The sequence below is a fragment of the Hoplias malabaricus genome, unplaced genomic scaffold (assembly GCF_029633855.1).
Source record: "Hoplias malabaricus isolate fHopMal1 unplaced genomic scaffold, fHopMal1.hap1 scaffold_57, whole genome shotgun sequence".
NCBI classification, from domain to species: Eukaryota; Metazoa; Chordata; class Actinopteri; order Characiformes; family Erythrinidae; genus Hoplias; species Hoplias malabaricus.
In genome coordinates, this window is record NW_027101283.1 from 1 (window position 1) to 56,515 (window position 56,515).

Here is a 56,515-nt window from a genome sequence, read left to right on the forward strand (position 1 = left end):
TTGAATATGATTATGACTGTTATTATGATTATGAGTATGATTGTGAATATGATTATAATTATGATAATGAATATGAATGCGATTATGGTTGTGAATGTGATTATGATTGTGATTACAATTATGAGTATGGTTGTGAATATGATTATGATTGTGAATATATTTGAGATTGTGAATATGATTATGATTATAATAATATGAATGTGATTATGATTGTGAATGTGATTATGATTGAGACTAAGGCTATTATTATGAGAGTGATTATGATTGTGATTATGGTTGTGATTGTGAGTGTGATTATAATTGTGAATGGGACTGTTATTATAAGTGGGATTACGATTATGGTTGTGACTGTGAGTGTGATTGTGACTGTGAATATGATAGTGATTATAATTGTGAATGTGAGTATGATTGTGAATGTGACTGTTATTATGAGTGGGATTATGATTATGGTTGTGACTGTTATTATCGTTACACTTATATAGCGCCTTTCTAAATACCCAAGGACGCTTTACAATCTACACTGCTCAGAACACTCAATTCACACACACACACTGGCGAGAAGCGGCAGCCAAACGCGCACAGCGTACTCTCAACCAGAAACCAGAAACGACCGTCCACCTGGAGGACTGCATCGGGCACTAGGATTTCACCCAGGACAGAGCGCCAATCCATATCTGGGCGCACACACACATTCACTCACACATACACACTCATTAACCAGGACAGTTATTACAGAAGCCAGTTCACCTACCCTCCATGTTTTTGGACTGTGGGAGGAAACCGGAGCCCCCGGAGGAAACCCACGCAGACACGGGGAGAACATGGAAACTCCACCCAGATGGGACTTGAACCCAAGATCCCAGTGCTGGGAGGCAAACGTGCTAACCACCAAGCCACCGTGCCGCCTGTGAATATGATTGTGATTATGGTTGTGATTGTGAGTGTGATTATGATTGTGAATGGGACTTTTATTATGAGTGGGATTATGGTTGTGACTGTGAGTGTGAATGTGACTGTTATGAGTGGGATTATGATTATGGTTGTGACTGTTATTATGATTGTGATTGTGACTGTGAATGTGAATGTGTGTTTGTGTTTACAGGTGGTCTATCTTCACTATAATAACATCACGGAGATCGGGGAGAATGATTTCTGTCCTAATGGATTCGGGATGAAGCGAGTTTTCTACAACGGAATCAGTTTGTTCGGGAATCCCGTCAAGTACTGGGAAGTTCAGCCTTCAACGTTCCGCTGCGTCAGCGAGAGGATGTCCGTCCAGTTCGGAAACCACAAGAAATAAACAAACACACACATGAACACAAACACAGAGATAAATACACTACTGTGCAAAAGTTTGGGGCCACGGCTTTCACTAAAAGGTTTTGAAAATTGTTTCAGTTACAGATTCATTTATTAACCCTGCGAATGCTGACTGAAAACATCAGCAAACACCAGACACTCAGAGCTGAGCTGAAGAGAGAGTGGAGCGGATGGTCTCTCTCTCAGAGAGGAAGGCTCTCAGTGCTGTTCTGAAGGGGAGTGTTTTGGTGAGGGACAGTGTCCCACGTTCTCTGTCCCAAATTATCTGTTTCTACAAAACTTCTGGGGAATTCCAGGATTGTTTTTGGATTAAGTATTTTATTTAAGCATTATTTTACACGTAATATCCTCAGCAATGATTCCAGTGTGTGATTAGATTGTATTTGAGTGGAAATTAATAAATACATATGATTGGAAATAAAATAAATGTAAAATTGCCTACTTTTGCACAGTATTGTACACACACACACACACACACACACACACACTTGGGAAGTATACACCCAGGAAAAGAGCTTTTGCAAAAGCTGAAAAATGTTTCAAATATTCACCTAAGTTCAGGGAAATTAAAATAATAATAAAATAATTCAAAAAAAAAAAATCACACAGAGTGTATGATCTGTTCAACTGTTCAACTGGATCACATTTGTGTCTCAGCCGCCGCATGGATCTATTCCTAAATGAACATTGTCTCAGAAATCATTTTGTCAAGTTTGTCTGTTTTATTAATAACGCTTTTAATTCCAGCTTCACTTTCACAGTCTCTTCTCACTGAGGATGAAACGCGGGGTGGAGACGTACGCGTTTAAAGATTTAAGTGATGATTTTTAAAATTTAATATCAGAATTTGATTCGCTCTTTGAGATTTTACACATTAAACATTTCTTCAGTGAAGGCTTTAATAATCAATAAAGGAATTTTACATTAAAGCTTCGGATCAATAAAATAAAGCAGTATTTAGGACTCAGTTTGGGATATTTTATGGATGAAAAAAGTCTTTGTTCTTCACAGATCACTTTGGCTCAGTTAATAAAGGTCTAATGACTAAAAAGCGTGAATAAATGAGCTGTAAAATGTGTGATAAATTATTAATCCGCCACTTTATTCTTTTTTCCCCCCCCATGTTAAATATTGCATTAAAATCCTTGCACCTTTATTAATAACCTTTCTGTATTTTGTTGCTGTATGTTATTCTTAGAGATGAAAACTGTAGACTGCTCCCTCTCCAATGCGCTTTAACAATAAATAAATGATGAGAAAAGACTGGGATTTTGTAATAAATGATGAAATGGAACTGATGAATTGTGTGAATGTGAGTAATGACATGGTTCTCTTCATTCCTGTATTTAATATTAAACTATGATGAAATGATAAGATTTCTTGTCATATTCCTTTGAGGAGGACACATTAATTTGCATTAAAAATAATAGTTAAATACTAATAAAAGTTTAAGATTTAAAATAAGAGAGTGGTGCAGCAGGTAGTTTCTCTGTCACAGCTCCAGGGTCCTGGATGTTGTGGGTTCGAGTTCTGCTCCAGGTGACTGTCTGTGAGGAGTGTGGTGTGTTCTCCCTGTGTCTGTGTGGGTTTCCTCCGGGTGACTGTCTGTGAGGAGTGTGGTGTGTTCTCCCTGTGTCTGCGTGGGTTTCCTCCGGGTGACTGTCTGTGAGGAGTGTGGTGTGTTCTCCCTGTGTCTGCGTGGGTTTCCTCCAGGTGACTGTCTGTGAGGAGTGTGGTGTGTTCTCTCTGTGTCTGCGTGGGTTTCCTCCGGGTGACTGTCTGTGAGGAGTGTGGTGTGTTCTCTCTGTGTCTGCGTGGGTTTCCTCCGGGTGACCGTCTGTGAGGAGTGTGGTGTGTTCTTTCTGTGTCTGCGTGGGTTTCCTCCGGGTGACTGTCTGTGAGGAGTGTGGTGTGTTCTCTCTGTGTCTGCGTGGGTTTCCTCCGGGTGACTGTCTGTGAGGAGTGTGGTGTGTTCTCTCTGTGTCTGCGTGGGTTTCCTCTGGATGGCTGTCTGTGAGGAGTGCGGCTCTAGTAAGTAACGAGTAAGCTTTACAGTATAGGAAGAAAAAAAATATGTGTGTGTATAGATAGATAGATAGATAGATAGATAGATAGATAGATAGATAGATAGATAGATAATATGAAAAGCGGAGGAGTAGAATTCAGCAAAGAAAGGACAATAAAATTTACCAAAAAAAAAAAAAGTAAAATGAATAACATCATAAAACAGAGCGTCGACAAGGGGAGGGCATTCCCTCACAGACACTTGAATGCCATAAAGTGCTAGTGAATAAAGTAGGTTTTAAGCTGGGATTTTAAAGCTGATATGGATGGTGCACAGTTAATTTTGAAAGGGAAAGTTGTTGCACAGTCAACTGCAAAAGTGCGATCACCCGTGAGCTTTAGCCGGGACCTTGGAACGTCCAAGACTTGGTTTGTAGATCTGAGTGATCGTGTGCTGGAGCAGTTCTGAACACAGTGTAGAGAGGACTTGTTTACTCCAATAAGGAGTGAGCTGCGACGAAAGCCTGGATGAATTTTTCTAGGTCATAGAAACACAAAAGGGGTTTTAATTTGGCCATTTCCCTCGGTTGGAAGAATGAACCCGTGTGTTACCTGGGTTTTTACAAGTGAAGATAAGTGGCCGAGATTATTAGAGCGGTGGTCTATGGATGTTCTGGGGCCAAATAAAATGACCTCAGATTTGTTTTCATTTAGTTTAAGAAAATGATGTGCCATCCAAAGTTTTCTATCCTCCATGCAGTCTTGTCACTAGCATAAAAACGGTTTGTAGTCTGCTTGCTCTGGCCCTCGGTGCCCTGTAATGTCAGATGACAGCAACTCAAACAGTGAGTATCCAGGGTGGGCTGGGTCCCTGAGTATACCCTGTGCCTTCCTGAGGCAATGAGAACTATACAAGTCCTCCAGGGAAGGGAGAAAGCTATGATGATGACCCTCTGGGGTGTCTTCCTCTCCGTGAGCGAATCCTTTCTCCATCTCATGCTCGGCCTGGCTCAGGAGGGTAGGAGGCGTGCCCTGTGGTGATACCCTTTAATGATCCTTCCATAGGTTAACCTGCGGAAACCTTCTTACCACTTGTGCGTCCTCAAGACCAGAGGCATTCAAACTTTTTCCTTCCGATCCCCCCTTGGCTCTTTTGAGAACTTGGGCCTCCCCCTTCCACTAAAACATGTGTCAATATGCAGACGACTACAGTGTGTTTATAAACATCACAAGTCCTTCCATTTGTCCAGAACTTCTATATTCAACAATAATAAATGAAATTAAAAGCAGCCCCTATATTCACCTCTATTAACACTGAAGAACCCCACTGTTTCACTCCCAGTCCATAATGAGTCTAAATTCCAGTTCCGTTCTTTAGATTTGTATCTCGCCTGTTGCTCTCTCAGTTCAGTTTATGGCCTTTGAAGATGTTCAGCAGCGGGGTGAAGGCCAAACTGAAAAGAAAGAGTAAGAAACCACAATAAACACCACGTACAGATACAGACCTACAGCTAAATTTCTCACGTGATGCTAGTTTTGGCTGTTTATCTTTAAATGAATAAAATAAAACATCACTGAATTGTGGAAAAACATTAAAACATTAAAAATGTTTCACAATGAACACATGAATAAAGAAGCGTCAGTGATGCAGCAGTAAAATGTGGCTTTCTTTATTCTGGAAAAAAAAAATATGATAAATAACAGTTTACTTATATCAGTGGTTCTCAAAGGTTCTAGACAAAGTACGACCGGTTATCAAACCAAAACCTCCAAGTACCACCTGTGATTTTTACAGAAACATGTGGCCCCTGGTTCTCCCTCTGTGCCGGGGGCAAAATCTTGCTTGAATTTGTGCATTGCTTTTTATTTACTTGGAATTTTCAGCTTAACTCAAAATTATGTAAAGAAATTACAAAAAATTATAGAGAGAATACAAACAACTCTAGGCCTGAACTGAATGTTTTTAACACAGTTATATATTTATGAGAACATATAAAATTTAAGGGCCAGAAGCGTTTTAAAAGAGATAAAAAACAAGAAGGTGATCGGTGTAATATCAGTTATGTGCTTTAACAGACTCCAGGTGAAAACAGCGTGGCGCCGGGAGCAGGTCACAGCGGCTCTCGGCGCTTGTAGCAGTAGGTGAATGAGGGGAGGCGCTGTTTTAAACTTATTTTAGGGCTGTAATGGTGTGAAAAACAGCCATGTTTTCCTTCAGTTGAATGTTTTCTTCTATGGTGTCTTCACGTGTACAGAATTCTCGCTTAGTTTCTCTCTGTTTTTGCCTCTGAATGTAGTATCTCTTGGGAATGGTCTCAGCTTCTTTTTCTCATTTTTTTCTTTGCCCTTTTTTTAATGAAATCCAAATTGCTCGCATCTGTCTCTAGCCTTTGCTTCAACCAGTAAACTACTGAAACTGGACTTTCTTTATGTTTTCTTTATTAGGGAAGCCCTTACAAACATTGTATTTTATCTACAACACATTAATGTTACTGGGGCATAATTACGAAAACGGTGAAACATTGTGTAATTTACAGATAAAAACTTATCAATAAATTCATGAATTAATTTTTTTCGAGGTCATTTGGCGTACCACCTCTCACGGTTTCACACACCACCCGTGATACATACACAGTTTGAGAACCACTGCATTAAAGCATTGTTTTAAGGAAGAAGGTAAGGCCTTGTCTAATTAATTATTTGGACGTTTTTCATTCCTTTCACTGTGTCATTTGATACATATCTGAGCTCTTACCTTTCAGGTCTAACTCCATTCAATTCGATTTGTTGTCTGTTTAACTCTGCCACGCCCCCCTTCCCCTTTATAATCTCACCTCAGGAGTTTTCACTTCTGCTGCAGGGAATAAACCACAATGGAATACAGAGAACAGGTACGTTATCATTTACCAGACTTTTATTTCATTTTTACAAGAAACGGACAGGAATCTCTCAACAGATTGTAATTTTTTTAGCATTTTTCTAATGAAATGGATGTAAGATTGTTTTTTTGTTTTTTTTTTTGAGATTCATGTGAGTTTATTTGATTTATTTAAAGAATATTAATGTAAACTGTTAAAGAAAATGTAACATTTGTAATTGGCAATTACATAAAAGAAACGTATTCTGTGAAATGTTAGATTTTCACTCATTTTAAAATTTACCCAACTGTAAAATAAATAAACACGACTGTAAACATTACAGTAACTTCATTACCACAGACTCCACCATGTTCAGAAGAGTCTGAATCATAGGATCATAGTTATTATGATGTAAATAATGTCTAATTTTTTAAAATAAAGGTGAATGTGGTTGTTAAAAGTTGTATAATGTTGTGAAGTGTTTGTAAGCTCCTCCTGTGTTTGATCTGTATCTGAAAGTATGTGGTCTGACTTGTAACAGAACCTGACCTCTGTGTGATTGACAGGTGGCTGAGGTTTTAGCCACAGCCCAGTTTGGAAACCTGATTGAGTTCTGCTATCCGATTGGCTACTCGCACTGGGGCGTATACGATGGAGAAGGATATGTCATTCACTTTGCTGTCGCAGGTAAACAAACACAGCATTAATAATATTACTCATTATTTACATTATTTATGACTTAACTGTGTCATATTATGAATGAGTAAGTACATGTTTACCTTAATGGGTGCATCTGCAGCCCACCAACCCACACACTGTGAAACAAGACCCCACAGTCAGTTCTCTGTGTGCTGCCTAAGTCTGAAACAAGGGATAAAACGAGCCGGTCGGATTCTGCTTCGCTTCTGATGTTAAATGAAATTTTTACCTGAATTTTACTCAGTGGAATATCTTGTGTGCTGAGGGTCATTGTCTTGCTGAGTGTCCCATGTACTCTTGAGTTCATCTGTGTATTTCAGAATACATCAGTCCATTAGCGACAGCAAGTTATTTTGGCCCAGATGCAGCAAACAGGGCCCAAACCCTGATACTACCACCACCATGCTTCACAGATGAGATATGGTTCTTAGGCAGGAAAGCATTGTTGTCCTTTCTCAGGACAAGAGGCCTCCCACCGCAAGACCTTTCTCCAGGAGTGCTCTGTTTTACTCATACATAGCAGAGGGCTTTCTCCTACTATAATCACCACTGTGATTCAGTGATCTCCTGATGGTAGACTCTTGAACTTACAAGTTTCCCTCTGTTCCTTCCTGACTTCGCGGCTTTCTTTCTACTGACCTCGGTGCTTGTTCCTAAGCTGCTGTTACAGGTTCTTCTAAGTGATAACATGCACGCTCGGACTTTCTCATTAATGTAAACTACTTTTTACCAGATGAGACTCAGCTGATGAGCCATGTCCGAGGTTTCCTCCAGAAGCTGTTCCCTGTGTGTGGAGATCTTCTGCTCGGAAGTACAAAGATTCGCCGCATGCTGTTGTCTGAGATCCCCGTCCCTAAAGGAGCTCATGTTTTAATCAGTAACGACAGCCACGGCCAGAGTGCTCTAACAGAGGACGAGATGAGACACAGACGAGACGCTCTGCTGGGCAAAGAGCTTTCCTACAAACTCCTTACTTTCAACTGTGAACACTTTGCCACCTTCATACGCTACGGGAGATGTGTGTGTAACCAGGTAAAAACTTATTTTCAGTATCTCTGTAGTGTCTCATCCATGTCTCTGTAATATTTGGTAGTGTCTCTTTTATATACTTGTAGTGTCTCCTTAATATCTCTATAGTTTTCTTAATATCTCTTTCATGTCTCATTAGTATCTTTCTCATGTCTCCATAATGGCTCTGCCATGTCTCCTTAATATCTCTGTTCTGTCTCTTTAATATACCCATAGTCCTCTTAATGTCTTGTTAGTGACTAATAAATATATTACAAAATATCTTTGTAATGTTACATTAATATCTCTTTAGTATCTTTTACGTGTCTCTTTAATGTCTCTGTCATGACATATCATTGACATGTTAAAATGTTAAATGTTAAAATATTAAATGACATGACATGTCATTTAATATCTCTGTAGTGTCTCGTTAATATATCTGTCGTGTCTCTTTAATATCTCTGTCATGTCTCTTTAATATCTCTGTAGTGTCTCATTAATATCTCTGTAGTGTCTCATTAATATTTCTGTTGTGTCTCTTTAATATATCTAGTCTTCTTAATATATCTGCAGACTCATTAATGTCTCTGTAGTTTCTCTATATTAATGAGATGCCTCACGTGTTGTGAGTGTGTGAGTGATGCACATGTTGTGTGTTACTGATGATGACTGTAGTAGTTTTAATGCTGATTGTTTATTTTCTAATGATCGTCTCTAAAGTGAGTTTTGTCGGTGTGTTTCTATCTGAACAGATTCCAGGGAAAGCTGAAAACACGGAATGTGAGGAGGCCACCAGAGCATTCGATCAAATTGTGGCTAAATATTATACGTGACATAAACAATGCTCTCGTATCTGAACCCTTCACCTGTAAAATAAATAAATGTGGATTTATCTTGTGTTTATGGACACAGCATTTCAGGATTAAAACTGTGTTTTCATAAAGTCATCAGTTCTTAATCATGATTCTTGCAGAAATCTTGATATATTTAATATATATGGTGTGTTCTCCCTGTGTCTGTGTGGGTTTCCTCCGGGTGACTCTCTGTGAGGAGTGTGGTGTGTTCTCCCTGTGTCTGCGTGGGTTTCCTCCGGGTGACTGTCTGTGAGGAGTGTGGTGTGTTCTCTCTGTGTCTGCGTGGGTTTTCTCCAGGTGACTGTCTGTGAGGAGTGTGGTGTGTTCTCTCTGTGTCTGTGTGGGTTTCCTCCGGGTGCTCCGGTTTCCTCCCACGCTCCAAAAACACACGTTGGTAGGTATGGAAACTCAAAAGTGTCTGTAGGTGTGAATGTGTGAGTGTGTGTCGCCCTGTGAAGGACTGGTGCCTCCCCAGGGCGTGTTCCCGCATGTTCACCGCCGCCCTGAACTGGATAAGAGCTGGATAAGGGTTACAGACAATGAATGAATGAATGATATATATTAAACACAGTATAAGTTGTTTGGAAACATGATTACACTGATTTTTTTTTCAGTTTTTGCAGGTTATAGATTTATATTTCTGACATAAGTTTTTTGTTTGTTTGTTTAAAAAGCTTTGTTTGAACTAGCCTCTGCTAGCTGGTCCCTGTGGGCCCCCGTATCCCTCTCCTGGGAAGGATACACACTGTTCTTCCTGTAATTGTCATATGGTGCTTCTTAGATCGATTCACTTCAGACCTGTTCACCAAGGGAGCTCATAGCTTCTGACGACACAGCCCTGTAGGTCATTAGACCAAACAAGCTCCTGCTCACCTGCCCTGGGACATGTTACCTGCCCCCTACATCACATACCTTCACACTACATCTGTGGCCCCTGGCGTCACCATGCAGCAGCTCCTGGATCAGTGATGGGACTGATTCAGAACAGACCTTCACTAAAGACCTCAGTCTACACTGACGCCACCGCTGCTTCCCCCTGAAGTTTTAAGTTAAATCTCTAAGGTTTATAATGTGTTAGACCAGAGGAGGATGGGTCTCCTGTGAGTCTTAGTTCCCTCCATGGTTTCTTCCTCCAGCTCTACCGCTGTCGTATTTATTTATATTTTGTTTTAAATCTAAATTTCTGTAACGCTGCTTTTTGACACCATCAGGTTGTAAAAAGCCAAATTTGACTTGATTTGACAAACCCTTCTGCCACAACAAGGTCCCCATCCAGGAAGGGAGCTCAAGTATCTCAGGGTCTTGTTCCTGAGTGATGGGAAGGAGGATGGTGAGACTTACTGTAGGTGCAGTGTCTGCAGTAATGCAGTCGATCCCCACTCTCACCTCCCTACTGTCATGGGCTGTGGGAACAGACTGACAAAAGGACATTTTGGAGACAAGTGGCCCAATTTTCTCCAGTGGGTGAGCACGCTCTCCGGAATCAGGTGAGTCGCTGCTCCTTTCACCTTGAGAGGAATCAGCTGAGGTATCCCAGGCGTCTGATAAGGCCTCCTGGAAGCCTGCCACTGGAGGTACACTCACTGGAAGGAGTCCCGGGTAACACCCAGGATCTACTGGAGGGATTATATCTCCCAGCTGGCCAAGGAATGCCTGGGCCCCCCGAGGAGAAGCTGAGGGATAGAGATGCCTGGGCTTCTTTACTTGCACTGCTGCCACCACAGCCCTGAAATCGATTAATGCTGTGATCCCACTACAAGTTATTTCTGTCTTTCACAACGTTCACTGTGTCACATTAGAGCTATTAACTCGTGCCGTGTCTCGGTGGGGAGACTGGGGACACTACATGTTTCACACGGACCGCTCTTCGTTCTCGTCGTTGCGTGAGTTCAGATGTCGTCGGGAGGTGGGTCAGAAATCATGGCTACGGTGTGTGATGCTGGAGGTTTTGTTCCAGAAAGAAAGACAAGAAGAACACCCCCACACACACACTTTGAGAACCATGGGTTTAAGGGGAAAAGATGATTATGAAGTTGGGGTGGACACAAATTTTACCAATAAAATTCCTGGCTCTCTGGGACCTTACACCCCTCTGGTGGACGCTTGATATTGAGCATGTTGACCTGGGTTCATGAATTGTTATGCAAATTTCCCCAGGCTCCTAATTCTCTGATTGGTCAGCAGGCTCTCCGAACCCGAGTGTGGGTGGGGCCAGAGCTGCCTCGGTTCCCCGTATGTTGCCCCGCGCTGTGGCAGTACCCGGATGTTTCTTCCTCTCGGCAGTGAGCAGTAATGGCCGCAGAGCTGAGCCGCTGTTACTGCTGTTGTTACCGTCTCCGCCGCCTCGGGAATCCGCTCACACCCAGCCCCAGCTCCGAGAGGGCACACTCATAACCGCCGCACGGAGCTCCTCTCCGGGTATCAGCGCTCCTGAGCACCGCGGTACGTGTTTCATCCACACAGCAGTCACAATAACAACACATCCTGCCTCTGCTCTTTACAACTCTACTGTCCACCTTAAATGCTGCAGCAGAAGCCCACCGTAGCCTCGTAAATGCTCCCTATTTAAGGTGGAACAGTAGCTTGCTGTAATAAATCACGAGAAGCTGATAAGACAACTCAATTTAAGGTGGAATGAATATTTACATATTGTAATATTAAGCTTTCATTATCTTCCTATCGTCCGTTTAAAGTCATTTAAGGTGGAGCTGGAAATTTCAGTAAGAATGCTTCAGCCCGTTTGAGGAGGAACATTTAGCTAATAGGCTTTTAAGGTGGAAATGTACATTTAAATGAGGTAAACAAGGAGCCAACCGACAGTTAAGGTGGAACCGTAATAAGCACGTTATCTCAAAATTAGACATTTAAGGTGGAATGCAGAATTTTGTTGCTGCCAATCTCGTAAACTCGTGAAGGTAACGTTACTCATTTAAGGTGGAACTCAAGACCCGATTGAGGAGGTGGTAAACAAACAGCCAACCTTCATTTAAGGTGGAACTGAAAAATCCAGTCTCACTGTTTAGCTTAGCTAGCTAAAGGTTAGCTTCAGGCTAATGTTAGCCAAATAAACTCAGCCTCGCTCTACAGCCCCGAGATATGTTTACACCACAAACCTCGGGGTCGGCATTGATATGGTTGTCGTGTTATCTAGAACCCGTGATCTTCCTCGCCGTTAGTCACGAGCCAAAGGCTCTGTTTACATCGCGAGCAGCGTCCACAGCTGTGTGCACGAGCTCGTGCTACATTAGCTAGAACGTGTGTAGCACTAAAATGAATACACACAAGCTGATGTTTATAATGTTAGTACGTATCTAGCACCCATATTTCTTCATACAAACCGCTGGTGCTTACGTTTGAACATATCTAGCACCCACATTTCTACACACAACCTGATGATGCTAATGTTAGAACATATCTGGTTGCCCACATTTCTACACATATGCAGATGCTACTAATGGTAGTACGTATCTAGCACACATCTATTCACACAACTGTTGGTATTATCTAGAGCATATATGCCTGCATACAGTTTGAGGCTCAGTGCCCCTGGTGCACTAGTGTGTTTGTGTTATTGTGTGTTAGTTTTTTAAAATACATTTCCAGAAACATGGCTCCATTGATTAAACTTTAAACACAAACTCAAAAGTGTTTGTCAAAAAGCCACCAATCTCTGGCCAAATGAACACAGCCCTGAGAACCACGCTCTCTCTCCTCAGACCTGACCCCTGATACGACACACTCACAACACTGCCATCACATGTGGAGGTGTGTGCTTGTGCTTAATGAGGCCATGATGCACCTTCAAGTGCATATGAGGGGTGTGTAAAATAGATTTATTTTTTCCTCATTTAACAGAGTATTTAGCAAAACAGTGAGAAACACTACCAGGAAAAAAGGCAGATACAAAACGGCCACAAAAGAAATGTATTTATTGCAAAGTTCATGAAACAGATTCCTTTACGTCCTTCCTCTTTTGTGCTCTTTACAAACGATCACAGTCTTCTCCCAGTCGAGTGTGTGCAGGTGAAACATGAGCGAGGAGAGTTGGGAGTCGGGAAGTTGAATGTTGAAGGCCAGTGTTTGCAGGCGACCAGTTTTCTAAATGATGCAGTATGTTTAGAGAGTTGTAAAACTATGATATTTCAGTGAAAACAAATGGAGTTGTGCTTGGAGCTCAGCAGGTTAGAGTCGTGTTGTTGAAACATTCAGAACTGTGTGCGTAGTTCCATTATTCTGTGAATGCACTGGAGAAACGCTAATGAAATATTTGGTAGTGTATGTGTTTGTGTGAATGTTTTTAGAATTAGAATCAGAATCACTTTATTGGCCACTGTTCTCCACATTTAACCCACTCTGTGCAGTGGAACACACATTTACACACACTAGTGAACACTAGGGGGCAGTGAGTGGTGCCCAGAGCGGTGGGCAGCCCTAGCCACGGCACCCAGGGAGCAGTCAGTGGTTAGGTGCCTTGCTCAAGGGCACTTGTTTGTGTTATTGTTCGTGTGTGTGTGTTAATGTTACTGTACATTCACAATAGCAGGCAACAAAGCACCCAGTCGTTTCCTTTGGAAGAACACGATCTATAGCCACAATTCAGTGACAGAATGACAAATCAAGTCACTGATGAGACACTGAAGTCAAGTTGAGATTTTCATGACTTTATACAGATGAGTTATGACGCAGTGAAGCGACATTCTAAACGATCCGAAGTTCAGCTAGGTTCTGCTCTCTGAACTTTTTGTTTTTACCTCAACACACACACACACACACACACACACACGAGACAAACTCAGGGCGATGTAAGCGACTTGTCTCCTGCGAATGTGAACCTGCTAATGTGTGTTTGTTTTTGTACGTTTGAGTGTATATTTGTGATTGTGTGTGTCTGTGTGTGTTTCTGTGCCAGTTGCTGTGTGTGTTAATATTTGTTGATGTGTGTGTGTGTGTTTTTTCACTGTTAGGAATGAGTTAAATGTAGAGTCTAAATGTTGTACTGCTGCACACTGATGACTAAAGCACGCTGATCTTTAGTTATTTTCAAAAGCTCATGGCACTACAGTTTTATCTAGTACTCAGTTCTGTACACCAGCTGATGGTACTACAGTTAGGACGTATCTAGAACTCTCAGTTCTGTGGAGGACAATGTTAAGTGATCATGCTTATTGAAGTTCCGCTGTGTGTTTGTTTCCTGTGTTTCACAATATGTTTTCAGAGTTTAGCTTCAAATAACACACACACACACAGCTTTGAGCAACACATCCCCTGTTTAAATTAGAATTATGGTGTAACTCCAAACTCAAACAGAGCCTCAACTGGAGTCCTGAGGTTTCCCTGTGTCTGTCAGTGGGTTCCCTTATCGGGGGAATCTGTGGTGTGTGTGTGGGGGTAGTTTAACCAGGGGGTGACACTCTATGTTCATAGTTTTTAGCCCAAATCCTAGAGGGCACACACCCTTCAAACGTGGAAGATATGAGGACCAGTGTCAGGATGTGGGCACTCACGCCCCAGATGTGTGTCAAAAGAAGTCAAACAAAGCTTCTTAAAGGCAGTGTCTATGATTGTGGGGAACTGCAGTTCTCTCTGGTTTGTTAACGTTAGGAAGCTCTGTGGACACAGGAGAAAAACAACTGTAAAAAAGTGTAACTTGTAGCACTTTCGCTCTGTGTTTACTTTCATTCAGTGAGCCCTCTCCTGAATTGAGAATGAATTCCGCCTTAAAGGATCAGAAACAGCAAAGATAAGCCAGTGTTACCCACCTGTGGAGCAGGAATAAAGTGATATCCTCATCTCTGTTCATGGCTCTTTGCCATTTCTATACCATGAGCCCAAAGGAAGCCTAGTAAATACGTTAGACCAGGCTTCAGCTCACAGGCCGACTGAGGAAACATTCAGAATTTTATAAAAAGCGTTTGAACGTTACCTTTAAATATTAAACACAAACAACTGAGAGAGAATAAGTCCCACTTGGCGATCCGTACACTCACAAAGACTGTCCCTGTGGTGGAAGCGGCGAGAGGAACATATTCAGAGTGTCAGGTCTGAAGGCCTTCTGCCTTAAACAACTGACTGTTATTGGTATAATTAAAAAAAAAACAATAAAACTTCTATTAAAGAATTCACAGACACAGGTTTCAGGCTTCAAGCTTTACTTGAAGAATTAAGACTTTCCAAACAAGCCTTAATTCTGAGTCACACTGCGTCCAGACACGACTGACCATCTCAGAAAATCCACAATTACTTACGCCCTATTTTGGGTGTCGTCAACCCCCGGCATCTACTTTTCCTCCCAAATACATCATTATTTCCAAATCATGTGGTTAATTCTGGTTGTTGATTATTAGGGCAGTGCCAGATCGTATCGTGAGCAATGATATCGCAAAACCTTTTCAAACGATAAAGTCATTATCGAGATTATCGTGATTATCGTGACTTGTTTACGTAATGACGTCATGCAGTTACATGCAACATGACGTACATTCATTACGTGAGTCGTTTGGGTTCAGTGAGGGACGGTGGAAATTTGCTCCAAAGGAGGAGTGACTTCAGTCGTGGGGAGGTGGCCTGGAAGTAAAATATCAATGTTCTATATATATTTTATACAATATCAGAGCCGTGGTAATTTACGGTTGTTAACAAAATAAGCAGATATTTACACGTTTATTTGTTCTTCCTTCTGAATGTTTGAAATGGTTAGATTTGTACAAAAATGAAATGTGTAATAATTCAAACAAGAAATACAGTGTATTATTAATTGAATCTGCTTTATCATTAATTAAAGTACTTTTCAATGTTTTTTCATATCGCCAAGAATATCGTAATCGCCAAAATACCCAGCAATATCATGATATTATTTTAGGGCCATATCGCCCACCCCTACGGGATGTTCATTATCTCTTACGTCATTATTAATGTTAATTAAAGACTATCACTGTCTCAGGCCTTGGATCAGGCGGATGCTTTGATAATAAGACTCCGTTTTTGTAAGAGCCTTTGTTAACATTAAAAAGCGTGATGCTTTTTTCAGATTTCTCCTGAACGACAGAAGGCTTCTTCAGTGTCAACCTTCTCAGGCCTCACAGAGCACACAGGCCAACTGTCTCAGAGAGAACCAGCTCCACAGTTTCACCATCATTAACTACAGCGTTTTGCATTAAATAGCTTTTATTATTCTTATTTAAATTTTTGTATTTCCATATTTAATAATTAAGTCAATGTTTTAGCCATTTAGCTTCGTCAAGTGCCTTAAGTCAGGGACCATAACTGTGGATTTTAAAGCTCTGTTGTGTTTATACCTCTCTGCTGAATGCTGAATTCCTATTGGTGGTCGCCACATTGCTTTGCTTCTGATTTGCATAAAGTTAAACTTCGCTCAGCTTTGTTGTGAGGCTGACTCCGCCCACTTCATGTTTCTAGGCTTTGCGCTACACCAGCTCTCACTGAAAGTGAATGAACTCCGGATGTTTTGTCCCGTGGTGTGATCACAGCGTAAATGTGTGTTCACTGGTGTGAGTTCCACTTTGGTGATGTCTACAGTTTCTTGTGGTGAATACATTCCCTGGTGTGTCCTGCGCTCCGTGACATGGGTGCCCACTGTGAAGGTGAAGCACGGCTCCTTACAGATGCTTCTGTGTAAAAAATTAACTTATTTTAATATTTTAAAAAAGAGCTGCATTGGTTCTGAGCTCCATCAGGAAAAAGCTGCAGAAAAATGTGATGGGTTTGTTCTGTTCTTGGGGACAATACTGTGTCCAAAAGTCCGTGTGTGTGTGGGTTTAGACCAGTTACAGATGGGGGCTTCGATGTTAGAGTAAATTGATTTTAATAAGACAGTTACCATAATATGACAAATGAATGGGAGAATGTTTGAGTTTTGAATTACAATTATATGTTACACAAGAAATGCTTTATAATTGATTTGTCATCATATGACACCACACTCCTCACAGACAGTCACCCGGAGGAAACCCACGCAGACACAGAGAGAACACACCACACTCCTCACAGACAGTCACCCGGAGGAAACCCACGCAGACACAGGGAGAACACACCACACTCCTCACAGACAGTCACCCGGAGGAAACCCACGCAGACACAGGGAGAACACACCACACTCCTTACAGACAGTCACCTGGAGGAAACCCACGCAGACACAGAGAGAACACACCACACTCCTCACAGACAGTCACCCGGAGGAAACCCACGCAGACACAGAGAGAACACACCACACTCCTCACAGACAGTCACCCGGAGGAAACCCACGCAGACACAGAGAGAACACACCACACTCCTCACAGACAGTCACCCGGAGGAAACCCACACAGACACAGAGAGAACACACCACACTCCTCACAGACAGTCACCCGGAGGAAACCCGCGCAGACACAGAGAGAACACACCACACTCAATAGGCCAGATCGTATCGTGAGCAATGATATCGCAAAACCTTTTCAAACGATAAAGTCATTATCGAGATTATCGTGATTATCGTGACTTGTTTACGTAATGACGTCATGCAGTTACATGCAACATGACGTACATTCATTACGTGAGTCGTTTGGGTTCAGTGAGGGACGGTGGAAATTTGCTCCAAAGGAGGAGTGACTTCAGTCGTGGGGAGGTGGCCTGGAAGTAAAATATCAATGTTCTATATATATTTTATACAATATCAGAGCCGTGGTAATTTACGGTTGTTAACAAAATAAGCAGATATTTACACGTTTATTTGTTCTTCCTTCTGAATGTTTGAAATGGTTAGATTTGTACAAAAATGAAATGTGTAATAATTCAAACAAGAAATACAGTGTATTATTAATTGAATCTGCTTTATCATTAATTAAAGTACTTTTCAATGTTTTTTCATATCGCCAAGAATATCGTAATCGCCAAAATACCCAGCAATATCATGATATTATTTTAGGGCCATATCGCCCACCCCTACGGGATGTTCATTATCTCTTACGTCATTATTAATGTTAATTAAAGACTATCACTGTCTCAGGCCTTGGATCAGGCGGATGCTTTGATAATAAGACTCCGTTTTTGTAAGAGCCTTTGTTAACATTAAAAAGCGTGATGCTTTTTTCAGATTTCTCCTGAACGACAGAAGGCTTCTTCAGTGTCAACCTTCTCAGGCCTCACAGAGCACACAGGCCAACTGTCTCAGAGAGAACCAGCTCCACAGTTTCACCATCATTAACTACAGCGTTTTGCATTAAATAGCTTTTATTATTCTTATTTAAATTTTTGTATTTCCATATTTAATAATTAAGTCAATGTTTTAGCCATTTAGCTTCGTCAAGTGCCTTAAGTCAGGGACCATAACTGTGGATTTTAAAGCTCTGTTGTGTTTATACCTCTCTGCTGAATGCTGAATTCCTATTGGTGGTCGCCACATTGCTTTGCTTCTGATTTGCATAAAGTTAAACTTCGCTCAGCTTTGTTGTGAGGCTGACTCCGCCCACTTCATGTTTCTAGGCTTTGCGCTACACCAGCTCTCACTGAAAGTGAATGAACTCCGGATGTTTTGTCCCGTGGTGTGATCACAGCGTAAATGTGTGTTCACTGGTGTGAGTTCCACTTTGGTGATGTCTACAGTTTCTTGTGGTGAATACATTCCCTGGTGTGTCCTGCGCTCCGTGACATGGGTGCCCACTGTGAAGGTGAAGCACGGCTCCTTACAGATGCTTCTGTGTAAAAAATTAACTTATTTTAATATTTTAAAAAAGAGCTGCATTGGTTCTGAGCTCCATCAGGAAAAAGCTGCAGAAAAATGTGATGGGTTTGTTCTGTTCTTGGGGACAATACTGTGTCCAAAAGTCCGTGTGTGTGTGGGTTTAGACCAGTTACAGATGGGGGCTTCGATGTTAGAGTAAATTGATTTTAATAAGACAGTTACCATAATATGACAAATGAATGGGAGAATGTTTGAGTTTTGAATTACAATTATATGTTACACAAGAAATGCTTTATAATTGATTTGTCATCATATGACACCACACTCCTCACAGACAGTCACCCGGAGGAAACCCACGCAGACACAGAGAGAACACACCACACTCCTCACAGACAGTCACCCGGAGGAAACCCACGCAGACACAGGGAGAACACACCACACTCCTCACAGACAGTCACCCGGAGGAAACCCACGCAGACACAGGGAGAACACACCACACTCCTTACAGACAGTCACCTGGAGGAAACCCACGCAGACACAGAGAGAACACACCACACTCCTCACAGACAGTCACCCGGAGGAAACCCACGCAGACACAGAGAGAACACACCACACTCCTCACAGACAGTCACCCGGAGGAAACCCACGCAGACACAGAGAGAACACACCACACTCCTCACAGACAGTCACCCGGAGGAAACCCACACAGACACAGAGAGAACACACCACACTCCTCACAGACAGTCACCCGGAGGAAACCCGCGCAGACACAGAGAGAACACACCACACTCAATAGGCCACAGAATGTAACAGCTGCAGCGGTCAAGAAATATATTTTTGCATTAAAATGATAATTATAGCAATAATAATTATATTGATTTTTGTAATATATATTTTACTTATTAAATCATCTTTTGCAAAGTCAAACCAACAGTGATGGGTTTGTTCTGTCCAAAAGTCCGTGTGAGTGTGGGTTTAGACCATTTACAGATGGGGGCTTCGATGTTAGAGTTCATTGTTTTTAATAAGACAGTTACCATAATACGACAAATGAACAGGAGAATGTTTGAGTTTTGAATTACAATTATATGTTACACAAGAAATGCTTTATAACTGATTTGTCATCATATGACACCACACTCCTCACAGACAGTCACCCGGAGAAAACCCACGCAGACACAGAGAGAACACACCACACTCCTCACAGACAGTCACCCAGAGGAAACCCACGCAGACACAGGGAGAACACACCACACTCCTCACAGACAGTCACCCGGAGGAAACCCGCGCAGACACAGGGAGAACACACCACACTCCTCACAGACAGTCACCTGGAGGAAACCCGCGCAGACACAGGGAGAACACACCACACTCCTCACAGACAGTCACCCGGAGGAAACCCACGCAGACACAGAGAGAACACACCACACTCCTCACAGACAGTCACCCGGAGGAAACCCACGCAGACACAGAGAGAACACACCACACTCCTCACAGACAGTCACCCGAAGGAAACCCACGCAGACACAGAGAGAACACACCACACGCCTCACAGACAGTCACCCGGAGGAAACCCACGCAGACACAGAGAGAACACACCACACTCCTCACAGACAGTCACCCGGAGGAAACCCACGCAGACACAGAGAGAACACACCACACTCCTCACAGACAGTCACCCGGAGGAAACCCACGCAGACACAGAGAACACACCACACTCCTCACAGTCAGTCACCTGGAGGAAACCCACGCAGACACAGAGAGAACACACCACACTCCTCACAGACAGTCACCTGGAGGAAACCCACACAGACACAGAGAGAACACACCACACTCCTCACAGACAGTCACCCGGAGGAAACCCACGCAGACACAGAGAGAACACACCACACTCCTCACAGACAGTCACCCGGAGGAAACCCACGCAGACTCAGAGAGAACACACCACACTCCTCACAGACAGTCACCCGGAGGAAACCCGCGCAGACACAGAGAGAACACACCACACTCCTCACAGACAGTCACCCGGAGGAAACCCACGCAGACACAGGGAGAACACACCACACTCCTCACAGACAGTCACCCGGAGGAAACCCACGCGGACTCAGAGAGAACACACCAAACTCCTCACAGACAGTCACCCGGAGGAAACCCGCGCAGACACAGAGAAAACACACCACACTCCTCACAGACAGTCATCCGGAGGAAACCCGCACAGACACAGAGAGAACACACCACACTCAATAGGCCACAGAATGTAACAGTTGCAGCGGTCAAGAAATATATTTTTGCATTAAAATGATAATTATAGCAATAATAATTATATTGATTTTTGTAATATATATTTTACTTATTAAATCATCTTTTGCAAAGTCAAACCAACAGTGATGGGTTTGTTCTATTCTTGGGGACAATACTGTGTCCAAAAGTCACAGTTACAGATGGGAGCTTCGATGTTAGAGTTCATTGTTTTTAATAAGACAGTTACCATAATATGACAAATGAACAGGAGAATGTTTGAGTTTTGAATTACAATTATATGTTACACAAGAAATGCTTTATAACTAATTTGTCCACGTAATAAACCGAGTCCATCGTGGCTCATGAGTTCTCTGTGAATGTTGTGTAATGACAGGATGAATGTGGAGGAGGGCGCTGCAGGTGCTTTGTGCAGAAATCAATCGTCTCGGATCTGCAGATCTCCATCATCTGCCACAGTGACGTCCTCAGCCCGCGCCCTGCCGCCGTCCGTGTGCTTGGTGCAGAGTGATGAGCTCACAGCAGCGTGGGAATGCGACCCTCGCTCCACACACCTCCTCCTCCAGCCATGGGCTCGAGTCCTACCCACAATCCTCCAGGAGAGGCTGGGCCGCCGCCACCTCTGCCACGCCGGCCCACTCCAGCTCCGGTAAACACACACCTCCAGTTTTGCATTCATTTATGTAGTGAACACTCTTTCTTTGAGAGCGATGTGAAAGGTGAACAGTGGGGAGTCATCGTATGATATTCTGTTATTTAAGCAACTCTAGGTAGTATTTCTACCATTAAATTACAGCTTCAAAATCATTGTGATGCTTCAGTGACCAGTAACAGGGAGAACAGAGCCTTTGTCATTGCTACTCCAGGCTCAGCACTGCAGAAACTGCACTATGTAACCTTTGGAGGAGGGTCTGAAACCCCTCCTCTCCCTTCCCCTCCCCAATGATATAAGCACAGTGCTGTAAAAATGAATTACACTAGGGGGAGCCCTTGGAGCAAAAACCCAGATCTTACCAAAAAGAAGAAGAAGAAAAAGTCAGAATGGACTCAAGGCTGATATTTAAGTAAATAAAGAATAACAAATTCATTAAAAATCCTCGTTTAGAAAAGGTTCAAACAGAGAACGACTGCTAATAACTCTGCTCAGTGGCAGCATCAATAATATGAATAAAAAAGGTATAATAATAAAATTGAGCCTTGGGGGATTCCACATCTGATTTTGTGTGAATAGAGGAGACTTTTACTTTTACAAACTGGTACCCATCTGTAAGCTAAGACTTAAACCATGATAGGGCTGTTATTGTGATTCCTACCATGTTCTTTCTAGCAGGATAGTATGATCAGTTGTATTAGGTCAAGTAGCACCCGCATGGCTACACAGCCTCGATCAGAGGCAAGAACGTCAGTTGTTATCTTAACTAAAGCCACCTCAGTGTTATGGTGCGGCCTAAAACCAGATTGAAATTTTTCATATATGTTATTCTTATGCAGGTATGAGCGAGGATGTTGGGCCATGACCTTTTCTAAGATCTTAGATATGAATGGAAGGTTAGAGATAGGTCTGTAATTGGGTAGTACACTAGGATCCAGATTTGGTTTCTTGATCAGGGGTTTAATAACTGCTGGTTTAAATGCTTTGGGCACGTGACCCAGTCTGGAGCCTACCCAGAATCACTGGGCGCAAGGCAGGAACACACCCTGGAGGGGGTGCCAGTCCTTCACAGGGCGACACATACTCACATTCACAAACACACACACACCTATGGACACTTTTGAGTCTCCAATCCACCAACCAACGTGTTTTTTGGAGCGCAGACACAGGGAGAACACACCACACTCCTCACAGACAGTCACCCGGAGGAAACCCATGCAGACACAGAGAGAACACACCACACTCCTCACAGACAGTCACCCGGAGGAAACCCACGCAGACTCAGGGAGAACACACCACACTCCTCACAGACAGTCACCCGGAGGAAACCCACGCAGACACAGAGAGAGCACACCACACTCCTCACAGACAGTCACCCGGAGGAAACCCACGCAGACACAGAGAGAACACCCCACACTCCTCACAGACAGTCACCCGGAGGAAACCCACGCAGACACAGAGAGAACACACCACACTCCTCACAGACAGTCACCCGGAGCCTGTCCACAGAATGTAACAGCTGCAGCGGTCAATAAATATACTTTTGCATTAAAATGCTCTCTCTCTCTCTCTGTGTCTGTCTGTTTGTCTCTCTGTCTCTCTTTCAGTGAGCCGGGGGTCCTGCAGTAGCTCCGCTCCCTGCAGTAGCGCTGTTTCTCGACGCGGCGCCCCTGGACGTGGGGAGCCATGGCCGGAGGAGGCAGTGGACGACGCTTATGGCTTGTATTCTCTGCACCGCATGTTTGACATTGTGGGTGCTCACCTCACGCACAGAGACGTGCGTGTGCTGTCCTTTCTGTTCGTGGACGTGATCGATGAGTACGAGCGTGGAGGAATACGCAGTGGGAAAGATTTCCTGTTAGCGCTGGAGCGACAGGGACGCTGCGACGAGACCAACTTTAGACACGTTCTGCAGCTGCTTCGCATCATCACCAGACATGACCTGCTGCCCTACGTCTCCCTGCGCAAGAGACAAACTGGTGAGAAAGATACAAATAATTATTAATAATCAATAATCAGAGAGCTTATGCCAATTAGAAACGTTTGTGTATCTCAGACCATAGTGGTGAGGTCAGAGCTGGGCTGTAAAGCAAAGGCTTTGTCCTGGCCTCGACTCAGAGCCTTCACAGAGAATGTTTTCTGTGTCGGCTCTTTCTCAGCTTCATTCTTGCCTCGATCTGGAGCCGTCAGAGCGAGCATTTTCTGGAGGAAAGAGCTTAGTTCTTGCCTCGTCCTCGACCCGAAAGAGGAAGTGTTTTTTGGGGTTGAGGTTCTTTCTCAGCTGGCTTCATTCTTGCCTCATCCCAGAGCTGTGGGAGATGGCTCTGTGGGATCAAACATTTATAACCTGTAAAATTTTTGTACCCAGTGTTTCTTATGCGCTCTGTAAGAGATTCAGATTTAAAGGGGAGTATTAAAACTGTATGTTCTACAGTGTGTCCAGATCCGGTGGATAAATATTTGGAGGAGACGTCTGTACGCTACATTTCCCCAAGAGGGAGCAGAGGTGAAAGCCAACAAGCCACGCCCCACAGGAGAGCAGGTATCAATGTTTGTGTTTTGACAGAAATGAAAATAAATGTGGTGGAACAGATTTTGATCACTTTTTTTATTTTATATTACTATTTTTTAAGAAGACTCTCCTCCTAATATCTCTTTGTTTTGCAAACATTTCAAAAATCAGTGCAGATTGCAATGTGGAACAAACCTGTGTTCAGACTCATCACAGATTCCACATCTGTCAATTATTTCATTCCTCTGTCAGGACCCCAGCCTGTCATCTGTTGCCCCGCCCCCTCGGAGCCTCAGGTGTGTTCACCTCGGGCTAAACCTGCCCCACACACCCCCAACAGGAAGAGGAAGAGGACACACAGCACAGCCGACTGCAGAGAGAAACAGACCTGCGGTACACACACACACACACACACACACACACACACACACACACAGCACAGCCGACTGCAGAGAGAAACAGAACTGCGGTACACACACACACACACACGCACAGCTGACTGCAGAGAGAAACACACCTGCGGTACACACACACACACACACAGCACAGCCGACTGCAGAGAGAAACAGACCTGCGGTACACGCACACACACACACACACACACACACAGCACAGCCGACTGCAGAGAGAAACAGACCTGCGGTATACACACACACACACACACACACACACAGCACAGCCGACTGCAGAGAGAAACAGACCTGCGGTATACATACACACACACACACACACACACACACACACAGCACAGCCGACTGCAGAGAGAAACAGAACTGCGGTACACACACACACACACACACACAGCACAGCTGACTGCAGAGAGAAACACACCTGCGGTACACACACACACACACACAGCACAGCCGACTGCAGAGAGAAACAGACCTGCGGTACACGCACGCACACACACACACACACACACACACACACAGCACAGCCGACTGCAGAGAGAAACAGACCTGCGGTATACACACACACACACACACACACACACACAGCACAGCCGACTGCAGAGAGAAACAGACCTGCGGTATACACACACACACACACACACACACACACAGCACAGCCGACTGCAGAGAGAAACAGACCTGCGGTACACGCACGCACACACACACACACACACACACACACACACACACACAGCACAGCCGACTGCAGAGAGAAACAGACCTGCGGTATACACACACACACACACACACACACACACACACACAGCACAGCCGACTGCAGAGAGAAACAGACCTGCGGTATACACACACACACACACAGCACAGCCGACTGCAGAGAGAAACAGACCTGCGGTATACACACACACACACACACACACACACACACACACACACACACAGCACAGCCGACTGCAGAGAGAAACAGACCTGTGGTATACACACACACACACACACGCACAGAGCACAGCAGACTGCAAAGAGAAACAGACCTGCGGTACACACGCACACACACACACACACACACACAGGCGACTGCAGAGAGAAACAGACTTGTGGTATACACACACACACACAGCACAGCCGACTGCAGAGAGAAACAGACCTGCGGTACACACACACACACACACACACACAGCACAGCTGACTGCAGAGAGAATCAGACCTGCGGTACACACACACAGCACAGCCGACTGCAGAGAGAAACAGACCTGCGGTACGTATACACACAGACACAGCACAGCCGACTGCAGAGAGAAACAGACCTGCGGTATACACACACACACGCACAGAGCACAGCAGACTGCAGAGAGAAACAGACCTGCGGTACACACACACACACAGGCGACTGCAGAGAGAAACAGACTTGCGGTATACACACACGCAAAGAGCACAGCAGACTGCAGAGAGAAACAGACCTGTGGTACACACACACACACACACACAGGCGACTGCAGAGAGAAACAGACCTGTGGTACACACACACACACACAGGCGACTGCAGAGAGAAATAGACCTGTGGTACACACACACACACACACACACACACACACACAGGCGACTGCAGAGAGAAACAGACCTGTGGTACACACACACACACACACACAGGCGACTGCAGAGAGAAACAGACCTGTGGTACACACACACACACACATAGGCGACTGCAGAGAGAAACAGACCTGTGGTACACACACACACACACATAGGCGACTGCAGAGAGAAACAGACCTGTGGTACACACACACACACACACACACAGCCCACTGCAGAGAGAAACAGACTTGCGGTATACACACACGCAAAGAGCACAGCAGACTGCAGAGAGAAACAGACCTGTGGTACACACACACACACACACAGGCGACTGCAGAGAGAAACAGACCTGTGGTACACACACACACAGTCGACTGCAGAGAGAAACAGACCAGTGGTACACACACACACAGGCGACTGCAGAGAGAAACAGACCTGTGGTACACACACACACACACAGGCGACTGCAGAGAGAAACAGACCTGTGGTACACACACACACACACACACATAGGCGACTGCAGAGAGAAACAGACCTGTGGTACACACACACACACATAGGCGACTGCAGAGAGAAACAGACCTGTGGTACACACACACACACACACACACACAGGCGACTGCAGAGAGAAACAGACCTGTGGTACACACACACACACACAGGCGACTGCAGAGAGAAACAGACCTGTGGTACACACACACACACACACACACAGGCGACTGCAGAGAGAAACAGACCTGTGGTACACACACACACAGGCGACTGCAGAGAGAAACAGACCTGTGGTACACACACACACACACAGGCGACTGCAGAGAGAAACAGACCTGTGGTACACACACACACACACACACATAGGCGACTGCAGAGAGAAACAGACCTGTGGTACACACACACACACACACACACAGGCGACTGCAGAGAGAAACAGACCTGTGGTGTACACACACACAGGCGACTGCAGAGAGAAACAGACCTGTGGTACACACACACACACACACACAGGCGACTGCAGAGAGAAACAGACCTGTGGTACACACACACACACAGGCGACTGCAGAGAGAAACAGACTTGCGGTATACACACACGCAAAGAGCACAGCAGACTGCAGAGAGAAACAGACCTGTGGTACACACACACACACACACACAGGCGACTGCAGAGAGAAACAGACCTGTGGTACACACACACACACACAGGCGACTGCAGAGAGAAATAGACCTGTGGTACACACACACACACACACACACACACAGGCGACTGCAGAGAGAAACAGACCTGTGGTACACACACACACACACACACAGGCGACTGCAGAGAGAAACAGACCTGTGGTACACACACACACACACATAGGCGACTGCAGAGAGAAACAGACCTGTGGTACACACACACACACACACACACAGCCCACTGCAGAGAGAAACAGACTTGCGGTATACACACACGCAAAGAGCACAGCAGACTGCAGAGAGAAACAGACCTGTGGTACACACACACACAGGCGACTGCAGAGAGAAACAGACCTGTGGTACACACACACACACACACAGGCGACTGCAGAGAGAAACAGACCTGTGGTACACACACACACAGTCGACTGCAGAGAGAAACAGACCAGTGGTACACACACACACAGGCGACTGCAGAGAGAAACAGACCTGTGGTACACACACACACACACAGGCGACTGCAGAGAGAAACAGACCTGTGGTACACACACACACACACACACATAGGCGACTGCAGAGAGAAACAGACCTGTGGTACACACACACACACACACACATAGGCGACTGCAGAGAGAAACAGACCTGTGGTACACACACACACACACACACACACAGGCGACTGCAGAGAGAAACAGACCTGTGGTACACACACACACACACAGGCGACTGCAGAGAGAAACAGACCTGTGGTACACACACACACACACACACACAGGCGACTGCAGAGAGAAACAGACCTGTGGTACACACACACACAGGCGACTGCAGAGAGAAACAGACCTGTGGTACACACACACACACACAGGCGACTGCAGAGAGAAACAGACCTGTGGTACACACACACACACACACACACATAGGCGACTGCAGAGAGAAACAGACCTGTGGTACACACACACACACACACACACAGGCGACTGCAGAGAGAAACAGACCTGTGGTGTACACACACACAGGCGACTGCAGAGAGAAACAGACCTGTGGTACACACACACACAGGCGACTGCAGAGAGAAACAGACCTGTGGTACACACACACACACACACACACAGGCGACTGCAGAGAGAAACAGACCTGTGGTACACACACACACACACAGGCGACTGCAGAGAGAAACAGACCTGTGGTACACACACACACACACACACATAGGCGACTGCAGAGAGAAACAGACCTGTGGTACACACACACACACACACACACAGGCGACTGCAGAGAGAAACAGACCTGTGGTGTACACACACACAGGCGACTGCAGAGAGAAACAGACCTGTGGTACACACACACACACAGGCGACTGCAGAGAGAAACAGACCTGTGGTACACACACACACACACACACACAGGCGACTGCAGAGAGAAACAGACCTGTGGTACACACACACACACACACACAGGCGACTGCAGAGAGAAACAGACCTGTGGTACACACACACACACACACAGGCGACTGCAGAGAGAAACAGACCTGTGGTACACACACACACACACACAGGCGACTGCAGAGAGAAACAGACCTGTGGTACACACACACACACACACACAGGCGACTGCAGAGAGAAACAGACCTGTGGTACACACACACACACACACACAGGCGACTGCAGAGAGAATCAGAACGTGTGTGTGTGTGTGTGTGTGTGTTCTTCTGACTGTGCCAATACTCTCTCATTTAAACCTCTGTGGCCTCTTTAAACCTCTCCCCTCAGATATCCGTCTGCGTGTGCGTGCGGAGTACTGCCAGCACGACTCGGCTCTGCAGGGCAACGTCTTCTCCAACAAACAGGAGGCGCTAGAGCGGCAGTTCGAGCGCTTCAACCAGGCCAACACCATCCTGAAGTCCCGGGACCTGGGCTCCATCATCTGCGACATCAAGTTCTCTGAGCTGACGTACCTGGACGCCTTCTGGAGGGACTACATCAACGGCTCGCTGCTAGAGGCGCTGAAGGGCGTCTTCATCACGGACTCGCTCAAACAGGCCGTGGGCCACGAGGCCATCAAGCTGCTCGTCAATGTGGACGAGGAGGACTACCAGGCCGGCCGCAGGAAGCTGCTGAGGAACCTGATGGCGGGAGGAGCCCGGGAAGTGGGGCCAAGCGCCAGGGAGGCGGGGACTTCGTAGTGGAGGCAGGGCCAGGCACCCAAGGACGCAGGGTCGGAGGAAGTGACTTCGTAACAGAAGCAGGGGCCTGTCCACTTGGGTTGGGCTGGGCACCAGGGAGGCGGGGACTTTGTAATAGGGGCGGGGTTATGTCGTGAGGAGGTGGGCTTTGGTGATAATGACGAAACAGAGCCTAGTTTCTCAAAAGCATTTTAGTGTTTAAAGAATTAAATATAATTAAAATTGCTAAGTTAAAGGAGCAATAAGTAATTTTTTCCACTAAATATTTATTTATGGTTTTCATATTATAGATGTTTCTAATCGTTTTTTTTTTGTTGTTGCTGCTAACACAAAATCACCAGACAGCGCAACACACTTGGAGGAGAACACTAACGGCTCCGTTCTCTTATGCCAGGCATTGTGCTGAGTGATGGGAGGGGCGGGCCAGCCTGCTCACGTCTTCAAGATTATTTATAGTGATTATTTGTTATTTGTAATTATGTTTGTCTCAAAAAAGTGACACTGTAATTATACCTTTCCACCAGAGAGGTCGCCAAATCCACAGAGGTTAGTGCAGCTTTAAGACAAAGCTGAATTAAAGTCATTTATACTCACACCTAGTGGCCTGGATAAAAATGAGATGCTGTACTAAATGTGGCCATCCTTAAGCAGGGGGCAGCATAAACAGTAGAAATGACTTATTGCTCCTTTAATGCCGAATATTAAAGGAACACTAGATAAGGTTTGGCATTTTCGCTTCTGGGCTCCCCCTACAGTTGCAAAGTGTTATTTACTTTTAAATCACTGTCCTGAATTCAAGGGGCAGGGTGAAGGGAGGGATGGTGTAGTTTCCTACCCTCCTCCAAAGGTTCCATAGTACAGTTTCTGCAGTGCTGAGCCCAGAGTAGCAATGACAGAGGCTCCTTTCACCTTATCACAGCGTAGTGGAGCATCACAAAGACTTGCAAAGTAATAATACTGCCTAGTGTTCCTTTAAAGACGCAGCTCTTTCAAAGTGCAGTTGTTTAAACAAAAAAGAGAGAGAGAGTTCACACTAATGCTCACTTTACCGTTTAAGGGCCCCTTTTATTCTAAGATGCTTTTGGGAAACGGAGCATGGGCAAAAATGGACTGAACTTGAAAGGGAAGATCAGAAGTGACCCCTAGAAAAGAGAGAGAGGTAGGTGTGGTCTATGGTGACTGTAGAGAGGGATGGTTTAAAAAGTGTTTTTGGGACATTTGCGCTTTGTTTATTATTGTTATTATTATTATTATTATTATTCTTTTGAAGTATCGCAAGTGAGGAGTGGAGATATAATTACAGTTAAAGGCAGAGACAGAGGGACAACTAAAGAAAAGGAAGAAGGAAGGTATTTAATTTTATGCCGAAAACATAACACTAATATTCTTCTTAAAAACATGTCAATTCCCCAAAATTTTGTTTTCTTTTCTACATCTTTACATCAACTGTTGCTGCATACACCTTCTTTATTTGTTTATGTTTATAGTTTTTTTTATGACTGTGAATCTTAGGGTGGAAGAACGGCCCAAAAAAACACAAGTTTTCCTTTCTCCTGCAGCAGCTTCAGGCTTTAAAACAGCTCTCAGATCAGTTTTGTGTTAATAACTGGATAAAGCAGCTTCGTTTTCTTTCTTTTCTCCCTTTCTTTCATTCTCTCTTTCTTTCCTGGGAGGCTTGAAGTGTTGAAAAGAGGAAGGAAATGCACTTAACTGTGTTTTTATTCTGTTTCTTCTGACCCCAGAGCATTCGATCTCTTCGCCCCGAGCAGGGTCACGGTGGGTCGGAATCACAGGGCGCAGTGCAGGGACACTGCCTGGAGAGGGCGCCAGTTCACCGCTGACCCCAGAGCAGCAGCCGTTTATTAATAAGATAAATAAACAGAATAAATGCCAGTTCTCACGTCTGGATTCTACACCGCCCCCAAAAACATCAGTTACAGAAAATATATTTAAAACTTATTTATAAAACAATTTCTCAGTTTAATAATTGAACCATTCCCTCAGTTTAAAGGAACTGTAAGTCTTTCTCCAAAGTGTTTAAGAATGTGATTATTTATTATTTCTACAGTGTTTTCTATTAATTGCAGCTCATAGGAGGTGCTCTGTGGTCCTTGAGTGAACCACTTTATGCTCCACAGAGCGGGTCCCCCACACGGAGGCGGTCATATTTAAAATAAGATTAATACAGGATTTCTGACACATCCAGGCCACTAGGTGTCAGTGCCGAAGCTGTTTGATAATGTGAAGAAGGATCAGTAGAGGAACTGACTGCTCTTTTAATAAATGGCTCCCTCAGTTTATTCATTAATTTTTTTCAGTATTGAATTGTTCCCACAAGTTAATCAGTTGTTTTGGGCTATTTCTGGTGTTGCTCTGTTAGGTTTTAAAGATCAAGTCTGAGAATTTAAAAGGAGGAACACTTAATCAGTAGATGAACAGTCGGTGTGTGTGGGCCATGCATTAAAGAATGATTCAAATCAAGGTGTTGAGGGAATGTTTTAAGCCTCTAATTATAATCGGAATATGTTCTATTCCCTGTGCGCTGTAGATATCATTGTCCATCTTAATACTGTACTTAATCCATCTTAATACTGTTTATTTTTATTTATCCATGTTATTGGTCCTAGGAAAGTTTGAACAGGAGCATTTTGGTTTCAGTCGAAGGTGTAACTCACGCTGGGCGATGTCCACACCCTGTTCTAAGGTATTCCTGCAGTTGTGCAATCCAACGAGGAACGAGGGTCTGTCCAAGCTCTGTTTATTTCAGTGTAGAGCTTCTGCCAAATGCCAAGAAATGTAACTTTACAACTCCAAATGAAACAACAAAAATCTTCAGCATGATCAAGTGGTACAGGAGTTCTGAACAAATAAAATAAACGTATAAAGCCTGTTATTAAAGCTGCCATGTTCTCTATCGTCTCCACAGTGGAACACAGTTCTGTTTCTTAGTGAAACGTCTGTGACCTGCTTTGGTCCAAACCCCACGAGCCCCACAGCAGTGTTCTCCCCCTGTGTAAACAGCCCCTGTTCAGAACGCCCGCTTTCAGCACCTGTTCCTTTAAATGATAATGAGCCGCTCGCTGTTCACCCCGACCCCGAGCGCACAGCAGTGAGGAGCGAGGAGCAGAAGCTCTGGTTTTTAGCCGTTTTCACTCTGTTCTCTTTCTTCTCCGTTTTTACTCAGTGCTCTTATTTCTCCGCGCTCGTTGTGTCTGTTCTGCTGAGTTTAACCTCGTCTTTGCGCTCTCACATAAACACGGGTCCAGCGCTGTGATTGGACAGACTCGGACGAGGGGGCGGGGCCATTCTAAAGTCTCTGCACTTGACGTCAGAAGCGGCGCAGAATCAGAACGACTCGTTTTCTGACTCAGGCAGCGCACAGAACACTGACTGGAGGGTCTTGTTTCACAGTGTGTGGGTTGGTGGGCTCACGTTAATGTGAACCCCAGTGTCCTGTTTGGAGGGTAGTGGTGTCATTCTTTACAAAGAGACACCACCTTCTCCCTAAAGCACTCTCAAATCCCAGAAGCCACTTTAATTAAGGTGCCACGTTGCTTACAGTGAGCTGTGGATATGACCAGAGCCTAATCGTGGAGCTGAATGTTCAGCCACAGAACGATTCGTGTTGTTTCTGTGTAAAATTACATTTCATGGCGTTTTGCAGACGGTGTTCCTGCACAAGCAGCAGAAACCCGGCGGTGCTCTGTCAGACGGACCGACTCGAGATTTATAAACATGGTTTATTTGACTTGATAACAACAACCACAAAAGAACACACTCCAAAGTGGTCTGTAAAAATGACAAGTGAGTTTGGCTTTGTCTAAAACAACCTTGCTACTCTGTAAGTGGAAAAAAGTATGTGAAAGTCTTATTATGGTATGTTTAAAGGGTGGGAACAGAGTGTTCTACACAATCCTTACAGCAGGGGCCAGGTTTTGTCGCTGGTGTAAAAGCCGTTTTCGGAAAGGTCTGTTTGGGCGTAAGTCGCTGAGAAATGGTTAACTCGATCAGTGCAGGGTTTTCTTTAAGGGCGTAAGACGTTTGCTGCGGTTTGATTCATTATTTGGGATCGTATTTCTGTTTAACACCTGGCAAGCCCTCAGTCCTCCTCCATTCAGCCTCATAGTGGTGCTTTTTGTAAATCATGTTTTGTTCCAGTGTTTAAGACGGTTCATCATGTCCTAAGCTCACAAACGTGTGATCCAATGCCCTTCTGTTTTTAAAGAGATGTACAGACTGCTTGTGCTCAGACAATAAAAACAAATCCTGCTCGAGTTCAGCTGAAACAACAGGAAATCTGAATCCTAATGGTTTGAGAGGTGATTAAAGCAGAAGAACCGGTCGGATTATAAGACAATGAGAAGCGTGACTGAACCTGAAGAAAACTAGATAAATGTGACTGGCTCTAGAACACTTTATGAAAGAACATACTCTAAAATACCAAAGCTCCTCCAAACACGCCCTCTCTCTCCATCTCTCTTTCTCTCTCCTCTTTTACTCCTTCCCGCTTTCCCCGCGTCTCGCTCTGGTTTAAAACCCATGGGAAAATGGTTGTGAATTGGTTCAACCCTGGCTCGGATGTTTGGTCAGTTTTGAGTCAGTTGGCTGCTGCTGTCATTTGTTATGAAAGCAGAACAAAAAAGATTTTCTCGTAATGTTTTCCTAATGGAATTAAACAAAGTTACACAAATTGGTATCTATTATATAGGTTCTATGTTCTGTTGTTCGGCTGTGTTTTTCGAGTGTTTGTCCATTAAAATCTTGCATGTAAATGACTTTTTGATCCCTGCAAACTTCACCATGATGAAAAAAAAAAAAAGTTCGGTAGACTTAAAAGTTTCTAACCTCTTTTCTACTTTGGTTTTCGTAGAGGAAGCGATTGAGAGTGCTACTCCTTTCCTTTGTTTTGTTTTGGAAGCGATGCAGCAGATAAAGATGGAACACTTTGTTTTGTACTCAACCCTTTCACTTCCTTTAAACCTAGTCAGCTGTACACGCACCATTCAGAAAATAAAAAAAACAAATCAGACACATAGGAGAAATAAAAGCATCTGCAAAGTGTTGCGTTTTGACTTTGATTTGTATTTTATTCTGTTTTCCTTCACCCTGGAGGCGATTGGTGACGTGATACATTCACACGCGTAATAGCAGGCCGATTCATTCAGTCATTTAGTGTAAAAATCAATAAAAACAATAACTTAAAGATGTGAACGTTGAGGTTTTTTTTAAACCCCATGATTAGCAGGAAGAAGGAATGAAGCACATCAAAACCAAATCAGATAATGAAGGAATTCACAATGCTACTGGTATCGTGTTGTAATTTTACCCAGCCTCCCCCTCACTTTGGTCATTTCTGTTTTCGTAAATCATCTGAGAATCTAGTATAGAGTACATTCCAGTAGAAACGTCGGAGCTTCTTGTTTCTTGGAGGAAACCGGTGCAATCATTCTGTCCCAATTTAGTAAGATCAAGATAGCAGATAATTTTAATTGTACAGACTAAACAGAACAGGGTACAACCACAGGATTGTAGACATGATTAGACTGGACCCATATTTCAGGCTCTTTATTGACAAAAAATGTGAACTTTCTGGTTTGTGTAGGAAGCCACAGATGTTTTATTCAAACTGTGCTACTGTGATAAACTTCTACTCATAAATATTACATAGCTCTACAATACTAACCCAAGGGTTAGAGTCTAATGTTGATTTCACATCAGAAACAGTGCGAGTTGTACGTCAGAACCGGCCTGTAATGCTCGTTTCACATCGGACGCCATTTTAACATGTCTCAAGGCGAAGGCAGTATGCCTGCGTTTCCCTGTCGATATAAAATCTACAGAAGTCTTTTTTATTGGTTTATTTCTTAAATAAACTTTATGTAAAGTAATTTTAACTGTTTGAAATATGAACCGACAAATATCTGACTCGTGCCACATCAGGCCATTGGTCTGGTTTCTTGTATAAGATCAGTGTTTGCACTCTTGTGCTGCTGCTATAATATAAAATACAGTTTTTTGGATGTTTATTGGTCTAGATAGCTGCATCTGCCATGTGTTAAGCTATACCTGTAATGTATTTAAGTGCTGCGTGTGTTACCTGCACACTGGTTCACATCGCCAGTATCTCAAAGGCTACATTGATTTATATAGGTGTGTGTTGTGTGGGGCATGGCATGAAGCGTTCGCCACTTTTGGTGTGGAAGGGCTTGTCTTTGTTTTATAAATGTATTTATCCGTGCATCAACAGCAACACAAACGAATATGGGCCAGAAATTCCCATGTCAGTGCATCTCAAATATCATAATCAAGAGTGAAATATCGACTACCAAACATAGAAGCTAAGAAAGTGCATCTGAAACCAGTCATTTTCTGGTTCTATTAAAATAATCCACACCCTGTAGACAGAAGTGCTTCCTATTCCTGCAATAACAACATTGTCCTGTGATTATAATCAAGATCGCCTTATCACTGCTTATTGCTGTTTGACTTTTATCTTTCTTTTCAACATACCGATCAGAGCCTTGCAGGCCCATCTGAAGAGCAGACACAAGGTTGTTAAAACACACACGGCCAATGCTAATGCGTCCACGTTGTGGTACTCGTACCAGGACAACTTGTATGACTCTGTACGCAAGTGTGCCGCACCTTTATGCCTCATGACATACTCAAGCCAGAAGACGGCAGTATCCATGGGCTTGAGAGGTGTGTCGTGATGTAGTTGTGACAATTTCTGCATGTTTTCTTTGTAGGGTTTCTTCTCATCAAGTATATCTTTCAAAGCCTGTGTTAACGTGTCTACATCTAAGGCTGTAACCTCCAAAACAACAGCAACTCCTTTTGCCTGAAGGCGTATCATGTTGTCAAACTGGTCAAAGATTAGGGGTATTCCCAAGACTGGAATACCATGGTAAATGGCCTCGTAAATGCCGTTGGTGCCACCGTGTGACACAAAAGCTTTTGTTTTTGGATGACCCAGAAGGTCATTTTGTGGAATCCAGTCTACGGTCAGTGTGTTGTTGCCAGCTGTAGAAGGCCTTGGCCCTACATTCCTCCAGACCACCTTTTGCGGTATGCGAGCAAAAGCAGAAGCGATGATTTCAGACAGCTCCGATCCAAGAGTTCCAAGCAAAGTTCCAAGAGACATGACCACTACCCCATGTTCTCCCGAACTCTGGACAAAACTCTCCAGGTCAGCAGGTAAAGGTTTGGAAGGCCTGCACTGGAACCCTCCCATATAGACCACATTCGGCATGGTAGGACGAGGGAACTCAAAGACAAAGTCGACTCTCATGAGCCATAGATCAGCCCCCTGGATCAGGGAGTAGACATTTTCATCTGGATCTATAAACTTGCTGATGACGTCTTGATACAACGGCCTTGTCGTGATGTGGTCAATGTACAGTCCGATCCCAAAGTGCAAGAGGTTCTTGAGTCTGTTTTTGAAGGTCATTTTATCCGTGACTTGAGAGCCGATTGCTGGGATGTAAGACAGTGGGGATGGTGCGATTGCGAAATGTCCCTCTGCATTTGTTATCCAACGGACATTGAAGACCATCGGTAGACCCAAGTATTTACCCAAAACCACCCCGCCTCCGAAGCCAGGATCGGTCAGAAACAAGTCGTAATTGGCGTCTTTGAGTTCCTTGACAAGTCTTGCATCCTCCAATATGAACCTCACCATTTCTGCATTTGCTGTATGAGCTTCCTCCAGCATGTTGATAATCTCTTGCTGGAGGGCAATGAAACACAAAATGGACCCTTTTCCTCTTCGTATATCAATGTTCCTCTTGAGGAATGAAGCCATAAACCCTGGGTTCTCCAGGTGACTTGCATGAGAGGTTGGAATGGTGAGGGAACTGTAGTGAGGAGCGTTCTCAGGAACGTACCAACTGGTAGAAGAACGGACCACCGTCAGCTCATGACCTCGTTGGTGGAGCTCCTTCAGCACAATGTTCATGTTGAGCCAATGGCTGCCGTCAACTGGATACACCAGGATTCTGCCAGCGTTGATGAGAGTAACTTGCATCCACAAGAGGGCAGCAAAGAGCAGGACGATATTGGAGTGAATGGGCATCATCTGGAAAAGGGAAATGATATTTAAGACAAAAATATATATAGTGGGTATTAATCTATTTAAACGCAAACATTTTTTAAATCATAACATAAACTAACCAACATCAAATAAACATCACTCACCACCAGCCGTTATAGCTAGTAACAAATATCAAACAATCATCGCTCATTGCTACTCTTTAAATGTGTTAACAAACATCACCCACCACCACCCTTTTAAAGGTAACATTCCCAATTTTAATGATAAAACACTTCTTTATAAAATTGCACTGTGCTGGAAACCAGTCTAAAAAAAAAAAAAAAACCAGTGTCTGTGTCCGGTGCTAGGCTTTCTCTCTCTCTGCTCACGGCAGAGAAACGCCATCTGGAGGTTTTTAGACAACGGAGAGACTCCAAACGCTGAAAAACACCAACCGAAATTTAAGGTGGAAATGTCTCCAAACTCAGGAGGCGGCTAACTGCATTAGCGACAGTGCTACAAAAATAAACACCTCGAGTGACACGTGTTTCTGTACGAATTCAAACATAAACACTTACTTCAGCCACCTATAAACAACAGTCGGTTTTCTCCTAAAACTGACAATTCCACCTTAAAAGGCACACCGCTTCGGAATGAAAACAAACTTATTTCAAACAAAATCATCTATCGCTCTTTGCTGCCCTCTAAAGGTGTCATTAACACACATCAAATAATCACTCACTGCTGCCCTCTAAAGAATGTAGTGCTGCAACTGTTTTTTTTTGAATCAGCTCCTCCAGATTTTCATTTTTTTTTAAATGCATCTCGTTCCAGTAGAAAAGGTGGAGGTCTAGCTGCTCTGTTCCATGGTTCTTTTCAGTGCAAGCAGTTATCATTTGGTGACTTCACAACATTTGAGTACCTCGGTGTAGTTCTGAAAGGGACACCACAGATATCACTAGTAACTGTCTACAGGCCTCCGAAGTACAGCGCTAATTTTATTGATGAATTTACAGAGATGCTGTCTTTTATTTCTACTGACTTTGACCATTCTGTTATTGCTTGTGACTTTAACATATCGACAATCCCAAGGACTGTTTTGCACGCCATATTGGACTCTCTTGGTCTTTTACAGCATGTTACAGGGTGTATACATCGACATGGTCACACTCTGGATATTGTTATCTCAGAGTCTCAACCTATCAGTGACTGTGAAGGACGTCGCGTTGTCAGATCACTACTGTGTGCACTACACCATGTGAACGATCCAACGCTGTTGATGATCTGCTGAATAGTTTTAATTCAAAAATTGTCAGTGTAATAGATGAGATTGTGCCAGTTAAAGTGAAGGCTACGTCTTGCAAACAGAAAGCACCATGGAGAAACGCTTCAAATCCAAAAGAGGGAGTGTCGCAAGGCAGAAAACAGATGGCGTAAAACAAGTCTTTATATTCACAAATCTACTTCTAGACATACTCCACATTGTAAACACCCCACTCATGTCGGGGGTCTTTCTAATGGTCAATTTCTAATTTACCGTTCACTGGCAAAATCATTGAGAAAATAGTTTTCAGGCAAATCACTAGTTTCTTGTTCATTAGCAGTAGCCTACACAAATTCCAGTCTGGGTTCTGGTCTAATCACAGCACTGAGACTGCTCTAATCAAGGTAATTAATGGCATTCGCTTAAATACGGATTCTATTATTTATTGAAATCGCTGCTGCCTTTAATACCATTGATCATAAGACTTTTATAGATAGACTCGCAAACTGGGTTGGACTCTCAGGAACAGTCTTGAAGTGGTTCATTTCTTACCTAGAAGGCAGGAACTACTTTGTGGAAATAGAAAATAATATTTCAGAGAACATGCCAGTGACCTGTGGTGTCCCCCAAGGCTCTATTCTTGGTCCACTTTTATTTAATTTACATATGCTTCCCCTTGGCCAGATTCAGGACTATGGCCTGTTCCTATCACAGCTGTGCAGATGATACTCAGATTTACACAGCCCTGTCCCCAAACGACTCCTGACTCATTAATCAAGTAATAATAAAAATAACAACAACAACAATAATAATAATAATAATAATTCATTTTTATTTGAAGAAGCACCTTTTAAGAGACCCAAGGACACTGTACAATAGAGTGCCTTGAACACATCAGTAACTGGATGGTACACAACGTTCTGCAGCTAAATAAAGATAAAACTGAGATTGTAATGTTTGGGAACAGCAGTGAGACACAGATTGGCTGTGTATCTGGACTCGAGGGCCCTCAAATCAAAGAAGTGGCTCGCAACCTTGGTGTATTAATGAACTCAGATCTCAGTTTTAGTCTCATATTAAAGCAGTTACTAGATCCGCATTTTACCATCTTAAGAACATCAGTAAGATCCATGCCTTTATTTCTAGCATTGATTACTGTAATGGTCTCTTAACTGGACTTCCACAAAAGACCATTAAACAGCTTCAGCTGATTCAAAATGCAGCCACCAGAGTCTCACTCGGAGCCAAAGAAGAGATCACATCACCCCCCCCACCCCCACCTTTCTCAAATCCTTACACTGGAGACCAGTCTGTTACAGATGTCTAAATGTGGTAGGACCCACGTATTTATCAGATCTGCTGCAGAGATATGAGCCGAGCAGAGCTCTCAGATCTTTAGGAACTAGAGTTAGCCCTGACTCAGGTCAAAACTAAACATGGAGAAGCAGCGTTTAGCTCCGGCTCCGCTCTGAAACAGAACAGACCGAGAACATTAGAAGAGCCCTGACCTTAGACACTTTTAAATCAAGACTGAAACATTCCTGTTTGAGCTACAGCTCGGTTTAAAACACTCTGCACTTTTATTCTGTAACGACGCTTTAGTTCTTTTCTTTTATTGTATCATTTTAAATTGTTTTAATCATTCAACCATTTTACTCTTTTTATGTGTTTCCTTTTACTGCAATATTTTTTTAATGTTTTATTGGATTTTTATGATTTTTATTCTTGCTTTTAATTTAGTTTCTTCTGTAAAGGCCTTTGAATTGCTTTTGTTTGAAAGGTGCTCTATAAATAAACTCGCCTAAAGGCATGCATTCTTCCTTTATTGCTTTGTTGTGTAATTGCTTAAACAATGAGAGACGTCCTAAGCCGGTTGTTCCGAAGGCCCTCTGTGACCCTGACGCAACCCTAATCCTTTGAAATGGGTTTTGTGTGAGAACTGAGGAGCATATCACCGTCGCGCAAGCACCAAAGCAGCTTTTGTTCAGGTAAGTCCAAGTTTTACTGAGCCACAGTTAATCAGATTAGTTAATCTCGTGCTCGGGCCCTGGGATTATTTTGTTTCTTTAAAGAGCCAAACTTCCACATTGTTAGTTGCAGAGCATTTCATTTAACCGGCGTCTAACTCACTGTCTCATTCATTCACTCTCTCATACTCACTCATGTTTGGAAGAGGAAACCCACGCAGACACAGAGAGAACACATCACACTCCTCACAGACAGTCACCCAGAGGAAACCCACGCAGACTTAGAGACAACACATCACACTCCTCACAGACAGTCACCCGGAGGAAACCCACGCAGACACAGAGAGAACACACCACACTCCTCACAGACAGTCACCCGGAGGAAACCCATGCAGACGCAGGGAGAACACACCACACTCCTCACAGACAGTCACCCAGTGGAAACCCACGCAGACACAGAGAGAACACACCACACTCCTCACAGACAGTCACCCGGAGGAAACCCACACAGACGCAGGGAGAACACACCACACTCCTCACAGACACTCACCCGGAGGAAACCCACGCAGACACAGAGAGAACACACCACACTCCTCACAGACAGTCACCCGGAGGAAACCCACGCAGACACAGGGAGAACACACCACACTCCTCACAGACAGTCACCTGGAGGAAACCCACGTAGACACAGAGAGAACACACCACACTCTTCACAGACAGTCACCCGGAGGAAACCCACGCAGACACAGAGAGAACACACCACACTCCTCACAGACAGTCACCCGGAGGAAACCCACGCAGACACAGAGATAACACACCACACTCCTCACAGACAGTCACCCGGAGGAAACCCACGCAGACACAGAGAGAACACACCACACTCCTCACAGACAGTCACCCGGAGGAAACCCACACAGACGCAGGGAGAACACACCACACTCCTCACAGACACTCACCCGGAGGAAACCCACGCAGACACAGAGAGAACACACCACACTCCTCACAGACAGTCACCCGGAGGAAACCCACGCAGACACAGGGAGAACACACCACACTCCTCACAGACAGTCACCTGGAGGAAACCCACGTAGACACAGAGAGAACACACCACACTCTTCACAGACAGTCACCCGGAGGAAACCCACGCAGACACAGAGAGAACACACCACACTCCTCACAGACAGTCACCCGGAGGAAACCCACGCAGACACAGAGATAACACACCACACTCCTCACAGACAGTCACCCGGAGGAAACCCACGCAGACACAGAGAACACACCACATTCCTCACAGTCACCCGGAGGAAACCCATGCAGACACAGGGAGAACACACCACATTCCTCATAGACAGTCACCCGGAGGAAACCCACGCAGACACAGGGAGAACACACCACACTCCTCACAGACAGTCACCAGGAGGAAACCCACGCAGACACAGAGAACACACCACACTCCTCACAGTCACCCGAGGAGAGAAGCCCTCCCAGGACCTCGAGCCCCTGCGGCTGTGTGGCAGCACTTTATATGGTTTTTAATGTTATTACTGTATGTACTGTACTGTACTGTATGAATGTATTATTTGTATTCATTTTGTAGACTTACTGGTTGTTTACATTTTAATTTGTTTACCTTTCTGTTAACAATGAACTGTGTAAAGTACGGTGTGTAACTGTCGTATGTAGTAAACTGCCAGCGGCTTAAATATTATATGCCACTGGAACAAGTGACAGGGCTTAACGAGTTCATGTGAGTTCACTGTTACACAAGAGCAAGTTTACAAAGGTTACTTTACTTTTCACTTCCTCTTTCACTTGTTTATGACAGATATTTTTCACTCAATATTCAATATACACTCACTGCAGTGTAAACCTGCTGTAAATCTGTTTATTAAAGCAGTACTTTCTTTTTCAAAATTATCTTTAAAAAAAAACAAGGACAAAGAAAAATGCATGTCCATGGATCACACGCTTTAACAGATAAAGTCTATTACGAGTACTGACACATCCTCTGTGTGTGTGTGTGTGTGTGTGTTTAAAACCTTGATTCTACACTCTCTGACCGCACTGTAGTCCTGACTATTGAAGAAGAGCGTGAAGGGGTGCAGCTATAGTGCTCATATACACACAACAGAGGAAGTGGATGAAACCAGACGTCCTCTAAAAGCTCCTCACAGAAAGGTCATTTATTTAATGTATCGTTACACTTTCTAGAAACACAAGGACACTTTACACTCAATATTCAATCCACACACAGCCACACACACACACACACACACACACACTGGTGAGAAGCCAACCACACACAGCGTACTCTCAACCAAGAATGACCGTCCACCTGGAGGACTGCATCGGGCACTAGAGCTTCACCCAGGACAGAGAAACCATCCATATCTGTACTCATTCACTCACACACACACACATTCACTCACACATTCATTCACACACTCATTCACTCACACACTCACACATTCTTTCACACACTCATTCACTCACACACACATTCATTCACACACTCATACACTCGCACACACATTCATTCACTCACACACTCATTCACTCGCACACACACACATTCATTCACACACTCATTCACTCACACACACACACACATTCATTCACACACACATTCATTCACACACTCATTCACTCGCACACACATTCACTCACACACACATTCACACACTCACACATTCATTCACACACTCATTCACTCACACACTCATTTACTCACACATTCACTCACACACTCATTCACTCGCACACACATTCGCTCACTCACACATACATTCACTCACTCACTCACACATTCATTCACACACTCATTTACTCACACATTCACACACTCATTCACTCACACACATTCACTTACACACTCATTCACTCACACACATTCATTCACACATTCACTTACACACTCATTCACTCACACACATTCACTTACACACTCATTCACTCACACACATTCATTCACACATTCACACACATTCACTTACACACTCATTCACTCACACACATTCACACACTCATTCACTCACACATTCACTCATACGTACATTCATTCACTCACACACATACAGCATTCATTCACTCACACACACATTCACTCAAACACACACACACACTCATTCACTCACACACCAGGACAGTTCTTAGAGAGAAGCCAGTTCACCTAACTTCCATGTTATTGGACTGTGGGAGGAAAGCAAAGACCTCGGAGGAAACCCACGCAGACACAGGGAGAACAGTGGAACCCAAGCTCCCAGCGCTGAGAGGAGAATGCGCTCACCGCCGAGCCCCTATGCCGCCAGTTAGCACAGTAAATGGAGGGGGGCACACAGCCCTCCGTCGGACAGAGACGTGCAGGACGCTGTGAGGGACACACACTGATTGTGTGTTAGAGACATGGAGACACCTGGTTCCATTCACCACCACTGGAGGGAAACCTGAATCTCTACAATCAACCACTGCTCCCCACAGCACAGTCCCCATTGTGTTTACAGCTCACTCAGGAAATCTGGGAAATGTGTGGAATTCCCCTTTAGACGTATGTGTGTGTGTGTGTGTGTGTGTGAGTGTGTGTGTTAGATCTTGAGTGTCTGAAGTATTTACCTGTGTGTGAAGGTGTGTGTCAGAAGCCGGTGAAATTGGGTCCACTTCTCTCGCTGCCTCTCTCTCTCTTTCTCTCTTTCTTCTTCAGGGACGGACTTGCATTTCTGCAGCTGACAGAGATAAAAGAAAACCAAGTGAAACCTGCGTTGCCTGCGCACTCATAACAAACGATCCCAAAAACAAACAATCTCACACACATGTTCAGAGAGGGAGGGAGAGAGAGAGAGAGAGAGAGAGAGGAAGAGGGAGGGAGGTGGGACTATACAGAGAAAGGTGGTGGAGTGGGAGTGGGAGAATGAATGTAAAGGAAGAAAAAAAAGAAAGAGCGTTGTGGGAATATGTGGGAGACAAAAGGGAGGGAGGGAAAGGAGTGGAGAAAAGAACAAATATGACAGACCAAGGTTGTAATTTTATGTCCGGTTTTAAAGAACTTGGTTATCCTCCATAACCCTCAAGTGTATATCACCTTGAATCCACAGTCTGTCGCCCATATCCAGTTCAGGGTGGCGGTGGGAGGGGAGGCGCCAGTCCTTCACAGGGCGACACACACTCAGACACAGACTTTTCAGTCTCCAATCCACCTACCAACGTGTGTTTTTGGAGCATGAGAGGAAACCCATGCAGACACAGAGAGAACACACCACACTCCTCACAGACAGTCACCTGGAAGAAACCTAGCAGACACAGACAGAACACACCACACTCCTCACAGACAGTCACCCGGAGGAAACCCACGCAGACACAGGGAGAACACACCACACTCCTCACAGACAGTCACCCGGTGGAAACCCACGCAGACACAGGGAGAACACACCACACTCCTCACAGACAGTCACCCGAAGGAAACCCACGCAGACACGGAGAACACACCACACTCCTCACAGACAGTCACCTGGAGGAAACCCACGCAGACACAGGGAGAACACACCACACTCCTCAAAGACAGTCACCCGGAGGAAACCCACGCAGACACAGGGAGAGCACACCACACTCCTCACAGACAGCCACCCGGAGAAAACCCATGCACACACAGGGAGAACACACCACACTCCTCACAGACAGTCACCCGGAAGAAACCCATGCAGACACAGAGAGAACACACCACACTCCTCACAGACAGTCACCTGGAAGAAACCCATGCAGACACAGGGAGAACACACCACACTCCTCACAGACAGTCACCCGGAGGAAACCCACGCAGACACAGAGAGAACACACCACACTCCTCACAGACAGTCACCTGGAAGAAACCCACGCAGACACAGGGAGAACACACCACACTCCTCACAGACAGTCACCCGGAGGAAACCCACACAGACACAGGGAGAACACACCACACTCTTCACAGACAGTCACCCGGAGGAAACCCACGCAGACACAGAGAGAACACACCACACTCCTCACAGACAGTCACCCAGAGGAAACCCACGCAGACACAGAGAGAACACACCACACTCCTCACAGACAGTCACCCGGAGGAAACCCACACAGACACAGGGAGAACACACCACACTCTTCACAGACAGTCACCCAGAGGAAACCCACGCAGACACAGAGAGAACACACCACACTCCTCACAGACAGTCACCCGGAGGAAACCCACACAGACACAGGGAGAACACACCACACTCTTCACAGACAGTCACCCAGAGGAAACCCACGCAGACACAGAGAGAACACACCACACTCCTCACAGACAGTCACCCGGAGGAAACCCACACAGACACAGGGAGAACACACCACACTCTTCACAGACAGTCACCCGGAGCGGGACTCGAAACCACAACCTCCAGGACCCTGGAGCTATGACAGAAACACTACCTGCTGCTCCACTGTGTTGCCCAAAATCTGTTGTTTTTTTCTTCTGGGAATTGTATCCCAGTCTTCAGCGTGGCAGATGGAGATAATGTGCACTATACTAACGAAAACAACCCCATGTTAAAATCTGTGTGACATAAATATTGCTGTGAGTCGTGTTGTGAATGGGAAGAAGGAATCCTTTTATTGTGTTGTCTTGTGTTGTCTTGTGTTTTCTCATGTTGTATTGTGTTGTCTCGTGTTGTGTTGTCTCGTGTTGTCTAGTGTTGTCTCATGTTGTGTTGTCTCGTGTTGTCTAGTGTTGTCTCATGTTGTGTTGTCTCATGTTGTCTCTTGTTGTATTGTGTTGTCTCATGTTGTATTGTGTTGTGTCTTGTTGTATTGTGTTGTCTTGTGTTGTCTCATGTTGTATTGTGTTGTATTGTGTTGTCTTGCGTTGTATTGTGTTGTCTCGTGTTGTCTCATGTTGTATTTTGTTGTCTCATGTTGTCTCGCGTTGTATTGTGTTGTCTCGTGTTGTCTCATGTTTTATTTTGTTGTCTCATGTTGTCTTGCGTTTTATTGTGTTGTCTCGTGTTGTGTTGTATTGTGTTGTCTCGTGTTATATTGTGTTGTCTCATGATGTCTCATGTTGCCTCATGTTGTCTTGTGCCGTCTTGTGTTGTCTCGTGTTGTATTCTTTTGTCTTGTGTTGTATTGCGTTGCCTCATGTTGTCTCATGATGTATTGTGTTGTCTTGTGTTCTGTTGTTTCTTTTTGTCTCGTGTTGTCTCATGTTGTATTGTGTTGTCCCGTGTTGTCTCACGTTGTATTGTGTTGTCTCGTGTTGTCTCATGTTGTATTTTGTTGTCTCATGTTGTCTTGCGTTTTATTGTGTTGTCTCGTGTTGTGTTGTCTCGTGTTATATTGTGTTGTCTCATGTTGTCTCATGTTGTCTCGTGTTGTATTCTTTTGTCTTGTGTTGTATTGCGTTGCCTCATGTTGTCTCATGTTGTATTGTGTTGTCTTGTTTTCTGTTGTCTCTTGTTGTCTCGTGCTGTCTCGTGTTTTCTCGTGTTGTCTTGTGTCGTCTTGTGTTGTTTGCTGGATTCAGTCCGGCTCAATTGGCATCCAGTCACTCAGTGAGAGGAACTTTAAAACGCACCCTGAATGGATCCCCTGTCCAACACACACACACACACACACATACACACACACACACACACACACACACACACACACACACACACAGACACACACATTAATTCGTTCTGTGATTGAGCTCTTATCTTATTTTTCTTGTTTATCAAATTAAATTTCCCCATTAAAATGAAATGAAATGCTATTAATTCATTCCAGCCCCCAAAACCACACCATATAATTTGTGATTTAAATTAGAAAAGTGTACTTTATAAATAACAAATAATGTACAGGGTGGGCCATTTATATAGATACACCTTAATAAAATGGGAATGGTTGGTGATATTAACTTCCTGTTTGTGGTACATTAGTATATGGGAGGGGGGGAACTTTTCAAGATGGGTGGTGACCATGGTGGCTATTTTGAAGTCGGCCATTTTGTATCCAACTGTTGTTTTTTCAAGAGGGTCATGTGACACATCAAACTTATTGGGAATTTCACAAGAAAAACAATGGTGTGATTGGTTTTAAAGTAACTTTATTCTTTCATGAGTTATTTACACATTTCTGACCACTTATAAAATGTGTTCAAAGTGCTGCCCATTGTGTTGGATTGTCAATGCAACCCTCTTCTCCCACTCTTCACACACTGATAGCAACACCGCAGGAGAAATGCTAGCACAGGCTTCCAGTATCCGTAGTTTCAGGTGCTGCACGTCTCGTATCTTCACAGCATAGACAATTGCCTTCAGACGACCCCAAAGATAAAAGTCTAAGGGGGTCAGATCGGGAGCCCTTGGGGGCCATTCAACTGGCCCACGACGACCAATCCACTTTCCAGGAAACTGTTCATCTAGGAATGCTCGGACCTGACACCCATAATGTGGTGGTGCACCATCTTGCTGGAAAAACTCAGGGAATGTGCCAGCTTCAGTGCATAAAGAGTAAAACACATCATCATGTAGCGATTTTGCATATCCAGTGGCCTTGAGGTTTCCATTGATGAAGAATGGCCGCACTATCTTTGTACCCCATATACCACACCATACCATCAAGATGTGCTATTGTGTGTTTTTTCCAGCCTGGTGATGAGGTTCTGGTTTGTTTGGCCCTTAGAGGGCAATTTGCCGGTCCCTGTTGGACTGAGGTAAAACCGAGTGAACCAAATTACAGTTCTTACTCATGACTGTAGACAAAAGACGAGAGTGTGCCATGTTAATATGTTTATGTTGCATTTGCAGAGACGGAACGCCTCGTACGCTCTCAACGTACGCAGCCTAGGAACCTGCAAATTAACAAAAAGACCTACTCGTCTCCTCCTCACATCAAATTAGAGTTAGTGTATCATCAGAAGATGAAGCGACACTATCCTTCAGGAAAAGAAGACTCCAAATCAAATCAAATCAAATCAAATTTATTTATATAGCGCTTTTCACAACTGATGTTGTCACAAAGCAGCTTCACAGAATTCCAGTAAGACAAGATTTGACATGAAATGTAAAGACAAATGTAAAACCCTCAAGTGAGCAAGCCAGGGGCGACAGTGGCAAGGAAAAACTCCCCCAGCTGAGGAAGAAACCTTGGGAGGAACCAAGGCTCACAAGGGGTGACCCATCCTCCTCTGGTCAATCTACTGGTGATGATAGTTAGTAGTCCATGAGAACTTCAGTGTAGGGACAGCTTCAAGGCACTTGGTGGTTGCTGGAGCGTGGGCAGCTGGTCTGAAGCGTGGAGGAGGATCTCGACAGTCATCCATCAGTGTCCAGACAGACAGGTGGGCAGTCGTTTACTCGGAAAGATGTAAAGGGATGGAATTAGTTTTGAACTGTTTTGTGTTTGTAAAGTAGAAAATATAAAAATTTCCAGAGTGTGGCTAATGACTCCGGCAGATCTGACTATGACAGCATTAACTAAAAGGAGAGAACCAGGAGGACACACAGACACGGGAGCATCCTGAAACACTGGCATCCCTCCGCTCCACCGTCAACAAACCTGAGTGATCGCGAGAAGCGGCGGGACGACAGCACCAGCGTCTCAGTTTACTATAATTCCCTGTGTCCATGCACCCCCCGGATCTGCCGCCTTTATCTATGGGGGAGCATTAGCTACCAAATGATAAACTAAACAAATGAGTTTTTAGCCTACATTTGAAGATTGCGACTGTGTCTGAGTCCCGAACATTTTTTGGAAGATCATTCCAGAGTTGGGGGGCTTTATAAGAAAAGGCTCTTCCCCCAGCTGAGGCCTTCTGAATTCTGGGAACATTTAAAAGTCCAGTATTCTGTGATCTGAGTGAACGTGGAGGCTCATAATAGGAAATTGTATCTTGAAGATATTCAGGAGCAAGCCCATGTAGAGCTTTATATGTTAATAACAAAATTTTGTAGTCAATGCGGAATTTAACAGGCAGCCAATGAAGTGATGATAAAACTGGGCTGATATGTTCAAATTTTCTAGTTTTAGTAAGGACCCTAGCTGCAGCATTTTGAACTAGTTGAAGTTTTCTTAAATTGCTGCTGGTGCATCCTGACAGTAGTGCGTTACAGTAGTCAAGCCTTGAAGTAATAAAGGCATGTACTAATGTTTCTGCGTCCTGGAGGGATAAGGCATTTCTAATCTTAGCAATATTGCGAAGATGTAAAAAAGCTGTCCTAGTGATACTACCTATGTGTTGATCAAATGATATATCCGGGTCAATTATGACACCAAGATTTTTTGCTGCTGAACCAGGTTTAACTGGAAAGTCAGCGAGATTTAAAATTAAATCTGATAATTTATTTCTTGTCACTTTTGGACCCAAAAGCAGGACCTCTGTTTTGTTGCTGTTTAGAAGGAGGAAGTTACGCAACATCCAGCCTTTCACGTCTTTTACACAGTCCTCTATTTTCTTTAATCTGTGTTTGTCATCGGGCTTGGCTGAAATATACAATTGTGTGTCGTCTGCGTAACAGTGAAAGTTAATGTCATGGTTTCTTATAACTGTGCCTAGCGGTAACATGTATAATGTAAATAATAATGGTCCTAAAATAGAGCCTTGTGGAATTCCAAATCTTACTTTAGAATAATTTGAAGTTAGATTGTTTACTTTTACGAATTGATAACGTTCCGTTAAGTAAGATTTGAACCATAATAGGGCTGTCCCTGTGATTCCAACCATGTTTTCTAACCTTTCTATGAGAATATTGTGGTCTATTGTATCGAAGGCTGCGCTTAGGTCAAGAAGCACCAACAGGGATACGTGGCCTTGATCAGAGGCAAGAAGAAGATCATTTGTTATCTTGACTAGAGCTGTCTCTGTACTATGATGTTGCCTGAATCCAGATTGGAATTTTTCATATATATGATTCTTATGTAGATATGAACTAAGTTGTTGGGCCACAGCTCTTTCTAAGATCTTAGACAGAAATGGCAAATTAGAAATAGGCCTGTAATTAGACAGTGTACTAGCTTCAAGATTTGGTTTCTTGATCATAGGTTTAATAACTGCTAGTTTAAAAGCTTTGGGTACATGGCCCAGACTAAGCGATGAGTTTACTATAGTTAAAAGAGGATCAATAATAGCTGGTAGTACTTCTTTGAGCAACTTTGTGGGAATTGCGTCAAGTGTGCAAGTTGTACAGTTTGCGGAGGTGATAATCTTCTCTAGTTCTAATTGTGGGAGTGGGTAAAAGGTTTCAAGTCTTTCTTTTACAGTTATATTATGTTTTATTTCATTCACATCGGGTGGCAGCCAGGATGGATTTGATCCTGTGGCTAGAGTTTGTTGTCTAATATTCTCAATTTTATTATTAAAAAAGTCCATAAAATCTTTACTGGTGAGAGTTGCTGGAATTAGTTGTTCAGAACCTGCTTGATTTTTTGTAATTCTAGAAAACACACTAAACAGTGCTCTCGGATTATTTTTATTATTGGAGATCAGCGAGGCCAGATATGCTGAGCGAGCTTTAGTGAGGGCATTTCTATACTCTATAAGGCTGTCCTTCCAGGCAGAATGAAACACTTCAAGCTTGGTTGATCGCCATTTCCGCTCTAGTTTTCGTAATGTTTGTTTTAAAGTACGGGTCTTATCGTTATACCATGGTGCGAGCTTTTTCTGTCTTATACTTTTATGTTTAAGTGGTGCTACCTTTTCTAAAGTAGATCGACAGGTATTTTCTAGGTAATCAGTTAGTACATCTAGGTCCATTGGGTCTGATGGAGTTGGAACTGGGGTCGATAGTTCTGGTAGGTTTTCTATAAATTGTAGGGCGGTAGATGGTTTTATTATACGCCTTGTAGAATAGCGAGGGTTCTTACATATATTATGGATAAAACGTAGCTCATATGAAATTAAGTAATGATCGGAGATTGCTGAGGATTGCGGTAAGATATTAATTTTGTCAATGTTAAGACCTAGTGTCAGAACTAAGTCTAAAGTGTGGCTGCAGTAGTGTGTAGGCCCTGTTACATTTTGAGTAATACCAATAGAGTCTAAGATTGAGGTAAATGCCTTTTTTAGTGGGTCACTTTCCTTCTCAAAATGGATATTGAAATCTCCTACAATTATAACTTTATGATTGCACACCGCTAGGTTTGTAGCAAAATCGCTGAATTCTTTCAGAAATTCTAAGTAAGGCCCTGGTGGTCTGTAAATGTTGCATAATAAAAATGCGTCCTTTTTTGTGACCGGATTTGTAATAATAGTGGAGAGAACCTCAAAAGAAGAGAAGGTGTCACATTGTTTAAGACTAATTTCTAGGGTATTTTGGTAAATTACACATACTCCACCTCCTTTGCCCGATATTCTTGGGCTATGTGCATAATTATAGCCTAGGGGGGTGGCTTCATTTAGTGCTAAATATTCATTTGGTTTAACCCACGTTTCCGTGAGACAGAAAACATTGAATTTATGATCACTTATAATATCATTTACGATGAGTGCTTTTGAGTTTAGTGATCTTATGTTGAGTAACCCAAATTTTAGTTCTGAGGTGTTGCTGCTAGGTGTTGTGTATGATTTAATATTGATTAGGTTGCTGAAACAGGCTGATTTTGTTTTTCTACTTTTACATTTAGTTCGGGGGAAAGACACAGTCTCAATACAGTTGAACCTGGGTGACATCTCAAGACAGTTCGCAGACGGTCGGTTTAGCCTGTCTGTCTGCGGCCTGGTCCCGGCTCTGGATTGTCAGCAGCTATCTACACTACTCTGCTGACTAACTAAAAGACTATGTGCTATACTGCAAGAAAGTAAGGCAGCACCCTCCCGCGTGGGGTGGATACCATCCCTACCTATAAGACCAGGCTTGCCCTCAAAACGTAACCAATTGTCTATAAAGCCCACTTGATTTTCGGAACACCACTTGGACATCCAGCAGTTTAACGCCCAAAGTCTGCTGTAAGCTTCGTCGCCACGCCGCATTGGTATGGGGCCAGAGCAGATTACGGCATCGGACATCGTCTGGGCCAGTTTAATCACCTCTGTAATATTACCCTTAGTTACCTCAGACTGCCGCAGACGAATATCATTGGCCCCTACATGAATGACTACCCTCGAATATCTCCTATTAGCTAACAGTCTAAGGTTGCCACTAATATCCGGCGCTCTGGCTCCCGATAAACAGCTAACTGTTACTGCCGGCGCCCCTAAAGGAGTAGCTAATTTCACGTGCCGAACAATAGAGTCTCCTATAACCAGAGCACTCTTAACAGGCTCCTCAGCGGGTGCTTCGCTGAGCGGGGCAAACCTGTTTGACACGCGAATCGGAGGAGCGTGGTGTCCCGGTGGGCTAGCTTTGGCCTCAGCGTTAGCATCAGCCTTCGCTTTCCGGCTATGACGCCGAGACGTCACCCATTCACCCCGCTGTGAGGGCTCTAACGCCGGAGTCGTGGGGGTGCTAACTCTCCCTAAGGCACCCGGAGTTGCTAACACTGAATCTCGCTGTTTATCCCTCAACAATAATAAGCTCCGGATGCGCACTTCTAGCTGGTCCACTTTATCCACCAGAGAGCTAACTAGCTGACACTTACTACAAATACAACCACTATATTTATCGCTAGAGGTGGAAAAGGGCTTTAAACTAAACATGCCACACTCTGAGCAGGCAAAACAGCCAGTAGTAGCCATGGAATTGCAGGTACTTACCGCTTTTAGTGAATTTTAGTAACTTACACCAAGAACGTTACTCCAGGGTCCGGTGGCAGTTTTAGTGCCTCTGTAATGAATATTCCTGCGGAGACAATCTAAAAGATAGATCTATGGATGGTTAGTAGGTTATAAAAACAGATATAAATATAGAAATAACAATGGAAACGAGTAAACAGGAAAACCCGAGCGATCAAAACAGCTTCCAAACGGGTACAGAAACAGCCAAACGGGTTGCCAGATCTCCAAAAGAGTCCAGACTCCAAAAGACTCCAGGAGACTGAGCTGTGCAACAGCAGTGAGGTAAACCTGTGACTGTTCTTCTCCAGGTTTTACTGTTATGAAATTATAGTCTATAAACACAGCCATGGGGAAAATCAATATATATATATATATATATATATATATATATATATATAGGAATATATTTAGAGGTGGTGTGCACTCCCAATGCCACAGTATCATGAACCAAACTTTTGAAGCAGAAAAGTGAAAAAATGACTGCATACTGGTCTTTCAAAGAGGGGAAGATCAATTTTGGCCTACATCATAAAATGTGTCGGTTTATTTATACGTAAATTCTACCCTCCGTTCCTTTTTAAGAAAATGATCTGTGACCCTGTCGTACCAACAACGCGTCTTTACCAGGGACTTGACTAGTGTCCTCTCAATGGCCAGCAGAGCTAGGCTGCTTAAACGGCCTTGGCCCATGTGAAGTGTGTCTGCCTGTTCTCCAATCATCATGCAGAAGCTGAGCGTCCGGGCCAGCCGAGGCCAGCCCACTGCCCCATAGACCCCCAGAGACGCTGAGCGTCCGATGGGCGGGACAAAGCCCAGCATTTATCAAATGACTCGTCTCGTTTCACTGCACTTCGCTGCTTCGCTATTGAACTCTGTGGACGCTCGGCATAAACACTGTTTAAAGCACCGTGAAGCTGCGGGAATGACTGAGAGGAAAGCCGCGTCTTTACCAGTGATAAGAAGCTGATTCTGAACAAAAGTTGAGTGCGTTGTAGTGCATATTTATTCAGTGACATGTACACACAACAGTATATATTTGATCACTTATTTTTTGACATTTTAGAGGAAGCTGAGCTTCCCTCGCAGTCTTAAAGCAATCGCTGCTGACGGTCTGGTACTCGTTTAAACTTTCCCAAACACATCAGAACAGTCTAAAATTTCCTTACTATTCCATTCCACATTAAAAAGATTATGTAGTTACTTCCAAGGGCAAGTAAGTAGTTACAATCACACTAACATATTTGATGTTTTTGTTAAACACCTTAAACAGTGAAGCAGCTACAGGCATCCAGACAAACTACTGCAGCATTTAAAGTGACACAAAGCTGCAAGCTGCAGAATAAACAGCTGTGTTTGCTGCTTTTTCTTCTATTCCACCTTAAGTGCTGCAGCTGTTTATTTATATATTGATTTTTATTTAATAAATATGTTTACACCTCATTTTGTTCTGTATATAGCCCTATTCGGACGGGATTAGTTGTACGTGGGGAGCTGGGGTAATGTCAGTGAAGTTTATGATGGAATTGCACTGGGTAAGAAATTGCGGTGAAAATAACAGATGTGAGGGGCTACTCGATTCACACACTGCCATCACACAGCGTGGATCAGACACAGCAGAGCTACTGGAGTTTTTAGACTGTCACTATTGTTCTGAGATCAGCCTTCCCTCCAAAAATATACAGCCCTCAACAACTTTATCTTCTAGTCCTTCACAACAGCCGCTGAACTTTAAATCCTATCACTAATCACTTTTTAAATCACTAAACACCTCCTTCAGCTCCGCTGTTCCCCAGAAACGCGCAAATAGGAGATTTTTCTTCGGGATTTGACGCAGTATTCTTCGGGATATGACGCAGTATTCCCCCACATTTCACTTTGGACGGCATTAATACCCCGGGGCCCTTTTTCTGCTCGTTTTACTGTAGGTAAAAGGCTCAGGAATCTTTCCTGAAAGAGGAGTGCACACTCCAGAAAAACAAATGGTCACGTTGGCTCACAGAGCTCAGGTCAGAGGGCCACTATGTTACAAATGTTGTTACAAATGTGGCTACAAATGTTGCTGTGGGCCTCAGGAAAGTCTGGAGCTCTGTATTTGTCTGGTTTTTATCAGCTGTTACCTGTGTCACTTGCTGCAGTGGCATCTTACTGTCTGGGGAAGAGCGGGTGACACAGTGGCGCAGCAGGTAGAGTCTCTGTCACAGCTCCAGGACCTGGAGATTGTGGGTTCGAGTCTGTGAGGAGTGTAGTGTGTTCTCTCTGTGTCTGTGTGGGTTTTCTCCGGGTGACTGTCTGTGAGGAGTGTAGTGTGTTCTCTCTGTGTCTGCGTGGGTTTCCTCTGGGTGACTGACTGGGAGGAGTGTGGTGTGTTCTGTCTGTGTGGGTTTCCTCTGGGTGACTGTCTGTGAGGAGTGTGGTGTGTTCTCTCTGTGTCTGTGTGGGTTTCCTCTGGGTGACTGTCTGTGAGGAGTGTGGTGTGTTCTCCCTGTGTCTGTGTGGGTTTCCTCCGGGTTACTGTCTGTGAGGAGTGTAGTGTGTTCTCTCTGTGTCTGTGTGGGTTTCCTCTGGGTGACTGACTGTGAGGAGTGTGGTGTGTTCTCTCTGTGTCTGCGTGGGTTTCCTCTGGGTGACTGTCTATGAGGAGTGTGGTGTGTTCTCCCTGTGTCTGCGTGGGTTTCCTCTGGGTGACTGTCTGTGAGGAGTGTGGTGTGTTCTCTCTGTGTCTGCGTGGGTTTCCTCCGGGTGACTGACTGTGAGGAGTGTGGTGTGTTCTCTCTGTGTCTGCGTGGGTTTCCTCCGGGTGCTCCGGTTTCCTCCCAGGCTCCAAAAACACACGTTGGTAGGTGGATTGGAGACTCAAAAGTGTCCGTAGGTGTGAGTGAATATGTGAGTGTGTGTCGCCCTGTGATGGACTGGACTGGTGTGTTCCCGCCTTGCGCCCAGTCATTCTGGTTAGGCTCCAGACCCACTGCTGCCCTAAATAAGATAAGGGCTGGTGGATGGATAAGGGTTACAGACAATGAGTGAGTGAAAGACTGATTTCATACAACACTCTGTGGTGGCTTTTGGCCTGAAGGATTGGCACCTTTCAGAAGCTCATGCATTGTGTGTTCAGAATCAAATGTGATGTTCATGACTGTAATTATAAACCCTTGCTGCTCCCTAAACGCTCAGCGCCAACGGACAGTGCGACAACAATGTTCCCATCCATTCTGACTGAAGATGGGGCTGAACATTTAGGGTCTGTTTGAGTCAGTAATGAGCACAAAAAGTTTGAATTTTTGATTCAGATTGCAAATCTGATTACGCCAATGGATTTCTAAAACAGTTCTGGTCGTCTTTGATATGCTCCATGACCACCTTCCCATCACAAGGTCCTTGATCC

General features: G+C 44.2%; 3 protein-coding genes across 6 annotated transcripts; 2 read left to right on the plus strand and 1 right to left on the minus strand.

The window, feature by feature from the left end:
* The first annotated feature begins 6,162 nt into the window (after positions 1–6,162).
* On the plus strand, positions 6,163–8,871 carry LOC136685475 (phospholipase A and acyltransferase 2-like). Its single transcript, XM_066659400.1, has 4 exons — positions 6,163–6,215; positions 6,749–6,869; positions 7,615–7,913; positions 8,642–8,871. The coding sequence occupies exons 1-4, from the start codon at positions 6,198–6,200 to the stop codon at positions 8,720–8,722; spliced, it is 519 nt and encodes a 172-aa protein (XP_066515497.1). The 5' UTR covers positions 6,163–6,197; the 3' UTR covers positions 8,723–8,871.
* Positions 8,872–11,014: 2,143 nt separating this feature from the next.
* On the plus strand, positions 11,015–34,502 carry dedd (death effector domain containing). 4 transcript variants are annotated; one of them, XR_010800184.1, is made up of 8 exons: positions 11,015–11,185; positions 21,055–21,327; positions 22,938–23,309; positions 23,765–23,872; positions 24,095–24,235; positions 28,767–30,338; positions 30,450–30,528; positions 30,922–34,502. XR_010800184.1 is itself a non-coding variant. In XM_066659408.1 (6 exons), exons 2-6 carry the CDS (start codon positions 21,189–21,191, stop codon positions 29,177–29,179), a joined length of 1,173 nt encoding a protein of 390 aa, XP_066515505.1. In that variant the 5' UTR covers positions 11,015–11,185; positions 21,055–21,188; the 3' UTR covers positions 29,180–34,502. The 4 variants fall into 4 exon arrangements, 1 of the variants encoding a protein (XP_066515505.1); XR_010800182.1 differs by having other exon boundaries at positions 28,767–30,528; XR_010800183.1 differs by having other exon boundaries at positions 30,450–34,502.
* A 1,143-nt stretch (positions 34,503–35,645) lies between these two features.
* ugt5e1 (UDP glucuronosyltransferase 5 family, polypeptide E1) lies at positions 35,646–44,234 on the minus strand. Its single transcript, XM_066659407.1, has 2 exons — positions 44,052–44,234; positions 35,646–37,256 (listed from the first exon to the last, which is right to left on the minus strand). Exon 2 carries the CDS (start codon positions 37,254–37,256, stop codon positions 35,652–35,654), a length of 1,605 nt encoding a protein of 534 aa, XP_066515504.1. The 5' UTR covers positions 44,052–44,234; the 3' UTR covers positions 35,646–35,651.
* Positions 44,235–56,515: the final 12,281 nt, after the last annotated feature.

Coding starts and splice junctions, on each gene's coding strand:
- LOC136685475 (XM_066659400.1), top strand. Junction 6,870..7,614: donor CATTCACTTTGCTGTCGCAG/GTAAACAAACAC, acceptor ACTTTTTACCAG/ATGAGACTCAGCTGATGAGC. Junction 7,914..8,641: donor GGAGATGTGTGTGTAACCAG/GTAAAAACTTAT, acceptor CTATCTGAACAG/ATTCCAGGGAAAGCTGAAAA.
- dedd (XM_066659408.1), top strand. CDS start 21,189: ATGAGCTCACAGCAGCGTGGGAATGCGACCCTCGCTCCACACACCTCC. Junction 23,310..23,764: donor CCTGCGCAAGAGACAAACTG/GTGAGAAAGATA, acceptor TATGTTCTACAG/TGTGTCCAGATCCGGTGGAT. Junction 24,236..28,766: donor CAGAGAGAAACAGACCTGCG/GTACACACACAC, acceptor CTCTCCCCTCAG/ATATCCGTCTGCGTGTGCGT.
- ugt5e1 (XM_066659407.1), bottom strand. CDS start 37,256: ATGATGCCCATTCACTCCAATATCGTCCTGCTCTTTGCTGCCCTCTTG.